Source organism: Nicotiana tabacum, chromosome 14 (assembly GCF_000715075.1).
Source record: "Nicotiana tabacum cultivar K326 chromosome 14, ASM71507v2, whole genome shotgun sequence".
Classification (NCBI taxonomy): Eukaryota; Viridiplantae; Streptophyta; class Magnoliopsida; order Solanales; family Solanaceae; genus Nicotiana; species Nicotiana tabacum.
The window spans coordinates 62763281-62835369 of NC_134093.1; positions in this window are offsets into that span (position 1 = coordinate 62763281).

The following is a 72089-nucleotide window of genomic DNA, read 5'->3' on the forward strand; positions in this document are numbered from 1 at the left end:
TTTAGGAGCTCTTGGAGAGGGAGTTTTCACCTAGCATTGTAAGGTAAGTAATTACTACGTAATGTGAGTTTAATACACGAATTATGGGTAGATTTTAACAAGTATATTGTGGAAGTTATAGGATTTTATTGAAAAACCTAGATTTTGATAAAAATGGGATTAGACCATGAAAATGATTATGGAATTGGGTAAAAATTATATATTTGTGTTCGTGAGGTTATATGGGTAATATTTATTTAAGAAAATTTTCGAAATCCGGGCATGTGGGCCCCGGGGGAGAATTTTAGGAATCTTCCAATTTGGGTTAGGTAATTACTCTAATAGTTAAATTATAAACTTTTGAGCACATATTGATTAGTTTATAAAACCTTTGGCTAGTTTCGGATTGCTCGACATCGATTTTAGGCTATTAGTGTGAATTGTGGACCGGAAAGAGGACTTGGAAACGAGGTAAGTCTCTTGCCTAACCTTGTAAGAGGAAATTATCCCCGTAGGTATTTTAAATGGTTAATTGCTAATAATTGTGGGTTCTACGTGCGCACGATGTGACGAGAGTCCATATGTAGCTAAAATTATGCTTATGCCCGGACACATTTTGGACTCTACCATATATTACTTGTATTATTTGCACCCAATTTATTAGTTTAATTACCTAAATTTATAATTGAAATTTGATAAAGGATTTTAAAGGACTGAGCTTTATTACTTTGAGTTTTGGCGGAATATTTGATTGTTAGTGGAAATTATGCCTTCTTTGAGTATTAATCCTTTGTAGTAGTCGTTGATCAAAGTTTGTAGAGTTTCCTTTATTCTTATGGATCAGATCGAACGCCTCGGTAGTATATTATATGCATCTATGGTTCGCGCCGGTCGACCCTCGACAGTGTACATACTATTCTGGATCGGGCCATACGACCTCGGCATAAATCGTGCGTGATATTGCTCGGAATCCGATTATACTTGATATTTCTTCTTGGTCTGAGACTAGAAAATTACTTGGTGGTTCTTATGTGTTAAATACTTGGCATGCGATAGTTTGAGACATTAAATTGATATTATGTTTAAGAATGATAAATTATTGTTTCTTATCTCACTATTATTGCTGTATTTCATGCCTACTTATGATTTCTAAACTTTATTTATTGACCCTTAGTAAGTATCGATATTGACCCCTTGTCATTAATTCTTCGAGGTTAGACTAGATACTTACTCGGTACATGTTATTTATGTACTCACGCTACACTTCTGCACTAATTGTGCATGATCTTATGCATGTGCATCTCGTGGCTAGTCAGGCGCGTACCCCCGCACCCTATGCTCCGTTCTGCAGCACCTGGAGTCTCTTGTTGTATTTATTTTTCTGTCTATCTTACTCTAGACAATAGTATAGGAGATTTTGTATATTCTACTAGTTTGCTCGTGCACTTGTGGCACCGAGTTTTTGAGAAATTCTAGTAGATATTCATGGTTTTTTATTATTAAATTCACTACTTCACTTTTATGTTTATCTTGCGCTTTAAATATTAAATTCACTACTTTACAATTAAAAATATTAAAATGAACAATTAAATGGAGAGACCGACTAAAAATCGATTTGAGAGCTTTGCTTTACTTAGTCGTATTTCCTTCACAAAGAGTAAAGAAACACATAAATTGCTAGAATTAGCACATGTACACCTGCATGGATATGGAGGTCTGAACATCGTTCTTGCCTATATTTGGTAGTTTGCAGAAGAGTCGTTTGGTTTTGATTTCGTGCTTCCCTTGGTCTCGAAATTTAGAAAAGGAAGCCAATTCGGAACATTATTAAGTTATGTGAAGGGTATATCCCTTCAAATAAGCGTTGTTATTTTGATCTCCGTGGCAGAGTGAAGAGTGAGGGAACATTATCATGGGAAAGAAATTTAAACAGTGCAACGCTTGAGAATTTGAAGGAGTCAGACAAGCGTGTATATGTAGGTTTTTAAAAATAAAAAGAAAATTAATTAAACAAGGGTAAGTTTGTAATTTAACTTTCAACTTAACAGCCAAACGCATATTTGAGAAAGATATTAGGGGTTAAATAAAACATATAGAAGTCCGTTTGAACTGAGTTCCCATCCAACAAGCAGCATCTCCGGTGGAAACCCTCCTTCGCATTAGAGTTGAGGCAGGTCTGTCGAGCTCATCCCACTGGTAGCTGGTAGGTTCTCAATATTCTCGCGTTTAATCAGTACTTCAATCCCGATTCTTTTTATTTAATTGAGTTCAATGTATATGTATTTTTCTTTTTTCTTTTGGGGAAAAAGGGAAAGTGAGGACCAGCGAACTTCTCGCTTTTATGCCGATGCCAATGTCTTTTACACATCAACAATTCCTCCACTTTAATCCTCCTCATGTGGCGAGTGTCTCTTCACGTCCTTCGCTTGAATGTTTGACCATTACTGCTGCTGCAGCTTCATTTTTCAATTCGGGAGATTTAAGTGCAGATGCTACTAGTAGTAGCAGTGCCAAAGGGTTGGGAACCACCGCCAGAGGGCGGAGGTTGTTGAAGGTCAGGGAGGAGAAGATGAAACGTGAATATGAACGTCTCCACAACTACCCTGCTTGGGCCAAGTCTTTTTCTTTCTCCCTTGATTTTATTCTATGTTTCATGGATTCCCCGTCGGTGCTTGAAACATTTTTTTTGTCAGAGTGTTAGAAGATGCTTGTAAGCATGACACAGAGCTTCGTGCTGTGCTTGGTGATAGTATTGGCAATCCAGAGCTTATGAGGAAAAGGGTAGGTGCTATTTTATCCATTTCTATATACTCCACTTTTTATTGATTAAATCTAGAATTATAGCTTTCAATTCCTTTTCTCCATTTTGATAGGTCGAAGACAGTTCGAACCAAGGGCCAAAATTTTTACAAGTCTAAAACAGGATCTGTGCTTGCATTCAAAGTCAGCTTTAGAGAGTAATTAAATTCTGACTCTTCGGTCTTCTTAATATTCCCTGGTGTAGTGCAGTTCATTCTGTTAAATATAAAAGCGGAGAAGAAGAATTAGTCCATGTCCTTGTTCTTCTTCTGGAGTTCACTTCTTAAAGTGTCAGACTAAGGTTATTTTGTTTGACAATATAGGGTTCTTGTCAAAATTGTTAATAGTTCATTAAAATTTCTATTTGGGCCTATTGCGTGTCTGATTGTAGCAACACAGGTCCTAAAACTAAAAATAAGATATACATCAGGAAATGCACTGGAGTTAACTTGAATTATTATAATTCAAATACATGGCCTTTTGGTTTGTTATTCATGCTTTATATTTCTTAACATCAGCTGTCACGAAGCTGCAAATGCTTTGCAGATATTTATAGGCCCTTATACAATAAATTGTCCAGCAGTTTTAGTTGAGTGTCTTTGTTGAATGGTAACATGCAGAACGTATATGTTTTTGGTATGAAGGAAAATATTTTCGTCAGAAAATGTTTCTAGTGCCTGATTGGTGAATGAAATATACTGTGTGGAAATAATAATTATTATGGATAAATAGTTTCAAGTATTGGATAGTTTGCTTTTTGAGCAACTACTCTCTTGGGGAAATTTTCGTCTTCTCGACTAAGGGTGTCCCTTTTCTTTACCTTTTTGATGGGTTTATTTTGAATATCCTTTCTCCAAAAACCCATTGAACCAGTCACACCCTTATGCATATTCTATGGCTAGCATCAGGTCTATTAGATGTAGTGGTGCACCCATCCCCATCAAATCCTTGGTTCGGTGCTGTTCGTGAGGTCTGTTGGGCCATGAGCTTGGGCTATGACACTAAGTTAACAATATAATCATTAAACTGAAAATGTTGCCTATTATTGCAATATTCTTTTTTATTCTTTGCTATAATGTTAAGATATATCACTCACTGCATCTAACTTGAATTGACAGTTTTAATCCTCTTGATTCGTACATATGGTTCGAATTATATGGCTCACCATCTGATCGAGACGTTAACCTTCTCGGTAGTGTATGTTGTTTTCTTCTCTGTTCTCACATCACATGACTTACTTTTAGCCTATTGGGTTTGATAACTTGAGGAAAATCTTTTGCTCCTAATGGCAGGTTATCCAGGCATGGTATGTCATCGGCCGATTAGGCGCATTTAACTCATCTAATTTGCAGGTGAACACCTATTATTTCTTTGTCCTGCCGTTGTTTAGTGTTCTGCTTCTTTAGCAAGTAACCAATCATTAAGTGGAGTAGTTACAATCATCGTCCTTTAAGTTTTTAATACCTTAAAACAAGATGGTATTAGGTCAGGTTGTAACTGTATGAAGTTATTAGTTCTATTCTGTGATTGATCATTTTAGTTCATTCAGCCCCTTTTTCTGATTGCAAAGAATTGAAATCTCCCTTAACATGATTGGGTAAGGTTCATATTTGTGTTAAATGAATGCAGCTGGGGGGTTCATCGTTGGAGTTTGATCCTCTTTATGATGCAGACAAAGGCTCCAAGGTGATGCCTTCATCGTTCCATGACATAAGTAATGTTGAATTCCAGGACAATTGGTGCAGAGTTTGGTATGCCTTTCTTTGCACCTTTTTCATTTAAATTTACAAATATTTCGTTAAAGATTCCTTATAATGCTTCTTTTCTTTAGTGTGGAAAAACTTGCTTATTTCAACTTGGTCATGTGTATAATAGGGTGGATCTTGGTACAACTGATTTCTTCTCAATTGACGTACTTCTCAATTACTTGACTGTATTGAGCTCAGAGTAAGCATTTCACTATCAAATTTATGAGAGGTTGACATCATCGATGCTAACATCTGTAATTCAATATCCAGATATTTGGGCATTCAACAAGTGGTTTTTGGTGGTCGTCGGATGGGTGATTGGGAAGAGGGAATGATCAATTCTGGTGACGGATACAAATATTTTGAAATTTGACGGAGGAAATGCAACAAAATCGAGAATCAGCTGGGAGGAAATGGATAGGGATTTATCAAGAAAATGAAATATTTAGCTTTTCAATTTGAAGAGAGATGAAGTTTTGTAGTATTATCCTTATGATACGATAGTATTTGGGATAGGACTCCGTTACTGTATTAATGATAGTAGTGAAGTTAAATGATTAGAACAAGTGATTAATGTGTAGAGCTAATGATAGTATATCTATAATAGCTTTCATACTCAATTTCTAGTCCCCTTGCGTTTGGATGTAGCACATCAATTTTGGGCTACTTCTGACCTGCTTCCTAGAAGCTAGTAGAAATAGGCAACTACCTGTCATGTGAACGGTATCCCCGGCTTGGTTTGGGCTGTAACGCTTGTGTCTTTTTACATAGCCCATTAGCAGCGATATCAGAAGAAACTATTTATATTTGGTAACCGAAAAAGTGTATAAAATTTGTATAATTTTTGTATATATATATATATTTCTTCGGCTATTTTTTTAAGAGCGATTATACAGTGTCATTTTCCCAAAATTTGATGGGTTGATTGCTTTTTTGGGTTGGCTATTGAAGTTTAGTCATTTTTAAAATTGTAATGGCAAAGTACAATTGGTCCTCCTGTTAAATTGATGTTTTTGCCCCAATTAAAACATGGAACACAACTCCCAGCAATCGGCATTAAAGTTCTAAGCTTTGACAAGTGGAACCTTAGTAAATTATGCCGGAATTTAAAGATTTGCTGAATTTTCAAACCAAGGAAGGATTTATAATTTTTGAACCTTTGTTAATGCATAATCAAGAACGATTCTTGGATTTTGAACTTTTACTAGTGCAAAGTTCAGAAACGATTTATGATTTTTAAATTCACATTGTACTTCATTAATTTCGAACGTTTACTAGGGCAAAATTTGAAATTCAGGAACAATTCCTGATTTTTGAACCTTTGCTAGTGCAAAATTCATGAAGGTGGTGCAATTGTCACGCCCCAAAACCGAGGAGCGCGACCGGCGCTCAACCGAGTGAACCGGACCGAGCAAACTTGTTAGATTTCATCCTACCCAAACTCATCCACGAATGGAGATGATGCATATTTTCCTTAATTAGAAAAAAAAGGTATTCACGTCTACAATACCAATTCATTTCCAATAGTTTCATCATTTTTAAAGTCTCAATTGGACAAGTAATACAACCACAACATAATATATATATATATATATATATATATATATATATATATATATATATATATATATATATATATATATATTGACTTTTCCAGCACCAATACACAATTCACATTATGTCTACGGAGCATCTATAAATAAAAAAGAGTACAATGATAATGCCGGCAACAAGGCCCCGGCTATACCTCAAACAGAATACATAAAGTACAAAAGATTCATGACCCCGGAATGAAGTGGGGCTCACCAAGTCAGCTGGGAAGAAGGTGCACTGCTATCACTGATCAATATCTCCTGCTGTGGAACCACCTGCATCCATTTAAAGATGCAGCGCCCCCGGCAAAAGGGATGTTAGTACCGTTGAATAGCACTAGTATGTATAACTAAACACCCTCTCAATAGAATGACAAATAATACAACAAGATTATCATAATATCAATGAAAGCTTTAATCATCATCAAACCTCAATTTAGGATCAAGACAGTGTTCAAATTAATTTTCATATCTCACATTGGGAGATTTTTAGTATCGATATACCATTGTTCACAATACCAATGTTCACAATACCAATGCCACCGTACTTTTAGCACGGAGTACGATCACGACCCGATCGGCTAGGCTATCTCATTAGAGAATCAACCACAATTACCATCAATACCAATACCACCGTAAATTTAGTACGGAGTTCGATCACAACCCGATCGGCTAGGCTATCTTATTAGAGAATCAACCACAATTACTATCAATATCAATACCACCGTAAATTTAGTACTGAATCCGATCCCGACCAGATCGGCTAGGCCATCTCATTAGAGACATCAACCACAATTAGTATCATTACCAATTTCCAGCACAATCACCACCATGTGTGCGTCATGGTGTCCGATTACGATCCGATCGGCTAGGCTGTCTTATTTGAGACATCAACCTTTTTATATCAATCATCGCATTTCATAATACTTTCACATCTTTTCATTTCATTGGCACTAGTGGCCATAATTATAAGATCATTCTTGGCACGTTAGCCATATTCAGTATTTCATGCTCACCTTATCAATTTCAAACATCATTATCATCATCAACAACAAATACAATTCAAATCAAGGTGTATAGTACACATGTGAGCAATTTAGATTCTAAGGCACATAGAGATATTTCACAAAATTTGTCATAATAGCCTTCATTTAAACTTGACTTAAAGTCGAAACATTATTAATACACAACCCATATTTTAACACATCCTCAATTGGTAACATAACATGAATAACGCATCTGGGATGCTTGTTGAACTTATTTCTTTCAACCCAATCTTACTCGGAATAGCCAGTTTCATAATGAATCACTCAGGACTTATATAATTTACATTAATATCGTGAGATTCAATTCTAAGAGAAGAGTTTAGCCAACATACCTCACTTGAGCTTCCTTAAACTCTAAAATGTTCCGGAATTCTCAGCAACATCAATCTATTGTAGAAATATAACAAATTGAATCAAAATTTGGAAGATGATCATGGTTCTAGCTCACTTGAGCATTTTATCAAACACTAGATGTGCATAGGGTTTCAATGTCCTTTTTATGAAGGATTTCATCATCCCGCAACCCAATCTTTACCATTTTTAGCTCAACAATCTTGCAACACCCTTTGATAACACATGCATGTAAAATAAACGACTCTCATGCCCAAAAATTATCTTGCTAATTACCCATTTTCAGATGATTTCGAAATTAGGGTTTAGGGTGTAGAATCACCTCTAGGATGAAGACCTAGTGAGCTTGCCTTCTTAATCTTCCAAAACTTGAGCAAGAATTGAAGAACAATTATTGAAGAATACCTTCTCACTCTAGGGCACTCTCTCACTCTAAAACATCAGATTATATCTCAAAAATGGCCCAAAACGTGTATTTAACGAAGTAGGGTCGGGTTTTAAAAACCCAAAAATGAAGCTCCGGAACAGATTCTGCGGTCGCATATGCGACCGCATAATGGTTATGCGGACCGCATATCGGTCGCATAATTGATGTCCAAAATGACCAAAAATCTGCCTCAGTCTGCGGTCACTATGCGGTCTGCATAACTGCTCTGCGGTCGCATAGTGCACCGCATAACAGTTATGCGGTCGCATAGTCGACCGCATAATTGCTTCCAACTGACCCCATTAACTGTCTCACTCTGCGGCCATTATGCGGTCCACAGAGTGATTCTGCGATTGCATAATGGACCGCAGAAATGCACTTTTCCGCCAAAAAATTTCCTTTACTTTCCGGTGTATTGTTCAACCCAAAAAGTCCGAGAACCAATTCGGCACCACGAAACATTACTTTCTTTTGCAAAATTTTACGGGGCTTTACACTTAAGTACTTCGAAATTTTTCCGGGGTGTTACATTCTCCCCCGCTTAGGATCATTCGTCCTCGAATGAGGGTAAAAATCCGTCATTAGCATCTTATGTAACTTAGTTTATTTTACACCACAAACTAGCAGCCCCAAATTTAACTAACTCCCTAAATTTTCAAAAATTTCGCCAGAGTTTCCTTTGTAATTTGGCCTATCCACCTGTCAGAGAGCCCCAAAAACACATTCTAACATCATATACACAATCCAACGATGTAACATAATACGAAACAACACCACTTGTGGCCTCATAAGCAATATATTTCCAGAATGGAACACCCTCAACATCAAATGTACAAATCATATATAATTCATAGAAAGTAAGTCTTATAATTTTCCTAGATCACAACTTTATAAATACATGGTCATTCAAACAAATAAGGATACTTTTTCTTCATTTCTTCCTCGGCTTCCCAAGTAGCCTCTTCAACCTGTTGGTTTCGCCACAACACTTTCACGGAGATAATTTCTTTATTTCTCAATTTTCGGACTTGGCGATCAATAATAGAAACCGAAATCTCTTCGTAAGTCAATTTCTCATTTACCTCAATAGTCTCAACCGAAACAATGAGTGTCGGATCTCCAACTACTTTCTTCAACATAGACACATGAAACACCGGGTGTACTAATGACATCTCAAGTGGTAGCTCAAGCTTGTACGCCACCTCACCGATCCTCTGAATGATTTTGTACGGTTCGACATACCTCGGACTCAATTTCCCTTTCTTACCAAATTGCATTACACCCTTCATGGGGGAAACTTTAAGAATACCCAATCATCTCTTTTGAACTCCAAATCCCTACGAAGAACATCCGAATAAGATTTCTGATGACTCTGAGCAGTCTTTAACCGCTCTTTAATGATTTTAAATTTTTCCATAGCCTGATGTACGAGGTCTGGCCCTATCAACTCTGCTTCCCCAATTTCAAACCACTCAAGGGGAGATCTATATCTCCTACCATATAAAGCCTCGAACGGTGCCATTTGAATGCTAGCATGATAGCTATTGTTGTATGCAAATTCTATGAGTGGTAAATGATCATCCCAGCTACCTTTGAAGTCTAGAACACAAGCACACAACATATCCTCAAGCATCTGAATAGTCTGCTCTGCCTGCCCGTCAGTCTGTAGGTGAAAGGCTGTACTAAGATTCGCCTGAGTACCCAAACCTTGTTGAAATTTCTTCCAAAAGTTAGCAGTGAATTGTGCTCCCCGATCAGAAATGATGCAAACTTGGGAGCCATGCAACCTGACTATTTCTTTGATATATAATTGAGCATACTGCTCCACTGTGTCGGTAGACTTAACCGGCAAAAAGTGTGCTGATTTCGTGAGTCGATCCACTATCACTCAAATCGAGTCAAACTTACGAGGAGTAAAAGGCAATCCTACCACAAAGTCCATATTAATCATTTCCCACTTCCACATTGGAATTTCTATATTCTATGCCAACCCACCGGGCTTATGGTATTCGGCCTTTACCTGCTGACAATTTGGACATCTCGCCAAAAATTCCGCTACATTTCTCTTCATATTGTTCCACTAATAGACCTCTTTAAGATCATGATACATTTTTATAGAACCCGGGTGCACGGAATACTTAGAAGTGTGAACCTCGGTCATGATTTTTTTCCCAAGACCATCCACATTTGGAACACATAACCACCCTTGGTACCTTAGTGTACCATCATCCAAGCCGAGAGAAAAAGACATAGTCTTATGTTTATGAATACCCTCTTTCAATTGTGCCAATAATGGATCGTTGTATTGCTTCTCTTTGACTTCCACAACAAGCGATGATTCAACCCTATTTTGCACAATTACCCCTCCTTCACTAGAGTCCGCAAGACGAACTCCTAAACTATCCAATCGGTGAACTTCCTTGGCCAATGGCCTTTGGTATGCCTCCAAGTGTGCTAAGCTACCCATAGATTTCCGGGTAAGAGCATCCGCTACAACATTGGCTTCCCCGGATGATATAGAATATTCATATCGTAATCATTACGTAACTCATGACATCTTCTCTACCTTAGATTCAATTTCTTCTATTTGCAAATATATTGAAGGATCTATTGGTCCGTGAATATGTCCACCTGGACCCCATACAATTAATGATGCCCAACCTTTAATGTATAAATCACAGCCGCAGGTCCTAAGTCATGTGTTGGATTGTTTTTCTCATGATTCTTGAGTTGCCTAGAGGTATAAATGATCATCTTGCCATATTTTATCATTAGTGGAACATCTATATCATATTTCTCTTTCATATGACCTCCTAGAAATTGAGTTCTACAAAAATTTCCTTGATACGGTTACGATTTTATTAGTACTTGCAACTTATTTTTCCAAATTTCTCAACAAAAGGCATTACTAGGCCAGTTTTCTTATGGGACCATTTGTTTCAAATGAATACATCTACTATCTTGCGCGCACACCCTGATAACATCAACCTGCATGGCATTGCCTCAATATATGAAGTAACATCGTGCTCAGACCTTTCTTAGCCATCCTCTTTCCTCATTATAAGTCTTATAGGATTTTAAGAAACCACTATACTTCCCTGGTGAACATTCTCACGATTCCTCTTTACTACTAAACACTTCCCAAAACACATATCAAAACCCTTCATATATATTTAACCCGAACAGGGCCTTTTCTGAAACTTGAGATCCTCCTAAATTCTTCAACGACGACTTCTTGTTTTCCTTATAAGTGCAGGACTTAGTTTACTTGATTCCATCCTCGATGAGTAACTCACCTTATTCCCCATATTGTAGTTACCAATAGTGTTTCCTGGTATTGCAGCCTAAGAGCTATCATGTTAAACATGTTTGGTTCGTAACAAGTGTTCATCCTCTCTTAATCTGTTTCAAACATTTCCCCTTTGGTCTAGACAATATGTTGATACTATATTTCCTTTGTGACTAGAGCATTCACTCCCATCCCATTTTGCCCTTAATTCATAGTTGACAGCCTTATTGTGCCACACACTTGTTTGCCTCCCATGAACTCGTAGTATCATTATGTCTGGTTTGTTGAGTTTATCACACGACCACTTCATCACCAATAGTCTCACTTTCCAATGTAATATGTAGACATGAACTCCCTCTATATCTTTTAGTTGATATTCGGAGTCACTCAAGTCGGCTGCATTACAGTTGATCCTTTATATCTTCCATTAACACTTGTGCTCTAGGCGAGTCCACCATTCTGATACGAACTATTATGCGATAACCATGACCATCTCAATTTATAGATTTTTTTCCAATTTTGCTCGCCTCATTCTCCCTAGTTATTGAATAGCTATGCGCCCTTCCATACGTTATGTGGTCTTTTCCCTTAGTTGGGAATTCATCCTGCTCGCCTCTCGACACTTGTTGGGATATCCGTGGGAAAGTGTGTTCATTCGTGTATCACTTAACACTTTCTTGCTTGTAAGATTCTTAAGAGACTCTCCATCAAGTACTGATGCACTCTTGGGTTATTATAACATCACATTTATCTTTCCCACTCGTTTTGTCTTTCTTAAAGCCTTAGAGGTTTAGCTAAATTGTAAATCCGTGATTAACTCATTCTAAAAACTCGCAACCTTTCACATTTGACCTATATTACTTCCTTGGGTTCCATTGTTCCTGACCCCCTAACAAGTATAAAATCCCTTTGTAAACATACTCTTAGTTTCTAGGATCGTTGACCCTGTCATTCACATTGTCATGTATGAAGAATTTACCTTCCTTAACCTTCCACCTTTTTTGGGGTACTAGCGGTCTATCATTAGCATATCCTTTCAGAGAATCATGCTACCCATTATCTCTTTTCTAGACTTCACCTGTCTTCAACAAAATGTTCAAACATCATAGCTACATGGTCTTACTCTTGTTTCATTGTATTTAAGTAGCCTCTCTATGGCCCTTCCTCCCCCATTTGGGGTGAATGATTCACATTTTGACACAAGTCTTGAATTTAGCAACTTCAGGGACATATGTCTCATGTCTCTATCCCTCATATATATGTTCGACTATTAGGGAGATTTAAGTCACCATGGTATTAACCTCATACGTTCTCTACTCTTATTCAGCCACATAGGCTTGGGATCCAACTCCCTCATATCAATATCCTTTTTGGAGTGTAACACCACTTCGCACATTCCTAGGATTCTTATAACGTTCATAGGTCTAGGGTCTTCTCATTGTGGGTTCAATCAACTCTCCTTTCATAACTTCTTGTCTCCCGTGAGAGACCTACACATTTATCATTACTCTCCAGGACATGCCTTTCATATATCACGTGCCTATGTAACATTTTTACATCTTAGATCATATACATGGTTCCCACACTATCCACATGTACTAGTTAAGCTTATGTCTCATTTATCATGTCACTGCCTCTTTCGAGGTGGGTAATCACTTCTAGCATTCTTCTCATATAAAGTATGCTCATGGTACGATATACTTGTTTCATATGTCATACTATTCATTCAACATGATACATGTGCCATCTGTTTAATATTCAAGCCTTTACCCTTTCGTCATGTCACATGACATCATTACTTGGAATAAACCAAACGAGCATTTAAACTTACTTTGAACCTCAACGCACGAGTTGGAGGAAGAACAGTTTCACAACCAATTTTATCGCACGATTCAGAATATCAAAGAAGGATAATATTCCTAAATGCCCATGTAGCATCCTAATTATAGATGTGGTCGACAACACACCGATAATAAGGACTCTACTAGACACGGCTCCAAGACATCCTAGGACACTTTAAAACCTTAAGCTCTGATACCAAGTTTGTCACGCCCCAAAAGCGAGGAGCGCGACCGGTGCTCAACCGAGTGAACCGGACCGAGCAAGACTGTTAGATTTCATCCTACCCAAACTCATCCACGAATGGAGATAATTCATATTTTCCTTAATTAGAAAATATGCTCATGGTACGATATACTTGTCTTATATGTCATACTATTCATTCAACATGATACATGTGCCATCTGTTTAATATTCAAGCCTTTACCCTTTCGTCATGTCACATGACATCATTACTTGGGATAAACCAAAAGAGCATTTAAACTTACTTTGAACCTCAACGCACGAGTTGGAGGAAGAACAGTTTCACAACCAGTTTTATCGCACGATTCAGAATATCAAAGAAGGAAAATATTCCTAAATGCCCATGTAGCATCCTAATTATAGATGTTGTCGACAACACACCGATAATAAGGACTCTACTAGACACGGCTCCAAGACATCCTAGGACACTTTAAAACCTTAAGCTCTGATACCAAGTTTGTCACGCCCCAAAAGCGAGGAGCGCGACCGGCGCTCAACCGAGTGAACCAGACCGAGCAAGACTGTTAGATTTCATCCTACCCAAACTCATCCACGAATGGAGATAATTCATATTTTCCTTAATTAGAAAAAAAAGGTGTTCACGTCTACAATACCAATTCATTTCCAATAGTTTCATCATTTTTAAAGTCTCAATTGGACAAGTAATATAACCACAACATAATATATATATATCGACTTTCCCAGCACCAATACACAACCCACACTATGTCTACGAAGCCTCTATAAATAAAGAAGAGTACAATGATAATGCTGGTAACAAGGCCCCGGCCGTACCTCAAACAGAATACATAAAGTACAAAAGATTCATGACCCTGGAATGAAGTGGGGCTCACCAAGTCAGCTGGGAAGAAGGTGCACTGCTATCACTGATCAATATCTCCTGCTTTGGAACCACCTGCATCCATTTAAAGATGCAGCGCCCCCGGCAAAAGGGATGTTAATACCGTTGAATAGCACTAGTATGTATAACTAAACACCCTCTCAATAGAATAATAAATAATACAACAAGATTATCATAATATCAATGAAAGCCTTAATCAACATCAAACCTCAATTTAGGATCAAGACAGTGTTCAAATTAATTTCCATATCTCACATTGAGAGATTTATATTATCGATATACCATTGTTCACAATACCAATGTTCACAATAACAATGTTCACAATACCAATGCCACCGTACTTTTAGCACGGAGTTCGATCACGACCCGATCGACCAGGCTATCTCATTAGAGAATCAACCACAATTACCATAAATACCAATACCACCGTAAATTTAGTACGGAGTCCGATCACGACCCGATCGGCTAGGCTATCTCATTAGAGAACCAACCACAATTACTATCAATATCAATACCACCATAAATTTAGTACGGAGTCCGATCACGACCCGATCGGCTAGGCCATCTCATTAGAGACATCAACCACAATTAGTATCATTACCAATTTCCAGCACAATCACCACCATATGTGCTTCATGGTGTCCGATCACGACCCAATCGGCTAGGCTGTCTTATTTGAGACATCAACCTTTTTATATCAATTATCGCATTTCATAATACTTTCACATCTTTTCATTTCATTGGCACTAGTGGCCAAAATTATAAGATCATTCTTGGCACGTTGGCCATATTTAGTATTTCATGCTCACCTTATCAATTTCAAACATCATTGTCATCATCAACAACAAATACAATTCAAATCAAGGTGTACAGTACACATGTGAGCAATTTAGAGTCTAAGGCACATAGAGATATTTCACAAAATTTGTCATAATAGCCTTCATTTAAACTTGACTTAAAGTCGAAATATTATTAATGCACAACCCATATTTTAACACATCCTCAATTGGTAACATAACATGAATAACGCATCTGGGATGCTTGTTGAACATATTTCTTTCAACCCAATCTTACTCGGAATAGCCAGTTTCATAATGAATCACTCGGGACTTATATAATTTACATTAATATCGTGGGATTCAATTCTAAGAGAAGAGTTTAGCCAACATACCTCACTTGAGCTTCCTTAAACTCTAAAACATTCCGAAATTCTTAGCAACTTTAATTTATTGTAGAAATATAACAAATTGAATCAAAATTTGGAAGATGATCATGGTTCTAGCTCACTTGAGCATTTTATCAAACACTAGATGTGCATAGGGTTTCAATGTCCTTTTTATGAAGGATTTTATCATCTCGCAACCCATTCTTTACCATTTTTAGCTCAACAATCTTCCAACACCCTTTGATAACACATGAATGTAAAATAAATAACTCTCATGCCCAAAAATTATCTTGCTAGTTACCCATTTTCAGATGATTTTGAAATTAGGGTTTAGGGTGTAGAATCTTACCTCTAGGATGAAGACCTAGTGAGCTTGCCTTCTTAATCTTCCAAAACTTGAGCAAGAATTGAAGAACAATTATTGAAGAATACCTTCTCACTCTAGGGCACTCTCTCTCACTCTAAAATGTCAGATTATATCTCAAAAATGGCCCAAAACATGTATTTAACGAAGTAGGGTCGGATTTTAAAAACCCAAAAATTAAGTTCCGGAATAGATTCTGCGGTCGCATATGCGATTGCATAATGGTTATGCGGACCGCATATCGGTCGCATAATTGGTGTCCAAAATGACCAAAAATCTGCCTGAGTCTGCGGTCACTATGCGGTCTGCATAACTGCTCTGCGGTCGCATAGTGCACCGCATAACAGTTATGCGGTCGCATAGTCAATCGCATAATTGCTTTCAACTGACCCCATTAGCTGCCTCACTCTGCGGCCATTATGCGGTCCGCAGAGTTATTCTGCGGTCGCATAATGGACTGCAGAAATGCACTTTTCCGCCAAAAAATTTCCTTTACTTTTCGGTGCATTGTTTAACCCAAAAAGTCCGAGAACTAATTCGGCACAACGAAACATTACTTTCTTTTGCAAAATTTTACGGGGCTTTACACTTAAGTACTTCGAAATTTTTCCGGGGTGTTACAGCAACCCTAACATGCATGTCCCCACAGGCTTGGACTTTTATTTAGAATCAAGTTTCTAAAATATTTACGAGATGAAGATGGAGGAAAAGGTCCAAGAGGTAATAAGTTTTAACATACCTCAATTTGCTTCCCAAATCTCCCCCTAATGATCTAATGTCACCAACAACTCATAATCTACATAATAATATCCAACGCCGAATCAACAGTTTTTCAATAATACCCAACAATACCCATTTAGGTCCTAGCTCTTGAAGACAAGTCCTTAGAATTTAATCTTTCTACCCAACGTGTTCATACATGCTCGTAGATTCTATTTCTAGCATTGAATAGCTTTTTGAGGTAATTAACAACTCAACATTTTCATTTATGAACGACCTGATCAGTTATTTTGTATATTTGAGCCACATTTTCATATTTGATGTTTTTCCATATACTTGTTTGTTGTTTTGCGACTTTCGAGGATGGTTGGTTTGATTTCAGAAAAATTTGGGAGCGAATCAGAACACTTAGTTCCCTTGTTGGAAGCTTAAGTTGTAAGAATACCATTATTTGATTTTTCTGTAAATGACTTCGGATTGGAGTCTTGATAGTTTCGATTGGTCGGGATGGTAATTCTGGACTTAAGCGTATGCCTGAAATTGATTACCGATGTGTCTAGATGAATTTGAGGCTAATTGTCGAAAGTTGATAATTTGAAGGTTTGGAAAAATAATACGTTTGACTCATAGTTGACTTGGTGGTTATCGAGGTCCGTTTGGTATTTCAAGCCTTGGGATAGGTTCGTATGATAATTTATGACTTGTGTGCAAAATTTGGAGTCATTTCGAGTTGTTTAGACATGGTTCAGCGTAAATTTAAAAATTAGAAGTTTGGATAATTCATTAAGTTCGAATTGAGGTGCGATTTGTGGTTTTGATATTACTTTGTGTGATTTGAGACCTCGAGTGGGTCCGCATCATATTTTAGGACTTGTTGGTCTAAGGGCTCGGGTGGATTTCGGACAAGCCGGAAGGAGATTGGAGTTTGCTGGCAGCTATTGCTTCTGGTGTTCGCACATGTGAAACTTCACGCAGGTGCAAGGTCGCAGCATCGGCCTATGTTGCGCATTTGCATTTCCTCAAAAGCGAGGAAGATAGTGTTGGGATAAAAAATAAAAATGCGTTATGCGAAAACTAACAAAGCAAACCTTGGCGATGATAAATTAGATAACATAAAAAAAATCTATTAAAAAGATATACTAATTTAATACGGTTTGGTCAAGTGACATACATATGATTTACTAATATAAAAGAGAAAAAAAAACTTATGAGAGAATAAGTTTTTCTCCTAAACAGAACTCTCGGAAGGACTACATTGTGGATTCTATGTTCTGTTGTACATGAAGGAGAGATCTTCAATTTATAGAGGTCACAACCTTTTCCTCCAAGAAAGAAATCTGTCAAATATAGAATAGATCCATGCTTTCCTTTTAGGAAAAGTAAAAATCAATTATGGTAAACTATTTTTCCTTCCTTCAAGAAAATGTAAAATCCAAATATGGAAAGAAAATTAGGACAAAATCCTAACAATTCTCCCCTTTTGGCCTGAATTTTCTTGACAAAGCATCCACCTTCTTCGCATAGTCTTCATCACTGCTGCTTGCCATGGATAAAAGTAGGTATGAGTTAAAAGTTGGAGCCTTGTGCGTTGAAAGTGAGCACGAGTTAAAAGTATTAGATCCATGCATTAAAAATGAGCAGGGTTAAAAGTAGAGCCCTACGTTAAAAGTGGGTAGGGTTAAAAGTAGAGCCCTATATTAAAAGTGAGTAGGGTTAAAAGTGGAGCCCGGGTGTTAAAAGTAAGCCTGTGTTGAAAATGGGAGCTCATGCGTTGAACGTAAGCAAGGGTTGAAAGTGAAGTTCATGTGTTAAAAATTAGCATGAATTGAAAATTGGAGCCCATAAGTATGGGTTAAAAATGGTTTTTGTTTTTGCATATGCAACAGCAGGATTTTTGAAAATATGTTTAGGAATTTATTTCCATATGTAGTATTCCGAGTATTCTCTCTCTTTTTTTTGGGATAAAAAATCTTCAGTATCTTCTAATAGGGTTGCTTGATTTGAATCTGCCGTGAACCTGTCTTCAACCTTGCCCTAAACTATTAGCTCTGATACTACTTGTTGAGTCCGAAAATAACAAGGCATTATGCGGAAGCTAACAAAGCAAACTTTGGCGATGATTTAGATAAAATAAAATATCTATTAAAAAAGACATACTAATTATTTGATTTGGTCAAGTGACCTACATATGATTTACTAAAAAATAACTTATGAGAGAATAAATTCTCCCCTAAACAGAACTCTCGTAAGGACTACACTATGGATTCTATGTTGTGTTATGCATGAAGGAGAGATTTTCAATTTATAGAGGTCATAACCTTTTCCTCCAAGAAATAAATCTGTCAAATATGGAATAAATCTATGCTTTCCTTTTAGGAAAAGTAAAAATCAATTATGGCAAATTATTTTTTCTTCTTTCAAGAAAAGGTAAAATTCAAATATTGAAAGAAAATCAAGACAAAATCCTAACAGGCAGCGCAGAAGTGAGGTTGGCTTGGGCTTAGGAGTTCGCATATGCGGAAGTTTGAGCGTAGAAGCAAGTGCAGAGATGCACGCTGAGGGCGCAGGATCAGATCCGCAGAAGCAAGGTTTTTTCTCATAAGCGAAGGGCCGACAACTTAAGTCGATCTCACATCTGCGAGGATCCTGTCGTAGAAGTGATGTCCCAGAAGCGACACTTCACTGGAAGGATATTATAGTCAAGGGTTAGCTTTATTTTATCATATTTTTGAGATTGGGATCTCGAATTGGAATGATTTTACAGGCGATTTTCACTCGCGTGGATTGGGTAAATGTTCTTAACTCGGATTTGATTATTATTCATGATTCTATCTTTGATTTTGGCATTTGATTGGTGAATCTAAGGAAGGAAATTGGAGTTTTTAAAGAAATTTTGGAAAGTGAATAAATGGGATTTGAACACCGATTAGCATTCGAATTTGGATGAAACTTGTATGGTTGGCTTCGTATTCGAATAGGTTGTCGGAATTTTTGATTTTTTTGAGTTTGGGGAAATGAGCCTAGATTGACGTTTAGGAAACTTTATTGATTAAGGAAACATCTTTTTGCAATATTGTTGTTTCCTTTGGTATTATCTAACACCGAGGTGTGTTAATCTAGATTGAACCCGTTCGGAGGCTGATTTGTGCGGCAAAGGAATTTTCGAAATATTGATTCTCACGCATTTGAGGTAAGTATCTTACCTAGGATTTGGATTGAGGGTATTTCTCTGTATGCCATGATGTATGTTATATGTCAGGGTGACGTATATGCGAGGTAACGAGTGTATATGCGGACGACGTGGTTATTCATGATCTGGGTAGTCCTTAGGCTATTATATGCCTTGTTTTGGTATCATGTCTCTTTGATACCATATTTCCTCCACTTGTATGACTACATGAGTATTATCCATGTTAGAAATCATGTCTAGGCTATGTGCTTATCTGTTTGAGATATGATAGGGCTATTTTTTCTATGTTGAGCTATTTTCCTTATCTATAGTTATATTTTCAGTCATGATATAATATCCACGTGTTATATAATCTGTCTCTATGTACTTTTTCTATGTTATCTCACATATTGTTAGTGTCCTTGTGTGTGACACGAGTTTGAGCTGAGTTATGGCACGTTGGCACATTTTGTATGGTATTTTGTTAATTGTACAGTGAGATGTTAGCATATTGAGACTTGAGAAGATTGATGACTGGCCTTGGGCCATAGACCCATATTGATATTGATATTGAGGTGACGCTTGCGTCAAGGCCCCATATTAGGCTGAGTGATATTGATCGTTGACTTTTGATCTGATCATCACTTGGGCTAGGATTTATATGATGAATAACTACAATTAACTAAGAATCTAGAGCTATTGACTAATGACAATCGAAGTAAGGAATAAGCAAAGAAAGATATCAATGAGAGAAGATAGGGCTTTGATAGGATAGGTGCAAGATAATTATTTGGGATCTAACTCTAGATAATTTACTTCTTATGTTCAAGTGAGCCTCTCAAATTCACTCAATTATTAGTTCAAACGTTCAACAAAAACTCCTCTTTCGATTAAGTTTTAACGTCACAAGATGAACCAATTTAAGCATATGAAGATATGCAAAAATGCATAGTGGATTGGTCTTTAGGAGAACCTCTCTCGATTATCCTCCTAACTAGGTTTAATCAATAATTCAACTATCCTCTTTTGATTACTAAGAAGAATTAATGAACTCAACCAACAATATAATGTAAAGATATCACAAATTATGCCTCTCTCTATTACATGAACAAGTGAATATAGATGCAACAATGAAATCATCCAAAAATGCTTCAATACATAAAACTAGAGTTATAATCTACAAACAATCATCAATACACCCAATCCATAAAACCCTAAAAGGGAACTACTCCATAGATATGAAGCAATTCATCACAAATATGTTTAAAGTAAAGGAAAACATAAAATGATCCAAACTCGGGCCTTGAGTGAGGATTGAATGATGAACTCCTTGTGATTTTGCTTCTCCAACTCCTCCTTAGCCTCTCTAATATGTCCAAAAGTCCTCAAAACAATGTTTTTCCATGTATTTATACTAAGTACGGTCGGGCCTAGATGAAACCACCTTCTCCTAGCCGAAATAGGATAATTACTCTGTAAATATTGCACAGGCATGCCGCATGGGGCGACGCACTATGCGGGGCATTAGTGGGGAAATCCAGATAGTTGTTTTTGACAGGTAGCAGGAAATTGTACACGCACGGCGCCCCACGTGCTGCGACAGTGGATTTTTCTCAGAGTACGGAATTTTCCTTACTTTTTGATATCCAGATGTGGTCCTCGACCCCCAAACACAATCCCGGCTTAATCCCTTGGGCTTTTACTCAGACTTCAAAGCTCCAAATCACTCTAATTAGCTCCATTACATCTACATCACCTGGAATCACTCTTACAAGACATAAAACACACAATAAAGTGAATTGCAGTGAATTAGAGTGCAATAAGCGACTAAAATACGTAATTTTAGCCTACCATCAACACCCCACACTTAAACCATTGCTCGTCCTCGAGCAATCAAACTACACTTCACATAGACACGACCTTTTTAAACAACTCTCATAACTCATCACACCAAGAATATTTAAAACAAATTAAGTATATATACCGTAACATCCTAGCCTCAAGATTTGACTCAAAAGCACCACGCATTATTTATAACCCGCTCACTTACTCTAACACAGGGGTCAATGACATTACCTTTCCTTCATGAATCAAGTGCCCTCACATAACAATAGAGAGTAGTTCCACACACAATGAAAATTAGGAATAATTAGGAACTCAAGATAGAAAGAATTCACTCACTCTCAGACACAACATTCATATGCCACAAAAGATGAACCATAGGCTTGCCCGTAGTGTACTACTCTACTAATTGAGCTCATTCAGTCAAGGATCAAGTAGGACTTTATTTGGTTGTAATGTAGGATGTGGGATGGGTAGGATACATTTGGATATAAGAGTGACTACATCTCCCTAAGCACTTTAATACATATACATTAACAATTCAAAACCCCACATTTATGTCAAACCATAACTCCACGTTCACAACAATATACATCAACTCTCTACTTCTTTAAGCACAATTACATCAAGTTACCACTATCAATGAACACCTTTCACATTCATTTGGTTGTAATATAGGATGTGGGATGGGTAGGATACATTTGAATATAAGAGTGACTACACCTCCCTAAGCACTTTAATACATATACATTAACAATTCAAAACCCCACACTTATGTCAAACCATAACTCCACGTTCACAACAATATACATTAACTCTCTACTTCTTTAAGCACAATTACATCAAGTTACCACTATCAAAGAACACCTTTCACAATCATAAACTTATGTTTTACTTTCTTTTTCAATTCAAGTGGCTCTTACTTTTTAAAAATAGTGCACCTTTCTCCTTATTTCATTAGTTCCACTCAAAAGCTAAACCAACCACCCCACACTTCAACTTTTACAAAGTTCATAACAAATTCAAGTACTCACGAGAGGTACAAGGTTCAAATAGATGGCCAATTCGAACAAATGGGTAAGGCTTGTAATGTGGTTGTCAAAGAAACAGGATTACAGGCTCAAAAGGGTTAACTAAGATACATAATAATTAGGTGTGTAAAAGCTTATAGCTGGCTCAACAAAGAAATGTCTATATCACTTCCACGACTAAACACAACTACTATTTTGCTTTACAAACACACAGGGCAAGTTCTAGACACCAAATGCAATGCACAGAATAACACAAAACCTCACACACACATGGCACATAACTCACTCAAAATTGGAGTATCAAGATACTTTAGTCAAAGTAGTTAAGCAAAGTTAAGATCATACAATTTAAGGCTGAAATTGCTGCCTCTGCTGATTTTGGTATGCTAGAGCTCCTTGTCCCTGCGGTCTAGAGTTATTTTGCTGCCAAGCATTCGCAGTACCTCCAAGTGAACTCCATGAAAAATTGAGGTGCCTCTGACCCATTGCATTGAAATTATAGTTTCCCACAACATTTACTTCCTCGGTTGAGGCTTGACACTCATGAGTAGGGTGTCCTCTTCCACATATATCACAAGCTGCATGAGGCTCACTTTGTATCGAGGCTAAGGTCAGCTTCCTTATTTCTTTGGTCATAGCATCAAGTTGTACCTGCACAGATGTGTTAGCATTATCCTGGTGAACACTAATTGATCTCCTTCTTTCTGCTCTCTCAGAGGGCCATTGATTAACATCTTCAGATAACTCATCAAGAATTGTGACTATCTTCTCTGGAGTCTTGTGCATCCAGAGTTCAATTCCGCTATGTTGACACTTTCTGACTATTTCCTTAAACCTCTCCCAAGCTTCAAACGCAGTCTCAGTATCTTTCTGGCAGAATTTATGGATTTCTCTTCTAAACTTTCCCGTCCTAGCTGATGAGAAATATTTATCAAGAAATTTTCTGGTCATCTCATCCCATGTTCGAATCGATCCATTAGGTAAGTTTCGAAGACACTACTTTACATCATATTTGAGTGTGAAGGGGAATGACCTTAAGTAAACTACATCTTGTGATACATCATTATATTTAAGGGTGTTCATAATCTCTTCTAAGTCCATTAGATAATTTGGATCTTCATTTATCTTCTCTCTGAAGACACAACAATTTTGAAGGGTTTGGAGTAGAAATGATCACAAGTGATAGCATCCTAGGAAGCTCAACTCTATTCAAGGACAAGGATGAAGCTTTGGAATCTCAAAGATGGCCTTTAACAATATGTCAAGCTAAAGAGTTGCAAAATAAGGCCATTAGACTTCAAGTGCAATTAAAGAAGCTTTTAATTGTGGAGGACGAGCTCAAGACCAAAGGAGATAAATTATACAAGTTTTACAATTATTTGGTGGCCCAAATTGAAGTCCAAGAGGAGGAAGATTGAGTCCCGAACTCGGCCCTTGAAATCTAGCGAAAGGGCACCCAGAAGAGCTCAAAATGAGCTTAAAAGAGGTCCAAATGGGGGTGTTTGAAATGGAGCCCAATTGGAGTCCAAACCAATGACCCAAACTAGTAGTTTTAAGGCCCAAATCTGCCCCAAAGGGATTTGGCCGCCCCCTACCTAGTTTTGTGACTTTTCTTATTTCTTAGCAACTACCTTACCTAATTTTGATGACTTTGTTACCCCTTAGCAGCCCCCTACCTAATTGTAATGACTTTTTATGCCTTAGTACTCCTATAAATAAGGAGTTCTTCTCATTCATTGAGACACTTCATTATTGATTAAGTATATCATACTTTGAGAGTTCTTTTGAACCTTTGTTACTTGCGCTTTGAGATTTATCTTTCAACCTTTACTAGTTCATAGTTCAAGGTAGTAAGATTACTTCTCTATTATGATATCTTTGATTTCTTTGTGGTATTCTTAGAAGGCGATTAATACTAGTTATTAATTGTTGTCTCAAGTTACTCGTAAAGCGGTCAAGATCCGAATCTATTGTTTTGATTTGCTTTTAAGTAAAGGCGTTTGATTTCTTCAATAAATCAAGACGTTGTTGCTTTGATCTTGTCAAGGCTATAGAACTTGCGTTCTTGGAAGTTCTTGGAATTCTTTCCTTGAATTTTCCCATATCCTTTATTTTCTGCCCTTTAGTTCTAGTTGCTCAATTCCTTATTGTTATTGCTTCCGCATTTACTTTTTAAATTCTTACTCTAGTTTGGATTCCCGACCTTGTCGTTATCAAGTGGTATCAGAGCGGTTCTATCAAGGTTTCGTTCTTGATAATTCTGGGGATTTCTTGAATACTAAGAGGAAAAAAAAAGTTAAAAAGAAAAACAAAAAAAAAATGAAAATCAATTTTAAAAAAAAAATTGCTTGCTCTCCAGGAGCTTTCTTTTGTATCTAATTTGTTTCCAAAAACTATCAAAGGAAACAAGAAGAGGGGATCCCAGATTTCAAAGATAAGACAAAAATTAAATTTTTCTTACTCTTTCTAATCTAAATATATACTCATTTCCTTTTTGTTCGTGTCTTGTTTCAACTTAGCCTAATAGTTCTAGGATTTGGTTCTTCTTTCATTTGTTCCCCAAAAATTTACATTTTACTACTAAGAACTTTATATGAGTTGGGTTTAACCATAAATCTACAAAGTATTTTGTTCAAAGGTTATTTCGAGAGGAAAAAAAGGCAAGAGAGGTGAGAGCATTATAGGGAAAAAGCCAAATTTGAGAGATAATTTTCCTTAATCTATGTCAAGATGTCTCAAACAGGTAGTTACAGTGGAAGGAGGAAAGCTATGACTCAATAACTTGAAAAGTCGAACTTACAGTATACCGAATGGAAGGAAGACAATGGTAAAGTTATTTTTCAAACAAGAGCTAAAGTGATGTCTGCAATTTATGCCCTTAGAATTGACAAAGCATTTGGCTATAACTTAATTAGCACTTATATGGTTGAGAAATTGAACTTGTCTTGTGTTGAACATATTGAACCCTACATGTTGAAAGGGGTAAAAGTAGATAAAAGAGTGTTCTTGCCATTCTCTATTGGAAGGTATGAGGATGTGATTTGGTGTGATGTCATTCCGATGAATAGTTTTCATATCTTGTTGGGATGGCCATGGTGTGTCTATAGAAGTGCTTCATATAGTATTGAAAAAAATAGATACTCTTTTGAGATTAATGGGAAGAAACTCATTCTTGGGCCTTTGACTCCCTCACAAATTTGTGAAGATGAAAAGATTGTTAAAGAGAATATGAAAAAATATGAGAGAGAAAAGAATGAGAGGAGTAAGGGAGTGCATGTTGACATTCCAAGAGAGGAAAAAGGAGAGGTTGTCTTGAGTGAAAAGAGTGGGATGTCAAGTGAGGTAAAGAGTGATATTGAAAGAAAAGAAAAGAGAGAAGGTAATGAGATGAACAAAGTCTGTGAGGTAGAGAGAGAAAAGCAAGAGGGATTGAGTGAAAGCAAAGAAAAACTCTTTAGTGAGAGAAAAGAGGCTAAGGGTGAGGAAAACATTAGTCTTGTGATAAAAGCCAAAGAGAGTGTAAGCAAGAAAAAAGTTTCTTTGCTTCCTAACTCATTAACTCTTTCTTCTTTTAGTTCTTGTGATTTTGTGCAATCACGTGTTGAAATACCTATTGAAAGGGGTGGTGAGGCGCAGGAAATGGTGGCAAAAGATCCAATTGGATTCCAACATGAATTTGGCGATATCTATTCTTGTTGGATGGTAGAAGATAAAAGTTTGGTTAAATTCTTTGTTATTTAACCTTTTGACTATTTTCATTCTTATTTACAGTGTTATGACATGGAGTTTCCTAAAAGCATTGCTAAGTTGGAACCATTGCATAAAAGAATACAAGGTGATGATGTTCCATTGGTAAATAAGTCCAAGTATGGTATGTATAATTGGTTTATTTGCTTTCTTGGTCTTTCTAGAACACCTAAGGTATTTTTGGAGGTAATGAATTATACTCTTATTTCTTATGTTGGTGACTTTATAATTTTTGTGGATGATGATATTTTGATGCACATCAAGTCATTAACTGTAATATCTAAGTTAAAGTGCAAGAGTAATTTGCTTCCTTTTGAAATTGTGTATGACATAGATGATTATGTATTTCAATTTTGTGGAAAGAGGCATGAAATTTATGAGAAGAGGCTTGTGAATGAGTTAAATATTTCTTCTTCTCTTATTCAAGTAGATAATGAGTTTTCATGTGATAAATTGCCAGAATGTGATTTTTGTTGTGTGATGGGGAGTCATTCTTTAAGTCATGTTCATTGTGAGCTTGTAAAAGTATTTGTTACTAGTAAAGATGATATGCATAATTGTTGTAACCCTTGTGATCAAATACTCTTTCATGTAGAGGAATCCATGAGATTTGTAATTGTAGATAGTTAGCTATATCATGAAAGTATCTTCTTTGATACATGTGGTCTACTTATATTAAATAGATGTGTGGTCAATCTTTTATAGTTTCTTTGTCATGTATACCTATGGACTACCTTACCAACAAGATCGAATTGCAAGTTCCATTGCATGGCGCATCTACAAGAGGTTTTTATTGTATTGATCTAGGTAGGCATAAATTTTGTTGGGATGATGATATCCATATGCTTTATTTACACCTATTAGGATTAATTGGGTTAAATGGACACATGGTCACTATCTTATTTTATTCCTACTAGTTTTTCAGATTAGTGGATGACATTTACAAGGGCGTGTTTTCTTTTTCTTGTAAGGTCGAAATTCGAGGATGAATTTTCTTCAAGAAGAGGGGAATATGATAGCATCCTAGGAAGCTCAACTCTATTCAAGGACAAGGATGAAGCTTTCGAATCTCAAAGATGGCCTTTGACAATATGTCAAGCTAAAGAGTTGCAAAATAAGGCCATTAGACTTCAAGGACAATTAAAGAAGCTTTTAATTGTGGAGGACGAGCTCAAGACCAAAGGAGATAAATTATACAAGTTTTACAATTATTTGGTGGCCCAAAATTGAAGTCCAAGAGGAGGAAGATTGAGTCCCGAACTCGGCCCTTGAAATCTAGCGAAAGGGCACCCAGAAGAGCCCAAAATGAGCTTAAAAGAGGTCCAAATGGGGGTGTTTGAAATGGAGCCCAATTGGAGTCCAAACCAATGACCCAAACTAGTAGTTTTAAGGCCCAAATCTGCCCCAAAGGGATTTGGCCGCCCCCTACCTAGTTTTGTGACTTTTCTTATTTCTTAGCAACTACCTTACCTAATTTTGATGACTTTGTTACCCCTTAGCAGCCCCCTACCTAATTGTAATGACTTTTTATGCCTTAGTACTCCTATAAATAAGGAGTTCTTCTCATTCATTGAGACACTTCATTATTGATTAAGTATATCATACTTTGAGAGTTCTTTTGAACCTTTGTTACTTGCGCTTTGAGATTTATCTTTCAACCTTTACTAGTTCATAGTTCAAGGTAGTAAGATTACTTCTCTATTATGATATCTTTGATTTCTTTGTGGTATTCTTAGAAGGCGATTAATACTAGTTATTAATTGTTGCCTCAAGTTACTCGTAAAGCGGTCAAGATCCGAATCTATTGTTTTGATTTGCTTTTAAGTAAAGGCGTTTGATTTCTTCAATAAATCAAGACGTTGTTGCTTTGATCTTGTCAAGGCTATAGAACTTGCGTTCTTGGAAGTTCTTGGAATTCTTTCCTTGAATTTTCCCATATCCTTTATTTTCTGCCCTTTAGTTCTAGTTGTTCAATTCCTTATTGTTATTGCTTCCGCATTTACTTTTCAAATTCTTACTCTAGTTTGGATTCCCGACCTTGTCGTTATCACCTTGCTTCAACTCAAAATTATTAGTTGCAATTGGAGGTGGTCGAACACTGAATAATCCTTGATTGTAGACCGGTCTAGAATAATCGCCAAGTGGTCTCCCAGGCAAGGGTTGATGTTGATTAAGTCTGAGACCCCTCTCTTCTTCATAGATATTCTGCGCATCTCTAATAACTGCTTTCTCAGCATCCCGTGCAGCTTGTTCTCTTTGTTGGGCTGCTTCTCTCGCAGCCAAATCTATATTATCTTCACTATTTCTATCCATAAGTTCTTTAGTTGAGGACTGCCTAACCTTTTCTGATGTCTCGGTGAGACTTCTTTCCTTCCTCAGCTGCCGCACTTATTTTTCTATCTCGGGTTTGTATGGTAGCACTTCCTTCGCAGAAGTTCTAGTCATGCACCACTCTAAACCTGTAACCTGCGCAAAGTCAAAGAACACCAAACGTAAAAAGAGAAAAATAAAATAAAATAAAAAGAAAAGTCCATGAATTAGCACTACAAACTATTTCAAACACTATTGATTGCCAATACCCGATAATGGTGCCAAAAAAGAAGGAGAGTCGAGGTCTGCGGACACCAAAGCAGCTACCTCAAAAATCTCCAAGCAAGAAATGCTCCATGTCTAGCAACCACTGTGCCCAGAAGTACCTAGATCTGCACACGAAGTGCAGAGTATAGTATGAGTACAACCGATCCAATGTACTCAATAAGTAACAGAACTAACCTTGGGCTGAAAGCAGTGATGAGCTCAGATAGGTACAGTCCAAATCCAAATAATAATGGTACAAATATGACAGGAAAATGACAGTAATAACTCATAGAAAAATCTCAAAGTCAGTTGTACACAGTGCAGAAAAATAGACATGCTTTCAAGTTCAACAGTTTAGGCTCAATACTTGTAAAATATGCCAGGTATAGCAAACATGAGGAATATTACATCTCTATGTCTACATGCCAAATATGCATGTCACTTGTAATGCAACAAAGTGATAAACTCATATGCTCATGCTCTCGGAGTATTCAACCTCATTCAGCATGCTCAATCACTCAACACTCCCAATCACTCAACACTCTCAATCACTCGGCACTCGCTTCACTCGGCACTCGACGGTACCTGTGCTCACTGTTGGTATATCAGACTCCGGAGGGGCAGATCCTGCCCAAGCGCTAATATAAGCCAACATGGCATGTTGCGGCGTGTAGCCCGATCCCATCATGAATTAATAAAACCTGCTGCGGTATGCAGCCCGATCCCATAAATATCACTCACAATCAGGCCCTCGACCTCACTCAGTCATCAATCTCTCCAATCTCTCGGGCTCACAAAACTCATGCCAAACAGCCCAAACAATGATACATGATGTAACAACAAATAATAATAGAGACTGAGATATGATATGCAAATGATGAATGCGACTGAGTACATAATTGCAATTTAAGCAAATAACTCAACAACATAAATGACCTCTGTGGGTCCCAATAGTTCTAGCATATAGCCTAAACATGATTTCTAATATGGATCATAACTCAATTTCTCTAACACATGGAGATTATATGAATACCAATAAGATTGGGTAACTACACAATTCCACGGAATCAACCGGGTCACAATTACTATGGTGCACGCACACACGCCCGTTACCTAGCATGTGCATCACCTCAACATCAACCACATAACACGTAGTTCAAGGATTCATACCCTCAGCGTCAAGTTTAGAAGTGTTACTTACCTCAAACCACGCAAATCCCTACTCTGACAAGACATTGCCTCGCGAATCGGCCTCCGAACAACTCGAATCTAGCCACAACAACTTAATACAATCAATACAAGTTATAGGAATCGATTCCATAGGATAAAGATAAGTTCTATAACCAAAGTCAAAAAGTCAACTCTGGGACCACGTCTCGAAATCTGATAATATTAACAAAATCTGAACACTCATTCAATAAAGAGTCCAACCATACAAAAATTACTCAATTCCGATCTCAACTCGACCTTCAAATCCTCAAATTATAGCCTATAAAGTTTCATAAAGTTTTCCCAAATTTTCCAATCCAAAACACTAATTAAATGGTAAAAATAATGATAGATTCATGTATAACAACCAAAACCGAGTTAGAGTCACTTACCCCAATAAACTCCTTAAAAATCCCTTCAAGAATCGCCAAAATCTGAGGTCTCTAGCTCAAAATATGAAAAATGGGTTCAAACCCTCGATTTTGAAATTAAAAGCTGCTGCCCAGATGCCCTTCTTCGCTAACGTGGAAAGTGCCTCGCGTTCGCAAAGCATAAATACTCTATTACCAAAAGTTCCTCTTACGCAAACGCGACTGCCTGGTCGCGAACGCGATGACCAAATGACCCCAAGCTCCGCGAACGTGAAGCCTCCATCGCGAACGCGTAGGCCAATGCATGAAGTCCCCGAGCTTGCCTCTCTTCTTCGCGAACGCGTCTCCCTTCTCGCGATCACGATGCAAAGCCTTACCAAGACTTCGCGAACGCAGGCCCTTTTGTATGAACGCAAAAGGCAAAAACCTCATGCCACATATTTTCACTACGCGAACGCGAACCCTGTGTTACGAACGCCAATAAGCCCACACCAGATATCAGATCAGCTGCTCAAACAAGATGAAAATTATCCGAAACTCATCTGAAACACCCTCTAGGTCCCCGAGAACCCATCCAAACATACCAACACATTCTAAAACATCATACGGCCTTAGTCAAACCCTCAAATAACATCAAACAACATCGAAAACATAAATCACACCCCGCTTCAAGCCTAATGAACTATTGAACTTCCAACTTCTAAAACAAATGCCGAAACACACCAAATCAACTCCTATTGACCTCAAATTTTGCGCACAGGTAATAAATGATCCAACGGACCTTTTTCAACTTCTGGAACTAAAATACGAGCCCGGTAACCACAAAGTCAACTCTTTGTCAAGTTTCTCAACTCTCCAAACTTCAACTTTTCCAAATTTTGTCAATTCAAGTCAAAATCATCTACGGACCTCCAAATCAATATTCAGACACACTCCTAAGTCCAAAATAAACATACAGAGCTATCAAACCATCAAAACTTCATTCCGGAACTATTTACACATAAGTCAACTTCCGGTCAACTCTTTCAACTTAGGCTTTCAACCTTGGGACTAACTGTCCTAATTCATTCCGAAATATTCCCGGAACCAAACTAACCACCCCGAAAAATTACATAACAAAAAAGAACATAGAATAAACAATAAATAGGGAAATGTGGCTATAATACTCAAAACGACCAGCCGAGTCGTTACAAAGAAGAGCTCCAACCCAATCAAGATATTTTTCTCAATTGTTACACCTATTTGGAGGCCCAAATTAAAGTCCAAGATGAGATGGAATGAGGCCCAAATCTTTCCCAAAAGGGGAAAAATAGATCAGCCTAAATTTGCCCCAAAAACTAGTTTCTAGAATCCATATTTAAGAGTTATTATCTATATTGACTTGCATTGGTCTAAGTGTGGGAAGCATTTTATGTCCCTAGGGAATATCATTGCTATTTAAATTTGTTATTGACATGCTCATTCTTTACTACTATATAAAGGGGTACTTTTATTTTTTATATTTAAAGAATATTATATTGAGAGTTCTTTTGAACCTTTGTGGTATTATTTTGGTACTTATTTTTCAAGATTCATAGTTCAAGTTAGTAAGATAATATCTTCTTGCTATCTTTGATTTTGTTTTTGGTATTTTTTCGAAGTTGATTAGTTCTAAATACTAGTTATTGTCTTAACTAAATCACAAAGCGGTCAAGATTCAAATCTATTATTTTTTGATTCGTTATCTCAAGTAAAGGCGTTAGATTTTCTTCTCATAAATCTGTATGTTGTTACTTGGATCTTTTCAAGAAATTAGAACTTACGTTCTTGGAAATTCTTGTAACGATCCTACCAGTCGTTTTGAGTTCCAGCATTTTGTTCTATGATTTTAGACTTTGAGTGGCTTCATATGATGTACTATCATTGTGTTCATAGCTAGTCTTGATTTTTGAGTGGTTCAGGATTGATTTGATAGAGTGATTCTCAATTTGGAAGCTTTAAGTTGAAAGAGTTGATCAAGGTTTGACTTTTGAGTAAACGATCTCCAAAATTGGGATTTGATGGTTTTAATAGGTTTGTATGGTAATTTTGGACTTGGGCGTATGTTGGAATTTGAATTTAGATGTTCCTAGAAGGTTTTGGCTCTATTTACCGAAAGTTGACAATTTGAAGAATTGGAGAGTTCATAGGTTTGACCGGGAGTTGACTTCAATATTATCGGACTCCTATTGTGTTTTTGAGATCTTGTATAGGTTTGTTTAGTTGATTGGAACTTTTGTGCTAAGTTTGTTTGTGATCCAGAATAATTAAGTATGATTTGGACGCGTTTGGCCAAGTTTGAAGGTTTAAAAGTTAAGAGAAGGATTTTTATCTTTAATTCTTGGTTTTGATATCAATTGTGTTATTTTGAGCATTTGGATAAGTTTGAATAATGCATTTGGACTTGTTGGTATGATTGGACGGGTCCCAAGGGGTTTCGGGTGCGATTTGGGGTTGTTTCAGACCATTTTGGTGATGTTTAGAGTTGCAGGTTTTTAGCAGGAGTCAGTATGCTTCGCGCTCGTGGTAAGAGTTATGCATTCGCGAAGAGTGTTTTAGGTACTGGGTCTATTTCTCTTTGCATTCAAGAGAAAGAGTCGCATTCGCGTACTGTTGGTTCCAAGGATATCGCGTTTGCGATTGGGTGACGCGTTCGTGTGGAGTTAGAGCTGGTAGGGAAGGATTTAATCTTCGCGTTCGCGAAGGAGGTGACTGTTGGCTATCACGATTGCGAGGTAGAGGCCACAACTGCGAAGTGTATTTGGTCAGTAGCTTTGATTTGTGATTCGTAAAGCAGAGCAGTGGTCGCATTCACGAAGTGTACTCCTAGGTAGAGTATATACGATGTTATTTCGAGCTTTTTGACTCATTCTCTCATATTTTGAATCCTAGACTTGGAGAGGGGCAATTTTGCTTGGGGACTTTCATACAAGACTTTGGGATAAGTGATTTCTACTTATTTACGGTATTATTTCAAGAATCTACATAAATTATTAACTCCCAAAACATGAAACTTTGAGATGCATTTGAGATTTATGCCTACACTTTAAGAGAGTATATTTCAGGGATTTGAGTATAGATTTGGACTCGGTTTTGGAATCTAATTATATATTTGGACTCGGTAGGTTATGGGTCATTGTCTTTTGGTATATGTTTTGGATTCGAGGCATGCAAGCTCGGGTTGAATTTTGTTGATTTTTTTAGAGATTATTCAAAGATCGAAGCTGTGATTTGAGGTTGAAGGCTAGCCCGAATGAGGTAAGTATATTGCCTAATATTATTGAGGGAATAACCCTTGGTACATGACCTTATTTGTCTAATTAGAATGTGTGAGAAGCGATGTATATGGGAGGTGCCATACGTATATGCGGGTGCTTTGTATGATCTATGACCGGAGTAGTCTTAAGGCTATACCATGCATTATTTTGGATATTGTGCTTCCTGCTATCATGCTTAATATGTTTGTACCGTTGCATGAACCTCTTGAATCATGCTAGAGATCATGTGTAGGTGTTGATTCCCTATTTGAACACGATATTCGTTGTTGTATGGCGTACCCGCCTAACCTGAGTTATAACTATACATTTTGCACATACATACACCATAGCATGTTATTTATGAGGCTGTGGGTACGTGATTTGATATGCGATGATTGTATACATATATTCTTGTATATACGTTCTGAGTGATGGACTGGATTGGCAGCACGTGAGTGGTCCGTGCGGGTTGAGTTGTTAGGGCATGTTAGTTGTCTGTGCGGTGGTTGTGATTATACACGTGAGTTGTCTATGCAGCGTGTGGATAAGGATTCCTCCCTCTAGGGTCTTCCTCTCGTGTTTCTCCTTGATGTGTACATGCGGATTATGGAAATTGGGTAGTGGTTGGATTTTATGTATTTTATCTATATGCAAACCCCTTTAGTGTATATATGATTTTTACTACGTATCTTTTCTATATGCTAGCTCTGGAATTTATACATGCCTTTATGCATATCTTATCTATATGCTGCTATACTCGATGAAATGATTTACGGTACATATCTTCTCCATATGTCAGTCCGTGTAACTTGACATGCTTATTCATGCATATGTTTTCTATATGCAACTATTGAAGAATTATTGATAATTCATGCCTATCTTTTCTATATGCAAGCTATTGGCGGTATTTGTTGTTTCATTCATATCTTCTCTATATGAAACTGTTAATATGTTACTTGATGTAAAATGTGTATCTTCTCTTACTGAACTGCCAGTGGTTTATAATGCTTGTGCATATCTTCTCTATGTACACAAATGGTCTTGTTTGAACTTCAGGCCTAGATTTCGATACTATTGCGGGGAACATGCATATGTTAATGATTTGTACATGTTATGTCAAGTATATATCCCTGATTTGAAAGCTCATCAGTACTTCACCGAGGTTAGTCAAGATACTTACTGAGTTTATGGGGTCGGTTGTACTCATACTATACTTTTGCACCTTGCGTGCAGATCTTGGAGCATAGCTGCTGTGGATGATGGATGCTAGCATTGAAAATGTACATGCATTCCAGATATAAGCTACCACTTGTTCTTTGTAATTTAGGATTTGTACTTCTATTTATGTATATTCAAACAGATGTTGTATTTATTCTTCGTACCAGCTTTGTAAATCTAAATTCTTAGTGGCTCATGACTTGTACTACAAATCCTTGGGATATTACATGGAGTCTCATCTTCTTATTTATTGTTATTGATGATCTTTCATTTGAATGATATCATTCATTTTTTGGCTTACCTAGCATGTTGGGATTAGATTTCATCACGACTAGGTGGGATTTTGGGTCGTGGCAAGCTAGTATCAGAGCTCTAGGTTGATAGGTTCTATCAGTCATGAACAAGTGTCTAGTAGAGTCTTGCAGATCGTTATAATGACGTCCATACTTATCTTCGAGAGGCTACAGGGCATCTAGGAAAGTTTACCTTCTTTATTTCCTTATCGTGCGACTTTGATCCAACTTGATACTTATATCTTTGATTTCTTTCCACTCACTCATATGTAAGGTTGAGCACTCGGTATTAGTGGTGCATTGACGGTTTGTCATGTCATGGATGAGGTGTAGAATGTGTTTCTGTGTTGTGAAGGTAGGCCAGTTTGGAGGACACGAGGCCAGATTTAGACTGCATCTTGGGCGTGGTGGATTTAGTTGTATGAGTATGTGCCTTTGGACCAATTATATCCAGTAGTATCCCTAGGAGTGGGATTGATGGCTCAGTGAGTTGCGAGATAGCTATGTGATATGTATTATGTGACTGAGGACTATGATTAGCTAGTTAGGATGTGATGAGAAGGGTTTTCTTGGGATGAAAAGGGCTATGGATGTTTGATTATCATCTAGCTGTGCAATGGAGTTTGAGTTGTGAGTGTGTTGATGGATCTTTCAGTTGTTCATTCGTGAAATGAAGTAAATTCTTATATCTTGTTGACGAGTATAGGCTCGGGAAGATTAATTGATTGCATAGTGGTTGTGACCATGGTAGGGTCATAGAGAGATATCGATTTGAGGCTAAGTAGATGGGTTATCTCTTGCGAGAAGGTTTGAGGTTGTGTGATCTTTATGATATTTCTATGAAGAGTTTAACTTCTTTTCAGTGGAATGTATGTGCTACGATTAGAGTTTGAATTGCTTGAGGAAGTTTGCCCGACTGTAACGAGGAGTACACACTTGGCATATGATTTGGAGTGTTTTATGACTAGTGCTAGATGAGTTTATGAAGAATTTAGCTGAATAACAGTGCGAGATCATGGCAATTGTGAAGGAAGAGTATTGTGGTTTATCGAATGATGTGTTATGTGGTTTCGATCCAAGTAGGGAAGTGTACTATCGATGATCAGATTGCACGGTCATGTGTTATATTAATTCTTGGACTAAGGGGTGCTTATGAATTAGTTATGACTTGAAGAGGATGACTTCGAGGATGGATCAAGTAAGAAAATTGCTAGATGCATTTCTATATATGGGTATATAGAGATCCTGGAATGATTCAAGTTTGATATTTGTTGTGGATGTAGTGTGCAAAAGGAATTGCTTAGTTGCTTCTTGTCATGAATTCACGTGCTGGTGGAGCACAAGTCATTCGGCGCGTATTGGTTGGGCACAGGAGATTAGAGCATAATGGATGACTCTCGAGAAGGTTATTATGGGTTCAAGATTCATATGTGGTATCTAAAGGATTCCAGATTTGTTTATGTCTAAGATTTGAAATTTGCATTGGAAGGTACTGAGACTTGCAGTGTTTTTATATAATTTTTTATTCTACATTGCAGTATTAGAGAGATGAAAGAAATAACTTCAGATTCATAAAAGGTCTCTTCAGAGCAGGCATTTTGATTTGCGGTACAATTGGGTGCATGAAAGGGAATAAAGTGGCTTATAGGTCTTAAGACGACATGGTTTCATGCTAGGGTCACTTGGGGTGCATTTTGATTAAGGACCATCTTGTACTAGGAAAGAGAAGTGCTAACTTGAAGTCATGTCAAGAGGAATCTGAAGAATCTAGGTCACCTTAATAGTGGTTTGGATCAGCATAGTAGTAGAAATGATCGGTTCCTTTGGTATAAAGGGTTTATAGGTGTTTTGTGGAAATACTCTTAGGTTTGGCAGTCTACAAAACTCGATTGTTGGGGGGACTCGATTTAGACGATTTGGTTATGTGCAAATGGGTTCCAAAGAGATGTGATGGTTTCGACTTGAGACTGATGTCTCCTACATGTATGAAAGGTTTGTGGTTGATGGGGTGTCTATCCTACTTGTGATTCAAAGTTGATTATGAGATTCTCGAATTTTCATATGTTAGCATGTTATATGTGGTGCGCCGTGTGAGATATAGATTGCATGGAGAAGGTTTCGATTCAATTTCAAAAGGAAGGTCATAAGTTCCAAACAACATATGAGATTTCAGATGTTTAGAAGGAAGCTAACACTATCTTGTATCGCTTGAGGAGAGTGTGTGTGGTAGAGACCCATTGTGTCGATTTGCGGATGTTTGGCGAGTAATACAGAAATCGCATGATTGGTGACTGTTCGTGTTTAGGCTTTGCTATGTGGTGCGGAAGATTTATGGGAGAACTTCTCATTTGGTGATTGTGTATGAGTGATGTATCAGTAATTTGAGTGGGAGAGTTGGAGATCAGATATGGAGATTCCCGTATCCTTGAGGTTTAGAGACTGGATATTCCTAGACAACTGATTGTATCTTATGGATATGTTACGATGGGCATTTGGAAGGATATTTACCTATTTTTGGATTATCAGAATTGATTTGGGGGCCCATTGGTAGGCCTAATGAGAATGTATATTCTACATCAAATTGGGTTAGCTTACTCTTATGCAACATTTACAATGGGCGTGTCATCGGGTGGAATAGATGTCATTCATGCCCTGATATGTTCCATGTGTTACTCTCCCGTGCTACGATGGGTTGTGAGACTACTTGACTATTCACACGCATGATGTGGTTATGTTAAGGCCTTGTGGCAAGATTTGAGCGAGATGGCTCTTGGGATGTTGAGCTGCTTATTGCACCTTAGTCGTGTTTTTCCTGTCTGTGGTATATTGTGCTATCCGTCTCTCCATGGTTATGGTCATACACTTTGACTGGGTACACATGTGTTGTTGTGTATAAGCATTTGGACTTGATGGGTATTCCATGTTGATTGATATGTTGGATCGAGTTACGCGCCATAGCAGAGTTATGTTGGGACGTTATTCCTTGTGATTATTCTGTGTGTTTTGTTTCTCCCTTGTGGGATAAATGCATAGCATTGTTCCTTCATGGTTGTATCTGTTGAACTTATTGGATAGTTCTCTCACTCGGTTCTCTTCCCATTATTGGTTATTTGACTTGTTGCTTGTTGGGTGTAGGGATTGCATCGTATGTGGAGCCCAAACGGATCTCTGTGCAAAAGGTTATGCCCGTTTTATTGGAAAATGCATAGTCAGCGCGCACAGGTGCGCGACCAGCTGGTCTCGTGCACGGTCGCACACTTGTGGCTGTGCTACTGGCCTTGCTGCGTGATCAGATGCGCGGTTGGGCCTTCAACTTCATGGGGGAGCAACCGAGAAGCTGTTTTATAAGCCCTACCTCGTCCCCCACACCCCAAAACATGAAAACTTGCTCTAGAAAGGGAAGCTCTCAAGAACCCAACTTCCTCCAAGGTCTCTCCATCCTCCAAAGTAAGTTCTAATGATGATTCTAAGTTAATTTCAATTCTCTAACACCTTATTAGTATGGATAAACCCTCCAAATAATTAGATATTCAATTGGGACATCATGGATGAGAAAAAAACCCATAGAACTCGAATTCAAGAAGATTGAACGTCAAGAATGTAATATCTTCACCCTCTAATTTATTATAGAATTATATTAATGATTATAAACTCTAGGTTCATGAGATATGAGTTGATGGGTTTGATAGAAAAGCATGAACGGTTATAGGTTTGGGTTGTTGATTGTTGATTATTGGTTAAGGGTGTTGTTTATCTTATGAGTATAAGAAATTGAGATTTTAGAATTTATCTAGGATCAAGAGAATGGGTTTTTGGGTGTATAAGCACCATTAATGAGGGCTATGAGGCTTTACGCCTATAAGGTGTTTGATAAAATACCCAAGTGACCAAAACATGAGTATTATTGCTAATATAGAATCCCTTTGACTTCTATTCTATAGATTAAAGTTGAAAAGGCTTGGAGAATGTTGTATTACGCTCAAGAGCGGGAAGTTAAGGTATGTGAGGCTAGCTCTCTATATTTTGGGAATGTTAATGATTCTCCACACACCACGTTTGTTTTACGACATTACTAATTGCCTCAGAAATATAGTTAAGCCTAGTTCCTTGAATAGTTGCACAACTTCTGTTCTTTAGCTTCGTAACTCGTTCATGACTTTAATTCTAAACGTTGTGAGCCCAGTGTGTAATCAATATAGACTTTTGTTTGATGCCCATGAGTCTCAGTCTAGATTACTCAGCATGTCATAAACAGTTGAAGCATAAGTTCTCATATTTAGTTCATGAATACATGTCTCAGTCTAGTTCTATTCAGCATTCTAGTATCACGTAACTCAGTATGGTTCAGTATTTCACTATCATGTATTGAGTATGATTCTCAGTTCCTGATTTTAAATCCCTGAATGCTGAACACCTATATTTGGGCCTGAGGCCGCAATTTATACTTTATGCATGTTTGGGCCTGAGGTCGTAGTTTATGCTTTATGCATCTTTGGGCCCGAGGCCGCAGTTATGTATACGTATACTTGGGCCTGAGGCCGCAATTTATTTATTCAGATAAATAGGTGGTTCATTATTCAGAAGAGGGAGTATTCATATCCTTACTTCCTTTGTTTAGTTCAGTTATCAGTTATCAGTTCAGTTATTAGTTATCAGTTATCAGTTCAACTATCAATTCTCAGTTATCAGTTCAGTTTCAGTTTAGAATTTATAATTCTTTCTTTCAGTTGCTGTACATACATGTGCAATTCAAATATACTGACATCCCTTTTGCCTGGGGTCTGCATCTCATGATGCAGATAATGATTTACAGGTTGACGATTCAGAGCGCTAGGATTCTCGTACCAGCTATTTGGTGAGCCCCAGTTCTTTTGAGGCATTACCATTACTTTATAGTCTTTTAGTATTTACAGACAATCAATGTTTTTAGTACTTCATTAGACAGAGATGCAGGCTTTTCATGTTAAGCAATATTTTCTACAGATATGTTTCAGAATTATATTAGTGTTCCCGCACTTGATTTATATCATTAAAACTTTTAGTATATCAGCATGTTTAGCTTATCTTCCACATTCAATATGTTATGATATCACATGTTCGTTCAGCCAGCCAATTGGTTCGCTCGGTCACATGTAGTCAGGCACCAGGTGCCATGTTACGTCCAGGCCCAGGTTTGGGGCGTGACACAGAGTGACTCCAACAGCTGGTGATGGCCCACTGATGTGGCTCAAGTGCTGAGCTATCTGTACCTGCGCGACATGAAATGTAGTGCCCGGAAGGGACGCGAACATGATATGTACAAAGTATGTAGGGTGAAAAGCATACCAAAGGATTACTGTAAGCTGGAAATCTGAATATAAGCTGAAAGCTTAACAAGAGTCTGAACTAGCAATTGATCTTTTGTGCTGAAACTGAACTACTATTTGAATTGGTACCTGCCTGGCGTTATGGGCTATATCCCCCCAATCAGGTAACTGTACATCTGAACTAGACTCATGTATAGTCATGCAATGCAAACTGTAGCTATATGTGCATATATAACATGCCTAACTGGCATTATGGGCTATATCCCCCAACAGGTAAATATATACTCAATAGGCCCAACGGTGTTATAGGCTATCTCCCCCAGCATATAATCAATAGGACTCGATGGAGTTATGGGCTATATCCCCCCAGCATAATCAATGTAAGAATGTATGAGGCATAATACATGTGGAAGCATCATATGGACTCAAGAGATCATGAAGAAAACCATAAACGGATTCACAAATGTAATCTGACGCTTGTCGTGCATAAGTTGGACGGAGGAGCCTATCCCCATTTTAGGGAGAAACATAGTTTGTAGATGTGATAATAAGGCTAATTAAATCATTAGGATACCTCTAGAATCAATTTAGAACCAAGGAACACAAAATTTGTCCAACTCTTCGAATTTCCAAAAATTTCGGCAGAGTTTCCCGTAAAACTGGATGATCCCCAAAAAAAAACAGCAAGAACCAAATATACATGGTAATGGATACCCAGCCAAGATGATAACATTAAACTAAAGGAGATCGAGTTATCCACAATAGTGTCAAACGATCGACAAACGAAATTATGAACGTAATGTCGGCTCATAGTGGCTAACTAGTGACATGAAATTCTAAATATTAATTTGGAATAATATAAGCATCACCATATGATAATTAAGATTATATAATATTAAAAGAAGCTATTAGGATCATATGTGGGTTAGGTATACATAAAAACATTAAAGGAACAGAACAAACAGAAGTCCGGATGGCATAGGCGAAATGGGCGATTCACTTTTTTTTTTTTGTTGTGTTTTGAAGTTCCAAACTAAACTATTTTCTTCCATACTTCACATATGGAATTAAATACTATTCAAGGATACAATAAATGCTGAGATTTCCCTTCGAACACTGTTAAAAGATTGAGAAGAAAATCTAGAACATAGCTAAACCAAATCATGCCGAAAACGAAACGAAAGCCCTAGATACCTCTTGTGTTCTTGCTTCCAAACCTTGTTCCCTTTGATCCAAACCCTTACTTTTGCTTTTATAGCTAAAATACAGAGGTGAAAATCTTTCTTAGCCACAAAGATCTTTCAAAAACTCGATTTATAAGGAGAAAGGAGGACGGCAAAGTCTTACCTATGCCTTAAGGATCGCGTTGATGTGTTTGCATCTTGATTTTGAGTTGCGGATGATGGACTTGCTCCAAAACCCTAAGGATATGTTTAGGAGGTTTAGAGAGAGTTTTAGGTCTGATTTGGGTCGAAAATAAGTATTGGATACGAAGTCGAAAAATTTATATAGCAAGATAATTCTCAACCGACCTTGTGGGTCCCAAAGGGAGCTGCTTGCGCCGTCTCACGAAAATACAAATATCTCTGTACTCCAATATAGTATCGATAAATAGTTTAATGTGTTGGAAACTATACTCATAGATCTTCAATTTTGTGGGTGGATCACCCCATAACTTTAAGTATATTGGTAAAAATACTCAGTGACATTAGGCCCAAAGTTCAGTACAATTTATGAATGTAAATAACATTCCCAACTTGCCGACTTTCGATGACACTTATTTTCTTCGATTCATTTAGCTTCTAAGCCTTCCAACCTCTTGGTACGTGCAGTTCATAATCTTAAATATTTGTAACCTCTAAGGTAATATAATTAACTTACTTTATGTACTTTTAAAGATTATCTCATTTTCGAGCTTACATCAATTGAATTACGACATACTTTTACGTACGGAAACATGGGGTGTAACACTTTGTGAGCAACTTGAATCATGATAGATATCATGTGTAGGTTAATATCCTGCTCAAACATGATAATTTTATTTTTGTGGCGTACTCGCCTAATCGGAGCTATGGTATCACACTTCTCACATGTATACGCATTAACATGTCACCTTTATCAGTCCATGAGTATATGATTTTATATTAATTAAATGCATACATGTGTTATTGTATATGCTTTCTGTGTAATATGGACTGGATTGGTAGCACGTGAGTGGTACTTACGATTTGATTTATGATAGCACAGGAGTGATCCGTGCAGTTGTTATATTATGGCACGTGAGTTGTCTGGCGTGTGGGTAAGGACCATCCCCCTAGGGTCGTTCTCTCATGTTTCTCTCTTGATGACGTACATGTAGTATGAGAAAAACTAACCGGTGTTTGGTTTTTGCATCTCTTCTCTATTTGCATATGCCTTGGGTCTATACATGTTTTTATCGCATATCTTATTTATATGCTCGTTTGGAAAGTATACATGCCTCTTTATTTAAGGCTTTGGCAAAAGAAGGCAATTATGCGGTCAATTTTGCAACCGCAGAACCATTCTGTGGACCGCATAATCATCGCGGAGTTGAGCAAAAAAATAGTTGAATTTTGAAGGTTGTTTCGTGGTCCATTATGCGATCATATACCTGTTTCCCCGTCCGCACTTCCGTCGCAGATTTGGCATGAAGAATTTTGAAGCTGGGATTCTGCGGTTCATTTCGCGAGCGCATAACTGGTATGCGGACCGCAGACCCGGCCGCAGACTGGTCCAGGCCAGCCTAATTTTTGGCATCACTTTCGCGGTCTATTTTGCTGGCCGCATATCTGTTCTGTGGTCTATTCTTCGGAGGGTCCATTTTCTATTTTTATAACCCGACCCAATTTTGATTAAAAGCCTTTGGGGCTTATTTTGGAGCATATATCTAACGATTTTAGAGAGAAGTGAGACTATTTTAGAGAGAGGGCGAGATGTAAGGCCCCATAAAGTTTTACCTAAAACCCAGGGTTTTGTGATGCCAGGGTAGACATATGTGTTAATGATTGTAGAGAAGCTCGCCGCGGTTCAAACTTTTTGGGTTGAAACAGTACGTGGGGGAGTTGAAGAATTTTTTTGGAAGTGCAGGGTGTTTCTGCGGTCCATTTTGCGATCGTAGTACTGATCTGCGGACCGCAAATCTGTCGCACACTGAAGCAGAAACTTGAGTAATTTTCAGACCATTATCCAGTTAATTATGTGGCTACATAATCATTTTACTGGCCCGCACAATCTATCGCAGATCCAACATAAATATTTCCGGAAGGAAGTTCTGCGGCGCATTATGCGACCGCAGATCTGCATCGGCGTTTCATTTTTCTAGTTTTTATAACCCTATCCTATCATGATAATTAGGCGTAAGGAACCATTTTTGAAGGGAATATCTGATATTTTTAGAGAAAGAAAGTGCCCTAGAGTGAGAGGTGAAATCCCTAAGATAATTGTTCATCCAAAATCTTTCTCAAGCCTTAAAATTCAACAAGAAATCTCACAAGGTCTTCAACCAAGAGGTAAGATTCAAGCCCTAACCTTCAATTTCGAAATTTTGTTTGAGAATAGGTAATGGGGAGAGGGAGGAAGGTTTTGAGAATGAGGGTTGTTATCTATGCATGTATGTACCAACAAAGTTATAGGAAGGTTGTTGAGCTAGAAAAGGGTAGATATTGGGTTGGGGATGAAGGAATCCACCATAGGAGGACCTTGAAACCTTAATGCACACTAAGTGTTTAATAAAATGCTCAAATGAGTTGAAACTATGAACTCCTTCCTAATTTGTGTTCAATTTTGCTATATCTCTTAATAGATCAAAGTGGCTAAGAATTTCGGAACATCGTAGTAATTTAAAAAGCTCGAGGCGAGGTACGATGGCTAAACTTCTCTTTAAGAATTGAACCCCACAATGTCCTTGTAAGTCCCAACTTGTTCATTATAAATTGATTATTCCGTATAAGCCTTGTGTCGAAAGATATATGTTCAATTTGTATTCCAAATGTTCTTGTTATGTTATGTTCTATTTGAAAATGTACTCGAAGAATGGGTTGCATGTCTAAATGTTATAACTTCAAGTCGTGATTCAAATGAAAGCTATTATGCCGAATTCTGTAAGAAGTCTCAATGTGCTTAACATTCTTATTTGCTCATATGTGGACTTAAAGTCTTGCATAGAAATGCTTTGTTGTTAATGATCCGTGATGATGTTTGAAACTTAAAGAGATGAACATGAAATATGAAATACGGCCAACGTGCCAAGAGTGACATTGTGTTAAGCAGCCTTATGATGAGCATATTGAATTGAAAGACAAACTCGTCGTATCTCTAGTCCTCTCACATGGGATCAAATATTGGCAAAGGTTAAGCTTTGGGAATGATAATAATCTCAGAAGTGTTCAACTTCTTTTCATCCTCGTAAGCTTGTGGCCTAGATTCCTTGTGCTAGTTACTGTTAAGAGTGTGATGCAACTTTGTGTATCTTGAAACCCATATAATATTCAGGGTGCTAGAATATTCTCATTTCAAGTTAAACTGATTTTCCCTACATTCCAAGAGCCGACTGGTGTCACATAAGTGCTATCTCTCTTTGAGGCCTACTATTGCCAAACAAGGCACGTATGGAATGAAACAATTATTGTTGTCCTTTTCCTGGCTCATAGTATTCTAAGAATAACTGACGCTAATGTCTTTATCCTCCAGACCATGCCTCCCATATGTCACATGTCTAAAATGACTCATTTATTTAAATCTCCTAATCATGAACCTAATCCCTACATTATCTATGCCTACTAGGCAACTCTATGACTCGTTTGTTGAACCAATGATGTCACCATAACGAATCACCATGTCAGCGCTATTGGTAGTGACCTTCATGTCTCTTAGGATATAACCTCCTGAAATGCCGTGCTCAGCACGTTGATGGATTTTTGAATATTTCCAGCGAATCTTGAACCTCATTGTTCCTGTTTGTAGCAAATCTATCGAGTATTGTAGGTTCAGGCATGTCAAACAAGAAGCATCATCCCGTGATCAAATATATGGGATAGGAAATTTTATGGTCATAGTCAAGCTAGCACATCTTAGAGAAATTGTTGGAGGTTGCCAAAGGTTTAGTTTGGGTGTTCGGCATGGAGATTTAGAGGTTGAAAAAAGTGAATAGGTTATTCTCAATATTTTCTGCATGAGGGTGCTATGTGAATTGTTAATAAAGGTAAAGTATATGAAGTCACATTAGGCCTTATGGAATTTTGAAAGGAAATAGGCTAAACTATGAGTATGATGTTTCCCTATTATTGTTCTCCGTGTACCCAATGTTTCATTTGTCTATGTCTAATAAGGTGAAGATAAGGGATAATGGGATTGTGAGGAGCAACTATTTTCTATCCTTGTTAGAAAAGTCCGGGAGTTGAGATTGTCTCCGTTAATGTGTTATGGCGAAGTCTGTAAGTCGAGGAGACCACATGGAGGGGCAAAAGTGTTAAGGAAATAAAATGTTCCCACTTGAGTATATAGTTAAATGATTGTGATTTGAAAGGTACTTCTGTGTGTTATGATTTAAATATGTGCAGCTTATGTCTAGATACCACTCTTGATATGATGAGATTAGTGACGCTGTTATACATGGTGATGTTTTGTCAAGCTGGGGATGTATTGTTAGGAATTATTTTGGTGTTACTCTGACAGGTGAATAGGCTTAAATACAAAGGAAACTCTGGCAAAATTTTCAGAAAGTTAGGAAGTTAGGCAAATCTGGGGCTGATGTTATGTGGTACAACTGAAACTGTGTTAAGCAAACCTTGATCCTCATTCTAGGATGAATGATCTTAAGTGGGGGAGGATGTAAGGACCCGTAAAAATTTAAACAAAAAACTCGGGGTTTCGTGGTGCCAAGATAGATCCCTGCGTTATATTAGTAGAAATTCTTCGGATTTTTTGGAATGAACTGTACCCTACGGACTGAGAGGAAAATGTTTCACAGAAGAACGCATTTCTGCGGCCCATTATGCGGCCGCATAATCACTCTGCGGACAGCATAATGGCCGCATAGTGAAGCAGTAAGTTTGGCCAACTTGAGGTCAGTTTTGCGGTCGATTATGGGACCACATAATCGATATGCGTACCGCATATCGATCGCATAATCCCTCTTGAGTTTTTGCGGAGGGAGTTCTGCGGTGCATTATGCGACCGCAGAACGAGTATGAGGACCGCATACTGGTCGCATACTTGAGCCGAAAGCTTAGGCCCCTGAGGGCCATTTCTGCGGTCACTTTGCGGACCGCATAACCATTATGCGGTCGCATATGCGACCGCAGACCTGTGTCGGGGCACCATTTTTCTTAATTTAAAATCCGACCCCCATTCCGTTAAAATACCCCTTAGGTCTATTTTGAGCTCATTTTCAGATGTTTCTTGAGTGAGAGAGAGAGGGTTCAAGAGGGAGGGTCTAAGTTTTCATCAAATTAATCTTCAACCATCACTCAAAGCTTGGAAATATTCAAGTAGAGTACCAAATTCTTTATCCAAAAAGGTAAGACTTCATCACCCCAGCTCGTAATTTCAAATATAGCTATAATGGGGTATTAATAAGATGGTCCATGGGTGTGAGGGTTGTTTATCTTGCATGCATGTGATAAAGAGTGTGGGAAAAATAAGAAGTGAACTAGAACCATGAACGTTTTCCTAATTTTGGGTTCAATTTGTATATTGCTAAAATAGATTGAGGTTGCTAAGGGTTCCGGAAAATTGTAGAGTCTAAAGAAGCGCAATTGAGGTATGTTGGCTAAACTTTATCTCTTGGAATTGAATTCCATAATGTTTCTGTAAGTTTCAAAGTGTGGGTTACGTATTAAAAGGTTATGGCTTTGAGTCATGTTTTAACGAAAGATAGAATTGTCTAAAAGCTTTTGTACTAAACTCATGCCCATTAGTGGTTGCTTTAACTAATGCTTTGATTTATAAATATATCTAGTGTGATTCGAGTTCTATATACTCCTTTGTTGAAATTGTACATTGTCATTTATGGGGGAGAGTATTGCAAGAGTAAATGGTGTATTGACTGTTTATGATTTTTCATGTGTGTTTCTATTGTTGGTTGGTATGCTTCATTCTTTGGGAAGAAACCATTTGTGTTTGAAGTTTCCATTTCAAATGGATTTGAAGTATATGATTTTTTAAAATATCCTATATGTTGATACTTGATGGTGATCTTTGAAATTGAAAGAGGTGAAAGTGTGGAATATGAAATACGACCATTGTGCCAGGAATAAAGAATCTTGTGAATGGCCTAATAAGCCAAGAAAATATTGTCGTTGTGAATGACTGGAAATACTAATGAGAATTCATACAATGTGAAAGATGTTGAGGTGAGTACAATTGTATTTATGATATTTCTGTTTGCAAATCAAATCAAAACTATTTTTGGGAGAATCATTAGTAATACCGAGGAAGGGTGGGTCATAAGGCCCACACCTGAAACTACACGTGCCGGTGTAGGGGTGGATTGTGATATTATTCCCATTAATTGGGATGAAACTGAAACCTTTGTGGATTGGAAAAGTCAACCCGCACGGCATATGTGGGAAGGCGGCCTAGCTGATCGGGTGGAGATCAGACGCCATATTGCACATATGGTGGTACTACTCTTGGTAACAACTTTCTTTTGCATCACATGTCAAACCACATTGTTCATGGGGAGATGGCCTAGCCGATTGGGAGTGATCGGACTCCGTGCTAACAAAGACGGTGGTATATCAGTGCTAATGATATCCCAACCAAAATTATATATGAAGTTTGTATTTTGAAAATTATTATGTTTTAACTGGATGTTTGGATATTGTTGATTGTGACTTGCTATTCCTATGTTTTGCCTTTTCTTATATGGGCATTCTGTTTTGAAAGAGGATTTTTAGCCATACATACTTGTGCTATTCGACAGTACTAACGTCCATTTTGCCGAGGGCGCTGCATCTTTAATGGATGCAGGTGGTTCTTCAGCATGCGGCATTGATCAGTGATAGCAGTACACTCTTTTCAACTGATTTGGTGAGCCCCACTTCATTTCGGGGTCATGTATCTTTTGTTTCTTATGTACAGTGTTTTGAGGTATAGCCGGGGCCTTGTTGCCGGCATTTCCATATTACTCTTTTATTGTATTTAGAGGCTCCGTAGACAGGTTGTGGGTTATGGTTGATGTTGGGAATTGAACTAGAAACGTTGGTACTTGGAAATTATATTTTTCATTAATTCTTTAAACTCGTAATGTTTTTGGAATTTATGAATGAAGCTACTAATGGAAATGAAAAGGAAGTTGTTAATAAATTTTTTTCAGTAATTGATTAATGGAGTACATATCCTCTTTATTCATGGATGAGTTTGGGTAGAAGTAAGTCTAATAGGCTTGCTCGACCGGGTTCTCTCGGTTGAGCGTCGGTCGCGCTACCTGAGTTTGGGGCGTGACAAAATGTATCGCCTACTTCTTCCAGTCAGCCAGGGGAATCTGCTAGTTCCAGGGTAAATAAGTTTCTTCAGTTAGATCCTTCAGTGTTCACGGGTAGTAATCCCGAGGATGACTCCCAGGACTTTATTAATGAGATGCACAAGACTCTTCAGGTTATGCGTGCTACTGAGATGGAAGCAGTAGAGTTGGCTTCCTACCGCCTGAAAGAGGTGTCATATTCTTGGTTTGAATTGTGAGAGGAGTCCCGTGAGGAGGGGAGCCATCCGGCGAGGTTGAATGAGTTCATCGATGCTTTCATTGATCATTTCTTGCCTGCCGAGACTAAGACAACCCGTGCCGCTGAGTTTGAGAGCTTAAGGCAAGGTAGCCTGAGTGTTCGGGAGTACCATATGAGATTCGCGTGCCTGTCCAAGTATGATAGCATCAAGGACAAGGATAGAGTTTTGGAAGCTCCAAGGCCATTTACAAGATCTCAAGCTAAAGAGTTGCACTCTAAGGTTGCTGGACTTCAATGGCAAATAAAGAAGCTTTTAATTGTAGAGGAAGAGCTCAAGCCCAAAGTAGATGAATTATCCAAGTTTTACAATTATTTGGTGATCCAAATTGAAGTCCAAGAGGAGGAAGATTGGGCCACCAAATCAGCCCTTGAAGTCCACCAAAGGGGCTCAAAATGAGCTTAAAAGAGGTCCAAAGGGGGTGTTTCAAAGGGAGCCCAATTGGAGTCCAAATCAATGGCCCAAACTAGTAGTTTTAAGGTCCAAATCTGCCCCAAAGGGATTTGGCCGCCCCCCACCTAATTGTAATGACTTTTCTTACTCCTTAGCAATCACCCTACCTAATTGTAATGACTTTTTATGCCTTAGCAACCACCCTACCTAATTTTAAGGACTTTTTGTGCCTTAGTACTCCTATAAATAAGGAGTTCTTCTCATTCATTGAGACACTTCATTATTGATTAAGTATATCATACTTTGAGAGTTCTTTTGAACCTTTGTTACTTGTGCTTTGAGATTTATCTTTCAACCTTTACTAGTTCATAGTTCAAGGTAGTAAGATTACTTCTCTATTGTGATATCTTTGATTTCTTTGTGGTATTCTTAGAAGGCGATTAATACTAGTTATTAATTGTTGTCTCAAGTTACTCGTAAAGCGGTCAAGATCCGAATCTATTGTTTTGATTTGCTTTTAAGTAAAGGCATTTGATTTCTTCAATAAATCAAGACGTTGTTGCTTTGATCTTGTCAAGGCTATAGAACTTGCGTTCTTGGAAGTTCTTGGAATTCTTTCCTTGAATTTTCCCATATCCTTTATTTTCTGCCCTTTAGTTCTAGTTGTTCAATTCCTTATTGTTATTGCTTCCGTATTTACTTTTCAAATTCTTATTCTAGTTTGGATTCCCGACCTTGTCGTTATCAAGTGGTATCAGAGCGGTTCTATCAAGGTTTCGTTCTTGATAATTCTGGGGATTTCTTGAATACTAAGAGCGAAAAAAAAAACAAACAAACAAAAAAAGAAATCAATTTTTTTTTTAAAAAAAATTGCTTGCTCTCTAGGAATTTTCTTTTGTATCTAATTTGTTTCCAAAAACTATCAAAGAAAACAAGAAGAGGGGATCCCGGATTTCAAAGATAAGACAAAAATTCAATTTTTCTTACCTTTCTAATCTAAATATATAATCATTTCCTTTTTGTTCGTGTCTTGTTTCAACCGAGCCTAATAGTTCTAGGATTTGGTTCTTCTTTCATTTGTTCCCCAAAAATCTATATTTTACTACTAAGAACTTTATATGAGTTGGGTTTAACTATAAATCTACAAAGTATTTCGTTCAAAGGTTATTTCGAGAGAGAAAAAAAAAGGCAAAGTGTGTGTGAGAACAATTGAGGAAAAAATCAAGTTTTCTGATATAGTTTTTTAAGATGTCACATACAGGTAGTGATGATAAACGAAGGGTTCTCCAAGAAGCCGAAATCAAAGCAAGAAATGATTTTACCTTGCAAGCTCTGCATCAACAATTCGAAAGGTGGAATTTGCAACTCCAAGAGATGAGGGACACCATTGCTGAGCAAAATGATACAATAGCTGAACTTAGAAGGGAAAATAATGTTAGGCCCCAAGCTAGGAGAAATGTACCCCTTGCTCCTATTGTAAATCAAGAAAACCCAATAGATGATTTTAATGATATCGATTTTGATAGGGTGGGAAGAGATAGGAGGGGACAAAGAGGTAGAGTAGAAGATGATAATATAAGTAGTATAAAGATGAAGATGCCATCTTTCAAGGGAACAAGGGATCCAGACTTGTACCTTGATTGGGAGAGAAAGGTTGAAGCCATATTTGACTGCCACAACTACTCTGAGGGTAAGAAGGTTAAACTTGCTATTGTTGAGTTTTCTGACTATGCTGCTATTTGGTGGAAAAAGCTTACTAGGGACAGATTGCAAGAAGGACAAGCACCAATTGCTACTTGGGCTGAGATGAAGAGGGTGATGAGAAAGAGATTCATACCATCACACTTTCAAAGAGAGCTACAACAACGCCTTCAAACATTGAAGCAAGGGTCCATGTTTGTGGATGAGTACTTTAAGGCTATGGATATGGCTATGATCCAAGCTAATTGTATGGTGGAAGAAGAGGCTATAATGGCTAGGTTTCTAAATGGTTTAAATAAGGAAATAGCTGATGTAGTAGAATTACAACAATATGTAACAATAGATGAGTTAGTTGATTTGTCTGTAAAGGTAGAAAATCAAAATAAAAGAAAGCAAGCTAGCTCATGGAAAGGTCGGTCAAACACTATCTCCAAGAAGCCATGGTCGAATCAAGAGATGAAGAGTTCTTCTAGACCTCAAGAAGACAAGGATAAAGGTAAATTTGAGAACAAAGATGGAGTAAAACCTTTAACCCTAAACCTTTTACACCTTCTAGTTCTATTCAGTGTCATAAATGTAAAGGAAGGGGGCATATGATGCATGAATGTCCGAGTAGAAGAAACATCATTCTTAGAGAAGATGGAGGATATGAGAGTGAAAAAAGTGAGGGAGAAGAAGAGGGAGATGTGAGTAATGATGATGATATAGAACTACCTAATGATGGCATGATTGGGGTAGTTAGGAGGATTATGACTATCAATTTGGGAAGCAATAGTGAAGAAAAAAGGGAGAATATATTCCATACTAGGTGTGGGATAAAGGGAAAAACTTGTTCTATGATCATTGATAGTGGTAGTTGTGCTAATGTGGTGAGTTCATACTTTGTGGAAAAATTGGGACTTGCATGCATGAAACACCCTACTCCCTATAGACTCCAATGGTTAAATGATAGTGGTGAACTAAAGGTAAACAAACAATGCATGATTTCATTCAATGTTGGTAGATATGAGGATGATATTCTTTGTGACATAGTCCCTATGCAAGCTTGTCATATCTTACTGGGTCGTCCTTGGCAGTATGATAGGAATGTTTTTCATGATGGAAGGAAGAATAGATATTCTCTTGAGCTAAATGGCAGGAAATTTACTCTTGCACCTTTATCTCCTTCTCAAGTGTTTGAAGATCAAAAGAGATTAAGGGAAATAATGGGAAAACCAAGGGGAGGGATAAAAAGTGAGCTTGAGGAAAAAGAAAAGAAAGGAGGCCAAGAGTTGGAAAAAAAGAGAGATGGCCGAGAGAAAGAGAGAGAGGGCAACAATTTGAGAGAAGAGATAAAAAGGAGCTTGAATGAAAAAATAGAAAGTCTTGGTGAGAGGAAAGAGGCTAAGGAAATAAAAAAAGAGAGTTTTTATATAAAAGCCAAAGAGTGTTTAAATGCAAGAAAAGAGGGGTTGCCCATAATACTACTTACTTACAAAGAAGTTTTGATTAATTCTGAGTTACTAACTTCTTCTTTGCCAAGTAGTATTTCTTCTCGTTTGCAGGATTTTGAAGATGTCTTTCCTGAAGATATTCCTAATGGATTGCCACCTTTACGTGGCATTGAGCATCAAATTGATTTCGTGCCTGGATCACAAATCCCAAATAGGCCTGCTTATAGGAGTAATCCAGAAGAGACAAAAGAGCTTCAAAGGCAAGTTGAGGAGCTGCTTGAGAAAGGTTTTGTGAGAGAGAGCATGAGCCCTTGCTCTGTTCCCGTCCTATTGGTACCCAAAAAGGATGGAACTTGGAGGATGTGCGTGGATTGTAGAGCAATCAACAACATAACGGTAAAGTATCGCCATCCTATTCCTCGTCTTGATGACATGTTGGATCAATTACATGGATCCAAAATCTTTTCTAAAATTGATCTAAAAAGTGGTTACCATCAGATTCGAATGAATCCTGGAGATGAATGGAAAACTGCTTTTAAGACCAAATATGGGCTTTATGAGTGGTTAGTTATGCCTTTTGGCTTGACTAATGCACCTAGCACTTTCATGAGATTAATGAATCATATCTTTAAAGATTTTCATGGAAAATTTGTTGTGGTATACTTCGATGATATCTTGATCTTTTCTAACACTTTAGAAGAGCATGTAGAACACCTAAAACAAGTTTTTGAAGTTCTTAGAAAGCAACTCTTATTTGCTAATCTTAAAAAGTGTACTTTTTGTGTGGATCGTGTGATTTTTTGGGTTTTGTGGTTAGTTCTAAAGGAGTTGAGGTTGATGAAGAGAAAATTAAAGCAATAAAAGAATGGCCAAAACCTAAGAGTGTAACTGAAGTTAGGAGTTTTCATGGACTTGCTAGTTTTTATAGGAGGTTTGTGAGAGACTTTAGCACCATTGCTTCTTCTTTAACTGAAGTTATTAAAAAGGATAAGATTTTTACATGGGGAAAAGAACAAGATGATGCTTTTAACTTGTTGAAAGAAAAGTTATGTTCTGCTCCATTGTTACAATTGCCTGATTTTTCTAAATCTTTTGAAATTGAATGTGATGCTTCTGGCAAAGGAATAGGTGCTATTTTGATGCAAGATTCTAAACCTATTGCCTACTTTAGTGAGAAGTTGATTGGAGCCACATTGAACTATTCCACTTATGACAAAGAGCTATATGCTTTGGTAAGGGCTTTAGCCACATGGCAACATTACTTGTGGCCAAGAGAGTTTGTCATTAAAACTGACCATGAATCCTTGAAATACTTGAAGAGTCAAGGTAAGCTTAGTAGAAGGCATGCTAAGTGGGTTGAATTCATTGAAACTTTTCCTTATGTAATTTCTTACAAACAAGGGAAAGAGAATGTTGTTGCGGATGCACTTTCAAGAAGGTATGTCTTAGTTTCTACCCTGACTTCTAAATTGATGGGTTTTGATCAAATCAAGGGACTTTATGCTAATGATGTTGATTTTGGAAAGATTTTTGCAGATTGTAAGTTGGGTCCTTTTGAGAGGTTTAACCTCCAAGATGGGTTTCTCTTTAAGGAAAATAAGTTGTGTATCCCTAATTGCTCTTACGTGAAGTATTTGTAAGGGAAGCACATTGTGGAGGGCTTATGGGTCACTTTGGAGTCCCAAAGACGCTAGACATACTTGCTGAAAATTTCTTTTGGCCTGGAATGAGAAAAGATGTTGAAAGAATATGTGCACAGTGTTTGGAATGTAAACAAGCTAAATCTAAAGTGTTACCACATGGTCTTTACACGCCACTACCTGTTCCTACTTCACCTTGGATTGATATTTCTATGGATTTTGTGTTAGGTTTGCCTAGAACAAGGTATGGTAAGGATAGTATATATGTTGTGGTAGATAGGTTCTCCAAAATGGCTCGTTTTATTCCTTGTTTAAAGACTAATGATGCTTCACATGTTGCTGATCTTTTTGTAAAAGAAGTTGTCAAATTGCATGGTATACCTAGAACTATTGTTAGTGATAGGGATGCTAAGTTTTTGAGCCACTTTTGGCGTGTGTTTTGGGGGAAGTTAGGCACTAAATTATTGTTTTCTACTTCTTGTCACCCACAAACTGATGGACAAACTGAAGTAGTTAATAGAACCTTAGGAAACATGTTGAGGGCTGTTTTGAAAGGTAAATTAACTTCTTGGGAGGCTCACTTACCTATGATTGAATTTGCTTATAATAGAACAATCCATTCTTCTACAGGTATGTCTCCTTTTGAGGTTGTTTATGGTTTTAATCCCTTCACTCCCCTTGATTTATTACCATTACCTACTAATGATATTGTTAATCTTGATGGTAGGACAAAGGCTGAGATGATGAAAAAAATTCATGAACAAACAAGGCTTGCAATTGAGAAGAAAAATGAGCAAACTGCCTTGAGAAAGAATAAGGGTCGAAAACAAGTAATTTTTAAACCTGGAGATTTAGTTTGGGTTCACTTTAGAAAGGAGAGATTTCCCTCCAAAAGGAAGTCAAAGTTGCACCCTAGAGGAGATGGCCCATTTCAAGTCCTTGAAAGGATTGGAGACAATGCTTACAAGCTAGACCTACCTGGTGAGTTCCAAGTAAGTGCTACATTCAATGTTGCTGACTTGTCTTTGTTTGATGTAGGATCGAATTCGGGGACGAATTCTTTTCAAGAAGAGGGGAATGATAGCATCAAGGACAAGGATAGAGTTTTGGAAGCTCCAAGGCCATTTACAAGATCTCAAGCTAAAGAGTTGCACTCTAAGGTTGCTGGACTTCAATGGCAAATAAAGAAGCTTTTAATTATAGAGGAAGAGCTCAAGCCCAAAGTAGATGAATTATCCAAGTTTTAAAATTATTTGGTGATCCAAATTAAAGTCCAAGAGGAGGAAGATTGGGCCACCAAATCAGCCCTTGAAGTCCACCAAAGGGGCTCAAAATGAGCTTAAAAGAGGTCCAAAGGGGGTGTTTCAAAGGGAGCCCAATTGGAGTCCAAATCAATGGCCCAAACTAGTAGTTTTAAGGTCCAAATCTGCCCCAAAGGGATTTGGCCGCCCCCACCTAATTGTAATGACTTTTCTTACTCCTTGGCAATCACCCTACCTAATTGTAATGACTTTTTATGCCTTAGCAACTACCCTACCTAATTTTAAGGAATTTTTGTGCCTTACTACTCCTATAAATAAGGAGTTCTTCTCATTCATTGAGACACATCATTATTGATTAAGTATATCATACTTTGAGAGTTCTTTTGAACCTTTGTTAATTGTGCTTTGAGATTTATCTTTCAACCTTTACTAGTTCATAGTTCAAGGTAGTAAGATTACTTCTCTATTGTGATATCTTTGATTTCTTTGTGGTATTCTTAGAAGGCGATTAATACTAGTTATTAATTATTGTCTCAAGTTACTCGTAAAGCGGTCAAGATCCGAATCTATTGTTTTGATTTGCTTTTAAGTAAAGGCGTTTGATTTCTTCAATAAATCAAGACGTTGTTACTTTGATCTTGTCAAAGCTATAGAACTTGCGTTCTTGGAAGTTCTTGGAATTCTTTCCTTGAATTTTCCCATATCCTTTATTTTCTGCCCATTAGTTCTAGTTGTTCAATTCCTTATTGTTATTGCTTCCGTATTTACTTTTCAAATTCTTACTCTAGTTTGGATTCCCGACCTTGTCGTTATCAAAGTATGCTGTATACATACTGCCCACTATGGAGGCGAGAGTGCGCCGGTTTTTGCAGGGACTTAGCCCCTTGGTTATTAATGAGGCCGCTACATCTGCCTTGAATTTTGATATGAACTATGGGAAGATGGTGGCATTTGCTCAAGCTACAGAGAATCGTAAATTTAAGAATAGGATGGACCGAGAGAATAGCAGCAAGGCCCGGTCCGCGGGCAACCTTGAAGGTTCTTTGGGTGGTGGTGATGGTAGGTCAGCATTCAGGGGAGGGTCATTAGGGCCATCCCTCTCTTTTTCTCAGTCTTCAGTCAGTGCACCGCCGTCAGGGCCCAGTCAGCAGCAATGGAGTTGTTTTAGGCCCGGTCAGGGCAACAGGGGATCCTACCAGTAGGGTCGGCCTGGTGGGAGATTCCAGCAGCAGAGGAGGCCCCCATGCCCTAGGTGCGGGAAGATGTACTTAGGACTCTGCTACATGGACCTACCCATATGCTATGGGTGCGGATTGAGGGGTCACAGTCAGAGGGATTGTCGTTCGTCCCGCCAGGGTGTGGGTAGGGGTATGGCACAACCAGCCAGTTATGCAACAACTACATCCACAACACCTCCTTCAGCTCGAGGCACTCCAGCACCCGCAGGGCGTGGTGCATCTAGGGGTGGTACACAAAGTTCGGGAGGACCCAACCGTTTCTATGCTATAAAGGGTCGCCAAAGTTTAGAGGCTTCTCCAGTGTTGTCACAGATATATTGACTGTATAATCTCATGATGTGTATTCTCTTATTAATCCCGATTCCACTTTGTCCTATGTCAGTCCCTATGTTGCTATGGAATTTGGGATAGAACGGAACAACTTTATGAGCCGTTCTTTGTATCTACTCCGGTTGGTGAGTCTATTGTGGCCGCGTGGGTTTATAGGGATTGTGTTGTCACGGTGCCTGGTAGGGACACCATGGCCGATCTCATTGAATTAGGGATGGTTGATTTTGATGTAATTATGGGGATAGACTGACTTTATTCATGTTTTGCCATGCTTGATTGTCGAACCAGAACCATTAGATTTGAATTTCGAAATGAGTCAGTGATTGAATTGAAGGGGGATGATGTAGTGCCGAAAGGTAGATTTATTTCTTACCTTAAGGCCATGAAGATGATTAACAAGGGGTGTATTTAACATTTGGTCCGGGTTACAGACACCGATGTTGATGCACCTACACTTGATTCTGTGCCGGTTGTGAATGAATTTTCGGAGGTCTTTCCGTATGAGCTCCCTGGGATTCCACCAGACAGGGAAATTGATTTTGGGATTGATGTGATGCCAGGCACACAACCTATATTTATTCCACCCTACAGAATGGCACCGATAGAATTGAAGGAGCTAAAGGAACAATTGAAGGATTTGTTAGAGAAAGGTTTCATTCGGCCGAGTGTGTCGCCTTGGGGTACACCGGTTCTATTTGTAAGAAAGAAGGATGGGTCTCTAAGAATTTGTATTGACTATCGGCAGCTCAACAAGGTTACAATAAAAAATAAGCACCCACTGCCAAGGATAAATGACTTGTTTGATCAATTGCAGGGTGCTAAGTACTTCTCCAAGATTTATTTAAGATCTGGGTATCACTAATTGAAGATCGGGGAGCAGGATATTTCCAAAAATAGCTTTCAAGACCAGGTATGGGCACTTTGAATTCCTGGTAATGTCTTTTGGGCTAACAAATGCCCCCTCAGCTTTCATGGATCTTATGAATCAAGTCTTCAAGCCTTTTCTTGACTCCTTTGTGATAATGTTTATTGACAATATCCTTGTATATTCACGTAGTCAAGAGGATCATGCCGATCATCTCAGGGCAGTTCTACAAACTCTATATTAGCACAAGTTGTATGGGAAGTTTTTGAAATGTGAATTTTGGCTTGAATCTGTCACGTTCTTATGTCATGTCGTCTCCAGAGAAGGAATTAAGGTTGATCCTCAGAAGATTGCAGCTGTGAAGAATTGGCCTACACCTCCAACTACAATAGAGATTCGCAGTTTCTTAGGCTTAGCGGGGTATTACAGGAAATTTGTGGAGGGGTTCTCTACTCTTGCCTCTCCGTTGACTAAATTGACACAGAAGGCGGTTAAGTTCCAATGGTCCGATGCTTGTGAAAGGAGCTTCCAGGAGTTGAAAGCAAGATTGTCTACGACACCGGTGTTGACCCTACCAGAGGGTACATATGGGTTTATGGTATATTGTGATGCTTCAAGGATCGGACTTGGGTGTGTATTAATACAACATGGCAAGGTGATAGCTTATGCTTTTAGGCAACTCAAGAATCATGAAAAGAACTATCTAACACATGACTTAGAGCTTGCGGCGGCGGTATTTGCATTGAAGATTTGGCATCATTATTTATATGGGGTCAATGTGGATATATTCACGGACCATAAGAGCCTTTAATATATTTTCAAATAGAAGGAATTGAATCTGAGGCAGAGAAGATGGCTTGAGTTACTCAAGGATTACGACATCGATATCCTATATCATCCGGGGAAGGCTAATGTTGTGGCGGATGCTCTTAGCGGGAAATCTATGGGCAGTTTGGCTCACTTCGAGGCATATAAAAGGCCGTTGGCCAAGGAGGTTCATCGGTTGGCTGGTTTGGGAGTCCGTGTTGCAGACTCTAGTGAAGGAGGAGTGATTGTACAAAATAGGGCTGAATCATCGCTTGTTGTGGAAGTCAATGAGAAGTAATACGACGATCCATTGTTGGTACAATTGAAGGAGGGGATTCATAAAATAAGACCATGGCCTTTTCTCTTGGCATGGATGATGGTACACTAAGGTACCAAGGGGGCTATGTGTTCCAAATGTAGATGGTCTTCAAGAAAGAATCATGACCGAGGCTCACATTTCTAGGTATTCCGTGCACCCGGATCTACAATGATGTATCATGATCTAAAAAAAGTCTACTAGTGGAATGATATGAAGAGGAATGTAGCAGACTTTGTGGCAAGATGTCCAAATTGTCAACAAGTGAAGGCCGAACACCAAAGGCCCAGTGGGTTGGCACAGAACATAGAAATTCCAATGTGGAAATGGGAGACGATCAATATGGACTTTGTGGTAAGACTACCTCGCACTCCTCACAAGTTTGACTCGATTTGGGTGATTGGGGATCGACTCACTAAATTAGCACACTTCTTAACTGTTAAGGCTACCGACACAGTGGAAAAATATGATCAGTTGTACATCAAGGAAATAACCAAGTTGCATGGCACTCCAGTTTCAATTATCTCAGATCGGGGGGCACAATTCACGGCTAATTTTTGTAAAAAATTTCAGCAAGGTTTGGACACTCAAGTGAATCTTAGTACAACCTTTCACCCGCAGACTGATGGGCAGGAAGAGCGGACTATTCAGACGCTTGAGCATATATTGCGCACTTGTGTTCTTGACTTCAAGGGTAGCTGGGATGATCATTTGCCACTCATAGAATTTGCTTACAACAACAGTTATCATGCTAGCATTCAGATGGATTTGTTCGAGGCTTTATATGGTATGAGATGTAGATCTCCCATTGGATGGTTTGAGATTGGGGAAGCAGAGTTGACAGGGCCAGACCTCATGCATTAGGATATGGAGAAGGTTAAGATCATTACAGAACGGTTGAAAACTGCTCAGAGTTATCCAAAGTCCTATTTGGATGTACGTCGTAGGGATTTGGAGTTTAAAGAGAATGATTGGGTATTCTTGAAGGTTTCCCCCATGAAGGGTATAATACGGTTTGGTAAGAAAGGGAAGTTGAGTCTGAGGTATGTTGGACCGTACATAATCATTCAGAGGATTGGTCGGGTGGCTTACAAGCTTGAACTACCTCTAGAGATGTCTTTAGTACACCCGGTGTTCCACGTATCCATGTTAAAGAAGGTGGTTGGAGATCCGTCTCTTATTATTCCAGTTGAGGCTATTGAGGTTAACGAGGAATTGACTTTTGAAGAAATTCCTATTGCCATTCTTTATAGGCAAGTCCGTAAGCTGAGAAATAAAGAAATTTCCTTCGTGAAAGTACTATGGCAGAACTAGCAGGTTGAAGAGGCCACCTGGGAGGCCGAGGAAGAAATGAAGAAGAAATACCCTCATTTGTTTCAATAGCCATGTATTTATAGAGTTGTGTTCTATGAAAATGCTAAGAGTTTACCTTCTATGAATTATGTATCATTTGTAAAATTGATGTTAAGTGTGTTCTATTTTGGTGATATACTGCTCGTGAGACCACTGTTGGCGTTGTTTTTATGGTATGTTGCGTCGTTGGTTCATGTATATGTTGTTAGGGTTGGTTTCTGGGATTTTCTGACAGGTGGATAGGCCCAGTTACAGGGGAAACTCTGGCAAAAATTTTGGAAATTTGGGGAGTTAATCAAAATTTTAGAACTGTTGGTGTGTTATAGCAGCTGAGTCACATTGGTCTCTAATGGCGAATTTTGGCCCTCATTCGAGGACGAATGATCGTAAGCTGGGGAGGATGTAAGGCCCCGTATAATTTTACCTAAAACCCAGGGTTTCGTTATGTTGGAATTGACTTATGTGTTGATGATTGTAGAGATTCTTTGCGGCGAGCCCCATAAAAGTTTACCTAAAACCCAGGGTTTTGTGATGCCGGGGTAGACTTATGTGTTGATGATTGTAGAGAAGCTCGCTGCGGTTCAGACCTTTTATGTTGAACAGCGCGTTGGGGAGTTGAAGAAAATATTTGGAAGTGCAGGGCATTTCTGCGGTCGCAGAACTGATCTGCGGACCGGAAATCTGCCGCAGAGTGAGGAAGCAATTTGGGCAAACGTTTGAGCCATTATGCGGTCCATTATATGGCCGCATAATCATTCGCGGGCCGCATAATCCATCGCAGATCCAACATAAATTTTCGGAGGGAAGTTCTGCGGCTCATTATGCGACCGCAGAATTGGTCTGCGGACCGCAGACTGGTCGTAGAGTGAGGCAGAAATGCCCAGTTTCGGAAGACCATTATGCGGTCCATTTTGTGGACCGCAGAAGCATTATGCGGTCGCATATGCGACCGCAGATCTGCATTGGGGCTTCATTTTTCTAATTTTTATAACCCGACCCTATCTCAATGATTAGGCATAAGGGACCATTTTTGAAGGGAATATCTGATATTTTAGAGAAAGGAAGTGCCCTAGAGTGAGAGGTGAAATCCCTAAGCTAATTGTTCATCCAAAATTTTGCTCAAGCCTTGAAATTCAACAAGAAAGCTCACAAGGTCTTCAACCAAGAGGTAAGATTCTAGCCCTAACCTTCAATTTCGAAATTTTGTTTGAGAATAGGTAATGGGGATGGGGAGGAAGGTTTTGAGAATGAGGGTTGTTATCTATGCATGCATGTACCACCAAAGTTGTAGGAAGGTTTTTGAGCTAGAAAAGGGTAGATATTGGGTTGGGGATGAAGAAATCCACCATAGGAGGACCTTGCAACCATAATGCACACCTAGTATTTGATAAAATGCTCAAATGAGCTGGAACTATGAACTCCTTCCTAATTTGTGTTCAGTTTTGGTATATCTCTAAATAGATCAAAGTGGCTAAGAATTCCGGAACATCGTAGTAATTTAAAAAGCTCGAGGAGAGGCATGTTGGCTAAACTCCTCTTTTAGAATTGAACCCCACAATGTCCTTGTAAGTCCTGAGTTGTTCATTATAAATCGATTATTCTGAATAAGTCTTATGTGAAAAGATATATGTTCAATGTGTATTCTAAATGTTCTTATTATGTTATGTTCTATTTGAAAATGTGCTCGAAGCATGGGTTGCATGTCTAAATGTTATAACTTTAATTCGTGATTCGCTATTATGCCAAATTGTGTAAGAAGTCTCAATGTGCTGAACATTCTTATTTGCTCATATGTGGACTTAAAGTCTTGAATAGAAATGATTTGTTGTTAATGATCCGTGATGATGTTTGAAAGTGAATGAGATAAACATGAAATATGAAATACAGCCAACGTGCCAAGAGTGACATTTTGTTATGGCAATTAGTGCCAATGAGTTGAATGATGTATAAAAGATAATGAAATGAGTTGTCAATCCTTTAAATAAATTAATACCCTGGGAGTATCATTAGTCACTGAGGAAGGGTAGGTCCCCGAAACTACACGTGCCGGTGTAGAAGTGAATTGTGATTGTACCCCTTTATTGGGATGAGATTGATGTGATGAGAATATTTCCCTTTATTGGAATGAGATGATTGCTAGAAAAGGGTGATGTCGATCCACACAACATTGTGGTGAGACGGCCTAGCCGGTCGGGTCATGATCGGACGCCATGCCGCACACATGGTGGTGATTGTGCTTGAGATTATGATTGAAACAATGATAGAGATTGAGATAATGATTGTGATTGTGGTTGATGTCTTTGGGTGAGACGGCCAACATGATCGGGCCGTGATCAGACTCCGAGCTAAAATCACGGTGGTATATCTGTGCTAAGATCGCCTTATTTTTTGTTACGGGTCTCGGACTGTCACGCCCCAAACTCAGGGAGCGCGACCGGCGCTCAACCGAGAGAACCCGGCCGAGCAAGCCTATTAGACTTACTTCTACCCAAACTCATCCATGAATAAAGAGGAGATGTACTCCATTAATCAATCACTGAAAAGATTTTATTAACAACTTCCTTTTCATTTCTATTAGTAGCTTCATTCACAATTTCCAAAAACATTACGAGTTTATACAATTAATGAAAAACATAATTTCCAAGTACCAACATTTCTAGTTCAATTCCCAACATCAACCATAACCCACAACCTGTCTACGGAGCCTCTAAATACAATAGAAGATTAATATGAAAATGCCGGCAACAAGGCCCTGGCTATACCTTAAAACACTGTACATGAGAAGCAAAAGATACATGACCCCGGAATAAAGTGGGGCTCACCAAGTCAGCTGAAAAGAGTGTACTGCTATCACTGATCAATGTCGCCTATTGAAGAACCACCTGCATCCATTAAAGATGCAGCGCCCCCGGCAAAAAGGACATTAGTACTGTCGAATAGCACTAGTATATATAGCTAAAAATCCTCTTTCAAAATAGAATGCCCATACGTCTAGTTAAAACATAATAATTTTCAAAATACAAACTTCATATATAATTTTGGTTGGGAGATCATCAGCACCGATATACCACCGTCTTTGTTAGCACGGAGTCCGATCACACCCGATCGGCTAGGCCATCTCCCCACGAACAATGTGGTTTGACATGGATGTGAAAGAAAGTTATTACCAAGAGTAGTACCACCATATGCACAATATGGCGTCTGATCTCCACCCGATCAGCTAGGCTGCCTTCCCACATATGCCGTGCGGGTTGACTTTTCCAATCCACAAAGGTTCCAATTTCATCCCAATTAAGGGGAATAATATCACAATCCACCCCTACATCAGCACGTGTAGTTTCAGGTGTGGGCCTTATGACCCACCCTTCCTCGGTATTGCTAATGATGCTTCCAAAAATAGTTTTGATTTGATTTGCAAACAGAAATATCATAAATACAATTGAACTCACCTCAACATCTTTCACATTGTAGGATCTCTCATTAGTATTTCCAGTCATTCACAACGACAATATTTCCTTGGCTCATTAGGCCATTCACCAGATTCTTTATTCCTGGCACAATGGCCGTATTTCATATTCCACACTTTTACCTTTTTCAATTTCAAATATCACCATCAAGTATTAACATATAGGATATTTTAAAAAATCATATACTTCATATCCATTTGAAATGGAAACTTCAAACACAAATGGTTTCTTCCCAAAGAATGAAGCATACCAACCAACAATAGAAACACACATGAAAAATCATAAACAGTCAATACAACATTTACTCTTGCAATACTCTCCCCCAGAAATGACAATGTACAATTTCAACACATGAGCATATAGAACTCGAATCGCACTGGATATATTTATAAATCAAAGCATTAGTTAAAGCAGCCACTAATGGGCATGAATTTAGTATAAAAGCTTTTAGACAACTCTATCTTTCATTGAAACACGACTCAAATCCATAACCTTTTAATACGTAACCCACAGTTTGAAACTTACAGAAACATTATGGAATTCAATTCCAAGAGAGAAAGTTTAGCCAGCATACCTCAATTGCGCTTCTTTAGACTCTACAATTTTCCGGAACCCTTAGCAACCTCAATCTAGTTTAGCAATATACAAATTCAACCCAAAATTAGGAAAACGTTCAAGGTTTTAGTTCACTTCTTATTTTTCCCACACTCTTTATCACATGCATGCAAGATAAACAACCCTCACACCCATGGACCATCTTATTAATACCCCATTATAGCTATGTTTGAAATTAAGAGCTGGGGAGATGAAGTCTTACCTTTTTGGATGAAGAATTTGGTACTCTACTTGAATATTTCCAAGCTTTGAGTGATGGTTGAAGATTAATTTGATGAAAACTTAGACCCTCCCTCTTGAACCCTCTCTCTCTCTCTCACTCTAGAAACATCTGAAAATGAGCTCAAAATAGACCTAAGGGGTATTTTAACGGAATAGGGGTCGGGTTTTAAATTAAAAAAAATGGTGCCCCGACACAGGTCTGCGGTCGCATATGCGACCGCATAATGGTTATGCGATCCGCAAAGTAACCGCAGAAATGGCCCTCAGTGGCCTAAGCTTTTGGCTCAGGTATGCGACCAGTATGCGGTCCGCATACTCGTTCTGCGGTCGCATAATGCACCGCAGAACTCCCTCTGCAAAAACTCAAGAGGGATTATGCGATCGATATGTAGTCAGCATATCGATTATGCGGTCGCATAATCGACCGCAAAACTGACCTCAAGTTGGCCAAACTTACTGCTTCACTCTGCGGCCATTATGCGATTCGCAGAGTGATTATGCGGCCGCATAATGGGCTGCAGAAATGCGTTCTTCTATGAAACATTTTCCTCTCAGTCCGTAGGGTACAGTTCATTCCAAAAAGTCCGAAGAATTTCTACTAATATAACGCAGGGATCTATCTTGGCACCACGAAACCTTGAGTTTTTGGTTTAAATTTTTACGGGTCCTTACATCTCTCCCCCCCCCACTTAAGATCATTCGTCCTCGAATGAGGATCAAGGTTTGCTTAACACAGTTTCAGTTGTACCACATAACATCAGCCCCAGATTTGCCTAACTTCCTAACTTTCTGAAAATTTTACCAGAGTTTCCTTTGTATTCAGGCCTATTCACCTGTCAGAGTAATACCAAAACAATTCCTAACAATACATCCACAACTTGACAAAACATCACCATGTATAACAACGTCACTAATCTCATCATATCAAGAGTGGTATCTAGACATAAGCTGCACATATTTAAATCATAACACACAGAAGTACCTTTCAAATCACAATCATTTAACTATATGAATGGCCAAGAGAGCCAATGAAATAATGTTGTGAGTGGTTGAAAGTACTAACGGAGTTTTATATGGTGTGAAAGGTTATGAGGTGAATGCATTTATATTTTTGTTTCCTTTGTGTGAAAAACAAAATATTTTTGGGAGTATCATTAGCGAGTCGATGAAGGGTGGGTTATACCACACCCGAAACTATACGTATCGGTGTAGGGATGGATTGGGATTGATATGATGAGATTATTCCCCTTAATTGGGATGAGATTGATGTTAGCCCTGAATTGGAAGTCTGCCCACACGGCATATGTAGGAACCACTATGCGCATGTCGGGTGGAAATCGGACGCCATGTCACGCGCATAGTGGTTCCTACTCTTGGATGATATTGATGTTAGCCCTGAATTGGAAGTCGACCCACACGGCATATGTAGGAACCACTATGCGTAGATCGGGTGGAGATCGGACGCCATGTCACGCGCATAGTGGTTCCTACTCTTGGTATCATCTTTTTTCGTAGAACCATGTCAATCCACATTGTTCGTGGAGAGATGGATCAGCCGATCGAGTTTGTGATCGGACTTCATGCCTCGTGATGGTGTGATGAACGGAGGCTAATGATCTCCCAACCAAAAATATTAATTTCTTATGTTTTAACTTGGCATTCGGATACCATTGGTTGTTACTTGCTATTTTCAAGATTTTTCCCTTCTTATATTGGCATTCTATTTCATGAGCGGATATTTAGCTTTACATACTAGTACTATTTCATATGTACTAACGTCCCTTTTGCCAGGGGCGCTGCATCTTTAATGGATGTAGGTGGTTCGTTAGCGGGTAGCTTTGATCCTCGTTAGCAGTTTCTCTCTACTCGGCAGGTTTTGGTGAGCCCTATTATGTTTCGGGCCTTATGTCACTTGACATTGTACATTGTGTTTTGAGGTATAGCCAGGGCCTTGTCGCTGGCATTTTTATACTACTCTGCTGCTATACTTAGAGGCTTTGTAGACATGTTGTGGGCGATATTCGATGTTGGGTAATGAACTAGAAGTGTTGGTATTTGGCAAACATGTTTTCTCTCGTAATTATGAACTTGTAATATTTTGGAAATTGTAGAATGAATCTCCTTTGAGTAATGGAAAAAGAATGTGGAACACTTTACTCTTCTCATGTTTATCTCTTGTTACTGCTTCTTATATTGTTCATGGATAAGGTTGGGTAGAAGGCATCAAGTAGGCTTGATTGATCGGGGTATCTCGGTTGAGCATTGGTTGCGCTCCCCGAGGTCGGGGCATGACAATTCCCGAGTGGAAGTATGAGCGTATTACCTTGTATTTCGTTGTTGGGCTCCCACAGACTTTGAAGAAATTCGACGCAGTGTGGGTAATTATGGATAGACTGACCATGTTTGCACACTTCATCCTAGTTGTGACTACCAATTCTTCAGAGCAGCTGGCTCATATCTATATCCGAGAGATTGTTCATCTTCATGGTGTACCGACATCCATTATCTCCGATTGAGGCACGTAGTTCACATCTCATTTCTGGAGCAATGCAGCATGAGTTAGGTGCACGTGTTGAGTTGATTACAGTATTTCATCCCGAGACGGACAGACAGTCCAAGCACCATTCAGATCTTGGAGGATAGGCTACGCGTATGTGTTATGGATTTCGGGAGTTCATGGGATCATTCTTACTGCTTACAGTATTTGCCTACAACAATAGCTACCAATCGAGTATTCTGATGGCTCATTATATGGCCTTATATAGGAGGCGGTGTCGTTCTCTAGTTGGTTGGTTTGAGCCGGGAGAGGCTAGGTTGTTAGGTACTGATTTGGTTTGGGATGCCTTGGAGAAAGTCAAGTTGATTCAGAACCAACTTCCTACAGCACAATCCAGACATAAGAGTTATGCTGGTAGGAAGGTTCATGATGTTGCATATACGGTGAGTGAGAAGGTGTTACTCAGAGTTTTGCCCATGAAGGGTGTGATGAGGTTTTGAAAGAAGGGCAAGTTGAGCCCTCGATATATTGGTCCTTTTGAGGTGCTTGAGAGGATTGGAGAGGTGGCCTACATACTTGCATTACTACCTAGACTATCACGTGTTCACCCTGTGTTTCATGTTTCTATGCTCCGGAAGTATTATGGTGATCTGTCACATGTCTTGGACTTCAGCACGGTTCAGTTAGATGGGGATTTCACTTATGATGTGGAACCGATGGCCATTTTGGACTGGTAGGTTCAAAAGTTGAGGTCGAAGAATATAGCATTAGTGAAGATCATTGGAGAGGTCGGCCGGTTGAGGAGGCTACTCGGGAGGACAAGAGGGAGATGCAGAGTAGATATCCACACCTATTTGAGACTCTAAGTATGATTCTGGACCCATTTTAGGACGAACGTTTGTTTAAGAGGGGGAGAATGTAACGACCCAGCAGGTTGTTTTGTGTATTGTAGCCCTATTCCCCTATTTATCACTCCTTCTATGTTTATTTGTGGTTATTTGACTTGTCGGGTAGTTGGATTAGTTTCGGAGAGGTTTCGAAGTAAATTGGGACACTTAGTCCCAAGGTTAGAATCTTAAGTTAAAAGAGTTTATCAGAGTTTGACTTTTCTGTAGATGACTCCTGAATAAAATTTTGATAGTTCCAATATCTTTGTATGGTGATTTTGGACTAACGCATATGTCCGTATATTGATTTGGAGGTCCGTAGGTTGGTTTGAGACTTTTTGGCGAAAGTAGGAAAGTTGAAGGTTTGGAAGTTTGAGAGGCTTGACCGAGAGTTGACTATGTCGATACTGGGTAGGGATTTTTATTTCGGGAGTTAGAATAGGTCTGTTGTATCATTTGGGACAAGTGCACAAAATTTGAGGTCATTTGGAATTCATTTGATATGGTTCGGCATTGGTTTTAGAAGATGGAAGTCCATTAGTTTCATTAGGCTTGAATTGGGGTGTGATTCGTGATTTTGATTTTGTTTGATATGATTTGAGGCTTCGACTAAGTTCGTATCGTGTTTTTGGATCTATTGATATGTTTGGAATGGGTCCCGAGGGCTCGGGTGTGATTCAGATCAAGTCCGACTTCATTTTGGTCATAGAGGAACTGTTGAACCCCAGCATCTGGTTTCCTTATTTGCGATCGTGAAGAGAGGATCGCAATCGCATAGAATTATTTGGTGGCTGGTGGAATTGTGCATCACGTTCGTGAGTTCAGGGACGTATTTAGGAAGGTTGAGGTAGGCTGTTCATCGCGAACGCGAGCTAGCTGACGTGTTCGCGTAGAAGGAAGGAGGGTCTGGGAATGTCAGGCGTTTGTTCTTCGCGGTTGCGAGATCTGGAACGTGATCGCGAAGCTCTAGGGGATTGACCATCGCGCTCATGACTGAGATGTTGCATTCACGTAAGAGAAATTGGAAGCTGGTGAGATTTGTTCTACGTGAACATGAGGCATTTTCCACATTCGCGAAATGTAATAACTGGGCAGACTCTTTTAAATCCCATTTCGAGGTTTAGAGTTATTATATCATATTTTGGGTTGTAGAGCTCGGAATTGGGCGATTTTGGAGGGGATTTTAACTATTAGGATCGGGGTAAGTGTTTTTAACTCGGATTTGTTCATTATTCATGATTCCATCTTAGTTTTTATCATGTATTTGGGGATTTGAAGTAGAGAAATTGGGAATTTTGTAAGAACCTTTTAAAAAATGAAAATTAAGGATTTGAAGGTCGATTTGGAGTCAGAATTGGATGAGTTTGGTATGGTTGGACTCATATCGGAATTTGTGAGTTTGATCGGGTTTCGGGGTGTAGGCCCGGGTTGACATTTTTGATTTTAATATAGATTGCAACTTTATTGTCTGAAGTTGTTTCCTACGGCATTATTTGTTGATATTGAGTTGTTTCTGACTAGATTCTAATCGTTTGGAGGCCAATACGCGTGTGAAGGGCTTCTTGGAGTTTTGATTTGCGCGTTTTGAGGTAAGTAACACATATAAAATTGGATTTTAGGGTATTTAACCTTGAGAACTACGTTATATGAAAGATATTGGGGTAACGAACGAGTTAGTTGATGGGCGTGTGTGCGCACACCGGTGTGGTAATGGTTTGGGGAGGCCTTTAGGCTATTACAAGGCTTGTTTTTCTATCATATCTTGTTATCCATGTGTTTCCTCTACTTGTTTAGTTATTTGAACTGTGATTCATGTTAGGCATCATGTCTAGGCTAAGTGCTAACTATTTGAGACTTGATAGGGCTATTCTTGTTATTTTTGGTTATATACATTATTTGCACGCATGTTCTCACTCATGATACTATATTCGTGTATGATATATCTGTCTCATTACTTCTTATTTGATTCCCCAGATGTTGTTGATATCGCTTAAGGGTAACACTATTAAACAGAGTATTTTGAGTTGTGTTTATCTGAGACTTGAAGGGTAAATGACAGAGTTTGGGCCATAGAGCCGGTTTGGTATTGATTTTAGGTGACGCATACACCAAAGCCATATTGGGCTAAGTGTTATTGTTTTGGGGAGATGCGTTCACTAGATCTCACTATTGGGCTAAATGATTATGATTAGCGCTTGGGCAGGATCTGCCCCTTCAGAGTCTGACATTTCATCAGTGGGCGCAGGCACAATGTTTTATATATGTTCTTGAAGATGGGCAGTTATGCCAGGCGCTCATACAGTGCTAAGTGTGAATATCGATAGATCCACTATGACATAGTTGATTGACATGTGTACTTGACATGTAGGGATAGAGGTGTACCTTCCACATGCTAGCTGTTAAATGAAATGTTTTATTTGTGTTGGGCTTTAACTATTATACTTGAAAGCATGTCTAAATTTCATAAATGTTAAAAAGCTGAACATGATATCATTGAGCTACTATTTCTACGATTCTTCCTTTATATTATGAATTGTTAACGGTTATTGATATTGGCATTTGACTATTGTCCTGAACTCGTCACTGCTTTCAGCCCAAGGTTAGTGTTATTACTTATTAAGTACATGGGGTTGGTTGTACTCATACTACACTCTGCACTTCGTGTGTGGATCCAGGTACATCCAGTCAAGGTGATTTTTAGACTTGAGTTATTGCCAGCTTTTGGGGGACTACGAGATAGTTGTTATGTCGTCTGTAGTTCTTGAAGTTCTCTTTCAGATATCTCTATCTTTACGATACTATTATTCAGACAGTTGTATTAGATGATTTTGCTTGTAACTTGTTATTTAGTAGTGCTTGTGTACTCGTTAACACCAGATTTTGCTTGTAACTTATTTTTTTGACTGCCTTACATGCGAGTACTATTCCACATGTACTCATGTCCCTTTTGCCGGGGGAGCTGAATCTTTTAATGGATGCAGGTATATTTCTACAGGATGATATGGATCTTTGGTAGGGATCTTCTGCGCATCAGATTATGGTGAGCCCGCTATAATTCCAGTAGGCATTCGAGTCTAGTTGGTTTTATGTACTTAGGTATCTATTGTCTTAGAAGTTCCATATAACTGTGGGTCATGTACTTAAGTTTTGAGTTTTGTCATGTATTTATGTTCACAGATATTTATGAATCTATGTACCCATCACGAGAAAAAGAAAAGAAAAAGAAATTATGGGCCATTGAGCCAAATGTATTCAATATTAAAGTCATGATCTAATTATGTTTTGATAAATCATGCATGAGTTATGATGAGAGGTTGATGTAACATAGGCTTGCTCGACTGGGTTCACTCGGTTGAGCGTCGGTCGCGCTCCTCGAGTTCGGGGCGTGACATTTAGCATTGTTCTCTCTTTCCAAACAGTTGAATTAGAAGTTTTGACTATGTTGATATTTAGTAGCTCATGTACTCAATGATACCCGGATTTTGAGGGATTTTGTATTGAGTCGCGGTATTTCTTATCGGTTATGTATGAGGTTTTTCACTGTTAAAATCTCACTTTTAGAGAGAAGTACAGTGGGAGTTGGGCACACAGGTCAAACTTATCGCAGCTTTTCAACCGCAGATTGATGGTCTGTCCTAGCAAACTATTCATATTCTTGAGGGCATGTTCGAGCTTGTGTGATTGACTTTGGAGGTCATTGATATTAGTTCTTACGTTTGGCAGAGTTTTCTCATAATAACAGTTTTTAGTCCAGAATTTAGATGGCTCTGTATCAGGCTTTGTATGGTAGATAATATCGTTCTCCTATTGGTTGGTTTGAGCATGTGAGGCTAGGTGGTTGGGTACAAATTGGTTCGTG